The 65863-nt window shown below is 41.4% G+C and overlaps 2 protein-coding genes across 2 annotated transcripts; both read left to right on the top strand.

Annotated features, from left to right (window-relative positions):
* The first annotated feature begins 6308 nt into the window (after window positions 1-6308).
* On the top strand, window positions 6309-24248 carry RIMOC1 (RAB7A interacting MON1-CCZ1 complex subunit 1). Its single transcript, XM_016223769.2, has 6 exons — window positions 6309-6423; window positions 9258-9364; window positions 11722-11865; window positions 13225-13356; window positions 14232-14346; window positions 19098-24248. The coding sequence occupies exons 1-6, from the start codon at window positions 6324-6326 to the stop codon at window positions 19379-19381; spliced, it is 882 nt and encodes a 293-aa protein (XP_016079255.2). The 5' UTR covers window positions 6309-6323; the 3' UTR covers window positions 19382-24248.
* Window positions 24249-26923: 2675 nt separating this feature from the next.
* On the top strand, window positions 26924-38574 carry FBXO4 (F-box protein 4). The gene is made up of 7 exons (XM_087815045.1): window positions 26924-27115; window positions 28206-28441; window positions 30404-30624; window positions 33980-34055; window positions 34166-34341; window positions 37060-37235; window positions 38164-38574. The coding sequence occupies exons 1-7, from the start codon at window positions 26933-26935 to the stop codon at window positions 38251-38253; spliced, it is 1158 nt and encodes a 385-aa protein (XP_087671171.1). The 5' UTR covers window positions 26924-26932; the 3' UTR covers window positions 38254-38574.
* Window positions 38575-65863: the final 27289 nt, after the last annotated feature.

Genomic DNA, 65863 nt, shown 5'->3' with positions numbered 1-65863 from the left:
AGTTTCATCTCATCTGAATTCACTGATCAGCGTTTAGTTGAAAGAAACCCTTTTTAATGTCTGTTTGCCTCTCAAAACCTTATATCTGCTATAAGTTTGCCTTCCAAACTCAACTCTCTAATATGGTCACAATTTCATGAGAAAATGCTCTTTGTTCTCAATATAAGTCATCAACTTGGAGGTTAAGAATAGAGCGGACGGAGGTAATGGGACTCATTTATGGATGTTTTTGCTTGCCAACTTGGCATCCACTCCTCCACCTGTTAACAGAGCCCCAGTTTTGTACAGATTTCCATTTAGACCCTTCTTCAACACACTCTGCACAGGTTTGGAAATAGAACTTTAAGTTGTTATGGTTAGTTTCATGTGTCAACTTGGGTAGGCTATAGTATTCAGTCATCTAACCAAATAATCGTGTGTGTGTGTATGTGTATGTGTGTAAATCACCCCATTGGCTCCATTTCTCCGGAGACTCCTGCCTGGTACAGATCTGATCATTATAAGGGCAGTTTTGACCCTGTGTGAGTAATTGGTTTTAGACCAGGTGTTTTCCACCAGATTAAACCAACATTTTATCTGAAATCCTGCAAAAGTTCTCCTAATGATTCTATGAGAGCTTTGGGTAGTAACTGCCTCTCTGGTCCTCTGACAGTCATTTCCTCAGCCATGAGGCCTGGGAAGGCTGTGTCCTTTCACGGTCAGGCCGATGACAAAGCCAACATGGAAAGAACACAGAGCCAAGAGACTTCCAGAGAAATACGGCTGGGGTTGCTGGTCCACGTGAGCCCTGAAGCTTGTCCTACCTCTGGGATTTGTTTTCCAAAACATGTTCTTCCTCACTGTTTAAGTTGTGGTTTTCTGACTACAGCCAAAACTTAAGTTGCAGCCAAAATTATTCCACCTAATACAAAGACAGCGAGTGTGGCTGACCCATTGAAATTCATGTTTTGTGTGGATATGGTTTTAAATTGTTTGCTTATTAGGGATTTAAAAATGGTAAAAGAAATCAAAGTGTAGCTTTTAATGGATTCTTTGCAAGTTAAGTAGCAATTATTTGTAATGTTTTCAATGTGTTCTGTTAATTTGCATTAGAATTATTAAGATTTGTAAGATTCCAGCGAGTTTCTAATAATGTACTGTATCTTTAAATGTCATGTCCCCAAAAAGCACTGCACTTGGAAATGAGCTGATATTGCAGCAGTAGTGTGTGCTTATTAGAGCTGGTTTATTTGGCAGATCCGTCTTGCAGGTAATTTGGATATTATTTAAAATGCTGAAGGAAATAGTAAAACAGGGCTGCCCATGGAATAGGGAAAAGGATGAATTACCTTGGGGAGTGGAGCAGGAGAAATAGTTTATAAGATAAAATGAGACCAGGGAAACCTAAATAACACAACAGCCTTTCTGTTCTGTTCCTGAATGAATTTATTCTAGAGCTTAAATTATAAAGTTATTATTCAAGACCCTTCTAATTCTCATGCCTTTAATTTTCCAAGCCCTTTTCACACGGAGCAGCTCTTAATTACCATCCTGCCTGTAGGGGGATCAGTCTCTCTTTTCTCTCTCTCCCTCTCTCTCCAAATGTAAAATGCAAAACTTGAGTTGCCGATTGCTTTTTCAGATGAATGTAGAAAGTCACATTAGATAAAACGTTTGTGCAGCTTGGGTTTACATAAGGACCTCTAGGAATCAATAAGACTGAATTCTTGTCTCCCTCACCAATGTGTTCCTCCCCCAGATTACTCTGAGTCAGTAAATGTCACTGCCATTGGCCAAGTAGCTCTTGACGGAAACCTGGAAGTCACCCGTCAAGCTACCTTCTCTTTCGCCTCTCACAGCGAATCCCGTCGCCAACTGCTATTGGTTCCACCCATACGGTGTCCCAAATTGCTTCACTTCTCTCCATTCCCACTGGCCCCGTTCTAGTATGAATTACTTTATTTCTCATCTACAGAATTAGTCTCCCAACCGAACTACTCACTTCTCTTCACACCTTTTCCATTCCATTCTCCTCCTAGCAGCCAGTGTGATGTCGTTAAGATACTATCAGATCACATCACTCCCTTGCTTAAAATACATCAATAACTTCTTGTTCCACTTAAGATAAAGACCGTCACCTTGAAGGTGGCATCTGGATCTGCCCCTACTAACCAACCTCATGCTATGTTGTGTACCTTTGGTTGCAAGCAACAGACACTGACTCTAGTTAGTTTCAGGATAAAGATCCTGGAGGCTATGGAGTGTCAAGGAAAGACTGAGCAACCGAGACCCAGGCGCCTGAAGAAACCAGGTCCCCCTCCAGGAACCGAGCAGCAGCTGGTGGGCCTGCCCTCTGGAGCACTGACTTTTAATGTGATTAGTCTTGTCTCTGTGCTTCTCTCTTCAGTGTTTCAGATTACCAGGAGAAAGAATCTGATTGGCTTGGCTTCTGTCAGATTTTTACCCCTGGATCTATCTATTACCTACCCTAGGATCTATCTCCACAAAGGCGATCTGTCTTGTTGATTAGCTTATAACCTGTGCCTGGCACGGAGTAAGTGCTCATTAAATACTGAGCTAATGACCACTTAATTGAATAAGTGAATTGGCAATGGCCAGAAAACAGGGTCAATTAATACGGACATGGCCAAAGGGGGCTCACTCTAGGGTTTGGGGTTCTTGTGCATGGTTGTGAGAGAGGCACCCACCTCAGGAGATAACCTGTGCTCCTCAGCCTCACCTTGTTCTACTTCCCCCCAACACCAGCAGCAGCCTTAGGCCTTCTTTCATTCCTGCAAACAGCCAGGCTCTCCCCAAACTCAGAGTCTTCGCATATGCTGTTCACGGAGCCTCATACCTTCTTCTCCACTGTGCTGGTTATAGATTTATTGCCTCTCAGATCCCAATTTCTCTTTTTTGCTTGTTTTGTGAAAATATATCTATCCGGGCCCTTTAAATGTATTTTTCCTTTGTCAGCAGACACAGTGTTAAATTTTGTCAGCAGAGGGAACTAGAGGGACACTACAGGAGGCGAAAGGTCTTCCCGGTTCTGGTTTCCTTCCCTGGCAGGCTCCTGCGGCACCGGCAGCTTCTCTGGCGTCAGGCTCCTGCCACACATGCAGCTTCCCTGGAGCCCCCTGGGCAGCTTTGTAGCACAGTGCCTCCTCCCGGTGAGCAGCTTTTCCCAGCACTCTGAAAATACAGATTTGTAGCAAGTCCCAGAGGGTGGCGTTCCAGCAAATTCCACTGGTGTAAGCTACAGTGACTTCCCTGCCATCCAACCACTGATAGCCACGAGCCCTCCTCACACCAGGTCTGGATCTCCATCCCAGGGATATTCCTTACCTCTGCTCTTCCTCTGTTCCTACTTCTTTTCCTTTTATTTATTTTTATAAATACGTCTTTATTGATTTCAGAGAGAGGGAGAGGGAGAGAGAGAGAGAAACATCAACGATGAGAGAGCCACTGATCAGCTGCCTCCTGCAAGCCCCCTGCTAGGGATTGATCCCACAACTGGGCATGTGCCCTGACGGGAAATCGAAGCACCATCTCCTGGATCCTAGGTCGATGCTCAATTGCTGAGCATCGGGTTCTTTTTTTTTTTTTTAATGAGGATATTTTTTTCCATTGATTTTTAGAGAGAGTGGAAGAAAGGGAGAGAGGAAAGGAGGGAGAGATCGATTTGCTGCTCCCCACACACCCCAACTGGGGCTGGGGGGTCAAACCTGCATCCCAGGTACATGCCCTTGACCAGAAATGGAACCCACAACCTTTCAGTGAGCGGGCCAATGCTCTAACCACCGAGCAACACCAACCTGGGCTGTTCTTACTTCTTACTAGCCAATCCGTTGTGACTGTAATCCCCCTTTATAGTTAATAATTCTTTATATTAGATTTTCCTGTTCCAGTTACCTTGTGGTTTCTTTCTCCAGATTGGACCCCCAGACTGATACACACCCCCACTCTTCACCTGGCTAATTTTATTCATCCTTTAGGTGTTAATATCATTTCCTCATAGAAGCCTCCTCTGATATCTCAAGTCAAACCATATCCCTTTCTTTTTTATTCATAGCATCTTCCACAACTTTAAAATTATGCATTCATTTGTGTGATATTATGCCTTTGTCTCCCCACTAGATAATAAGCCCTAGCAGCATAGTGATCATGTTTATTTACTACCATAGTGCCTGACCCAACAATGGGTCATTAAATGAAAAGGGGAGTAAATCTTTAATGAGGCCCTATTATGTGCAAGTCGCTGGTGGCACTTAAAAAAATAGAACTCAATACCTATTCACAGGATGTTGGCAAATTTATGAGAAAATAAGATGCCCACAAAAATATAAAGTAGTAAAGGGAAGTTTCCAAAAGAATGAAATAGTTGTAAGTACTACTAATTCAGAGGTAATAATTTTATTTTAAAAACGATTTTGTTTTTTATAAAGATTCTTAGAAATTAATTTCTTCTTAGATAATTGGATTTTATCCATTATATATAAGTGGGGAGGAAAGTGTAACAAAGGAGATCAGTTACTTATTTTAGAAGATTTTTTTGGTAGGTTCAGTTATTAATTTCTCTCAGACTTTTTTTTTAATATATACAATTTTATTTCAATAAGAGCTGATTCAAAATGCAAACAGGTACGGTAGTCTTCAGAAATGAAACTTGAGGGAGAACATGGTTAGTGGAGCAGAAAGCCTCAGCAATGTTTTGTGAACAAATAAAGGAAACTCAGAAGGAGCGCCTAAGGGTTCTCTCAGAAGTTCTAAAAATATAGCAAACTATTTTATTTTTTCCTATTCATGTAGGTTTCCTAAAGTAAAAATAAGTAACTGTAAAATTGGAGAAAATGACTCATATTTCCCCTTTTCTAGGACAGGGTTCTCTGGCTTTAAGCACTTTCTTTAGCATGCACTGGTGAGGGCTGGCTGTCATCAGTCTATATCCATGCTGAGACACTGCTCTAAAAGGTGGGTGGTAATTTGTCATGATCTTGGACAAATCACAGAATCAGGTATTTTGGGATTTGGAGCGGTTAATAGTTGCATTCTGTCCAGTTTCCTCATCTGGAAATGAGGGGCTCTGCTACATGCTCTCAGATCCCGCCCAACGCTCCCTGCGGATGTGCTCACACTTGAGCCATCAGCTGAGCAATGGTTCCTAGTCTCAAGTATGTTTCCTGCTGAAAGTCCATGGTTGTGTAATGAATCAGTGGAATTGTAAGTTTTATTTAAAGTACACAGTGAGGCCTAGCCGCTTTGCTCAGTGGTTAGAGTGTCCACCTGAGGACTGAGGGGTCTCGGGTTCAATTCCGGCCTCTGATGCATGTGGGAGGCAACCAATTGCAGTGTCTCTCTCACATCCATGTTTCTCTCTCTTCCTTCCACTCTCTCGGAAAAGCAATGGAAAAAATATCCTCCGGTGAGGATTTAAAAAATAAAAATAAAAAATACACACACACACACACACACACACACACACACATATGGTGAGGTTTGGCATTTGCTTGTTAGTTTTGGCTCTTTAGCCCACATTGATTACAGAATGCAACTTCCCTGGCCTTCAGCTTTCTGATTAGAGTGATATATTGTACTTTACACACAGTGGGCGCTTTAAGGGAGGGTCTCTAGATGCACAATACAAATTTTTGCAAATGCAAAATCCTGGTACTACTGGACGCAAGAGGGTTAAAGTCCGTCACATGTGAGCTAGCCAATGCAGATCAGAAATCAAACAAACTCAGCTGCTAAAATTTCTGGGAACTTCCACTGCTGCCTGGAGCTCCCCACCCAGGTACCTCTCGGAGACCTGGACGGGCTCCAAGGGGCCGTCGGGCTCTTCATTTCCGACCAGGAGGTTATAATCACGCACCCTCCTCGCTGCAAGGCCCAAGCCGGCAGCCCCGCTTCCAGGCTCCCCGGTGGGCTCTGAGCGCAGCTGCGGCGCGGGGGAGACGGGCGTCAGCGGGGCGCAGCGCATCGCCCGCCCACCTGCCAGCTGCCGCCACCCCGTCCCAGTCCCCACCCCCCGGAGGAGGGCTGGCTTCCCATTGGTCAGTGTGGGGCATGGACGGCTCCGATTGGCTTAAAGGAGGGGCGGGAGAGGGAGGCGTGTCCAGAGGGCACACCCGCCCCTAAGGTCTTGCTGCTCAGGATTATGGGAGAATTCCGAGGAAAAGGAAATCTTCCGGAACGAACTTTACCCTTCCGCATCCGCACTCCACCGGAGCCCGGACCCCCAGGCACCAACCCGCGGAGCTCCGCCCACGCCGCGCCCGCGCCGAGGGATCAGGTGACCCTGGGGCCGCGCGGTCACGTGTTGGGCGCGCCCACCGGTAGTGGCCATGGCGGCCGCAGGCTCCAGTGTGGTGAGGCGAGTGGAGGAGCTCGGGGACCTCGCTCAGGCCCACATACAGCAGCTCAGCGAGGCGGCCGGCGAGGACGGTGAGGGAGCGGCGGAGAGGGGGGCGGGCGGCGGCGCGCGGAGCGGGCCCTGCAGCCGTGGGAGCTGGGGGCTGCGGCCTGCGCTGCGTGCGCGCCCCGCAGAACTCAGGTTACCTTAAGCCAAGGCGTTTGCTTAACCGTGGAAACCGCGATTTTCATCGCCGGTGACACCCGCTCGCATCTCTGTCAAGTCCGCGCTGCCCGCCTCGCCCGGCCCGCTGGCGACCGGGGACGGGCCGCTTCCGGTCGCAGAGCCCCCGAAAGTTGACCGGCGGGGTTCGCGCGGGGCGGCCGCGCGCGGGCAGCGGCGCCTGGCCCGCGGGGAAGAGCTGGGCGCAGGGGCGGGTGCGCGCCATTGCGCCTGGTGCTTCTCTGTCCCGTTTGGGATTCCACACGCGCCTCTCAGCAGCAGTCGGCGGCAGAGCTTTCCGCCCGCCCGTGTCGTTTGCACGAGTCTCTCGCATCCTTCACCGCGGTTCCTACGGGGGCCCTGTCGGGATGAGGACACTTCTTTTGGAAACGCCTAAGTTTAGGTCTCCTTAAGCAAAACAAAAAAGAAGGCGATTGCCTGGACTTCTGATTTCAAGTCCAGTTCTCGCTCACTACTTCTCAGCCGCCGTGTTGAGCCTGTACCCCAGCACAGATCGGTTTTTAAAGCCTCGTGGACTCCCTGTCGTCGCGCTCACGGGAAGATAGTGGTGGGACGTTTACCCAAGTGATTGAATAAATAGTTGGTGAATGTGAATGTCCTGAGTAGGGTCTGTGACGTGATAGCTCTAGTTCTAGTGAAGATGATTTGCCGAATTATTTTTCCTTAGGAGTATGTTCTTCAAAATCCGCGGAATTCCCCGAAGCGCACTTCTTTTTCGGTGTGTGCTGAGTGAATCCCAGGATTCACATGAATAGTTCGTTCGTGGCCCGTAGTGGCTATTACAGCCCCTGCAAGTGTATCTGAGTTCTAAATAAGCTACTCGAGTGGCAGTATCACACCGCTGAGGCTGACCCAGGGCGCGATTATTGCTAACAGAAAAGTAAATAAATAAGCTATTCGGTAGTCTCCGCCCCACTCCAGCCCCGTTTGACCCAGTCTAAAGGAGTCAGTCCCCGGGCAGGGCACGTATAAGAATCAAGCAGTGAATGCACGAGTGAGTGGAACAACAGGTCAGTGTTTCTCTCCCTTCCTCTCTCTCTCAAATCAGTAACTAAATAAAAAATTTAAAAATAAAATGTGAGCTAGTATTTCATCGCCCTCAGTGGTTGTCATGAATTCATGTGAGAAACATCTTTGGCGAGGGTTTAATAAATTCAGTGCCCGTCTTGCTTTTAAAATAATCCTGCAGATTAAGAGGAAAATGTTAGCGCAGCGTCTAAAGAAGCCCCTGAGTGCCATGTTGCACACCATTTCAGTTCACAGTAGAATTTTTTCCTGGGTGGTATAGATGATACAGCTGTTGTGGGCTGAGGAGAGATGAGGGCCCTGGGAAAGAAGTGCCAAGTCGGGTAAATGGTGTACCTCACAGCAATCAGAATCTGGTCCAGATGCGGGCTAGGCCTCACCTGCGGAAACAGGGTCATCGTATGGTTGCCAACAGACATGACTCAACCTGGTGGTGTTTCACTCCAGCACAGAACAGCTTGCCTATCTTATGCAAGTGCCGGGGCTGGATCACATGGGCCTGGGTCAGGTGGGCTGGCACCAAGTGCTACATTTTCTGTCCATTGGCCAGGGAGGAAGAAAGGGTATATATTTCAGGGAGGAAACGCCGAGGGGCAAACTCAGGGACTTGAATGTCTCTGTGGTGGGCATATCTGACTTTGAGGTAATACAGAAAGCTGGAGAGCACCTGGGTGTGGACACTTTGTAGTTAGGGAGGAAAAATTCCTGAGAAAAGGGGAAACCATAGAAACCAGTGGAATGTGATGAAGAAAGGGAAGAAATTAGGAGACAGTGCAGGGGGAAGGAAGGCATATTAGAAACCTTGAGTTCTAGCTCCTCTAGGTTTTGAAAGGATGAAGTAATTTGTTCTGTATCTAGGTTTTTTTAAAGGAATAAAATATTCAGATGCATTATATAATTTTAATTCAAATTGCTATTTACATTCATAAATATGTAAACACAACTGTGATAAAGTTGTAATTGCTCCGAGCGCTGACATTTTATGAGGCACTTGATTTAATCAATCATGTTCTTTTGGAAAATACATTTATGAAATTTTAAGTTTTCAATGGAAGCCCTTTTTTTTTTTTTTTTTTTAAACATATCTTTATTGCTTTCAGAGAGAAGAAAGGAAGGGGGAGAGAGAGAGATAGAAACATCAATGATGAGAGAGTCATTGATTGGCTGCCTGGCCCGCAACTGGGGCACATGCCCTGACCAGGAATCGAACCCAAATCTCCTGGATCCTAAGATCGATGCTCAACTTCTGAGCCACGCCCAGCCGGGCCAGTGGACGCCCTTTCTGTAGATTGATATATATTTGTACTATTCCAGTAAAAGCTTTAACTTATTATTTAAACATTGTGAGCGCTTCAGTATCATGAAAGACAATATGAAAATAGAGACTGCATTTAAGAAATGACAACTGAGCCTAGAAAGTTATTCAGAGCCTAGAAAGTGTTCGTTCAGTTTAGCTTTCCAGAATAAATTTCCATGATAAATTAGCTTTATTAGGATTAGGCATTATGTTGTACTTGTTTTACATAACATTATTACTATCATGCTGCTTCTCCAATGCCGTATCAATTTTATTTAATCATTTCAGATACATAACTTTTTTTATTTAAATAAAGTCTGAAATTATATGAAGTAATCACCATGTTTTTATTTCTTACAGATCACTTTTTAATTCGGGCCTCTGCAGCTCTAGAAAAATTGAAACTCTTGTGTGGAGAAGACAAAAAATGTTCCAGTCCATCAAATCTACTAGAACTTTACACACAGGTACTGAGACAGATGTATTTTCTGACATGTTGTGGGGGCAGATTGCTTAAATAAGTTGTTGATTCCAATGTTTAGGTATAACGAAAACAGTTAATTCTCTATTTAAAATGTTTAGTTTTGTTCAAAACGGTATGTATAAAGCATGTAGAATTGAAACTTTGAGGCAATATGCAGAGAAGTAAGATTTGGTAGATGTGTGTTGATAAGAAAAGTAAGGAATAAAATCTTGCAGATAACAGAATTGCTTCCCTTTGTAGGTAAGTAAGCAAAACAGGACTACATCCAGTTTCCAAGGTCTTAAAAGTTATTCAGAAGAAATGGAGGATTCTAAAGAGCCCCAGTTATTTTTTTTCCTGAAATTCTCCTTTCCTTAGGATCCTCTGCGTGACTCCCCGTGCTATTGTCATGCAAGTCTAAAATTGTTCTGTTCCCCCTTTCTCCTTCTTTCTTTCACTTTGCTTTCAATTTCAGGCCTTGGTATGGACAAGATCTGTTCTCTTGATTTTCTCAAACACTGTTGAGACAAGTTTACATTAAACATTATTTCATTATAGTAACTGACATTCATATAGCATCTTATAGCTAGTAGAGAGCTTCATATACCCTTACTTGATTGCTCGGGGATAATACAACTGAAGTAGTTATGGAAAGTAGAGTAATTGCTAGCTATAAAGTAGTCACGGGCAAGTAAGTAAAGCATAGGAAATCCAGTCATTAATACTGTGATAACTATGTATGGTGCCAGTTTGGTACTGGAAATATTGAGGGGAACACTATGTAAAGTTTATGATTGTCTAACCGCTAAGCTGTATACCTGAAACCAATACCTAATAAAAAAAAAAAAAGTAGAATAAACTTAGTTAAGCTTCCACAGTGCATGTTTACAGCATTTAAATTCCTGGCACTGTGCTATTAGGAGGAACATATGATGGTTTCTGCCTTCAAACTTCATGGTCAAATGAGCCTGTAACAACTACTCACTAACCCCAAAGAGCTGTTGTAATTTGTCACAACTTGGCCTGGCTTTCTTTTATTTCAGAAGCCTTCCTGCTTGTCTCATTTCTTTCACATGAGAGAGTTCTAAACATTTTAATTTATTTCTAAGAATAAGGCAAAAGACCCTAGAGATGTAGATTTATATTCCCCAGATGCCCTTCGACCCTGGTTCTGAATCAACAGGTCATTTTCCGTAGGATGGTGACCAAATCCTTCCTGGCTTAAGCCTTCCACACGGAAACATTTATCACTAAGTAGTTCCGTGCGCTAGGTAATGTTCTAAGTGCTTTACATATGGTAATTCATTTTACACTCAGAGCAAAGAACTTTGGAAGTCATTTAGTCCAGTTCATTTACCAATGAAGAATCTGAGGCTTAAAAACATAAAATTGACTTGTCCTTTGGTTAGTCAAGTAATTAGTGGTAGAACTGATACTAGAACACAGTTTTGTTCATCTTAATCCGATAGGTCAAAAAAAGGGGATTCGGTAATTTTAACGTACTTGAACAGAGCGTCTTGTATTTAAGAATGCTGGGGTCTTAGTGTTTGAATTGCATAATGTTGGTCATATGCTTCCTTTGTTGGGCGACAGGATGCATGTCCCCCAAATGTTGAATCTGCATTTGGGAAAACAAATAAATCCTTTGAAGATTCAGTTTACAAAAGTAGAGGCAGTGATCTTAACTTGATACACCAGCCATTTTGAAAATGTTCACAGTATACAGCATGTCCCAAAAAATGAATACACACTTTGAATAATTATTAATTCCAATGGGTTAAATCTGAAAAGGAAGAAACATCAATTGAACTATCAAAAAATGTATGTGTATACTTTTTTGGGGGGACACCCTATATATGTATAAGTGGCAAAAAATATAATTTTACTTTTCATAATTAATATTGTATATGATTTCTCACCTTAATTAAAACATAAAACTCCATTTTACGTTTTGAAGGAAGGTTAATATTAATTTAGTATTTTAGTAAAATAATAAAATTCATCTCAGATTATGTTTACAGTTAGACATTTTGCCTACTTTTCAAATTTAATTATTTATTGATTGATTGATTTCAGAGAGAGAGAAGAGAGAGAGAGATTGGTCTGTTGTTCCACTTACTGACGCGTTCATTGGTAGATTCTCGTATGTACCCTGATCGGGGATTGAACCTGTAACCTTGGTGTATCGGGACAATGCTTTAACCAACTGAGCTAGCTGGACAGGGCCTCAAATTTAAATACTGTGCTAGAAAACTTAAATGTCTAATAAAACATCTACATATATGTAAAGTTAAACTGTAAGAGTTATTCATTCAGGTTGAAATCATTTATAGATATCTGGTTTCTCTTGTACATCATCAGGCTATTTTGGACATGACCTATTTTGAGGAGAACAAGCTAGTAGATGAAGATTTTCCTGAAGACTCTTCACAGAAAGTAAAAGAGCTGATCACTTTTCTTTCAGAACCAGAAATTTTAGTTAAGGAGAATAATATACATCCCAAAGTAAGTTTTACACTCATGAAGGGTGGTGAAGCTGCTAATTCTTGCTGTATGGACTACTCTTTAGAGTCTGTATTTTTTTCTTCTTGAATATGTCTTCGTTTCTGTTTTAAATGAAGATTGAAGGAAGGATTATGAGGGTTTAACACTTCAGACTATTGTCACACCTAAAGTATTATATTTTACTGAATATGTTTCAGGACATTTGCATGGTGGAATTGTAATTACAGTGCCTGATCATTTTCTAAGCACAGATATTTGCTATTTCTGCTCCCTTCACTTTTGCAAATACTGCATTTTCTCGAGGGTCCCCAGTAATTTAATTACCACACCTCTTGCCTGTTTCACAGTCCTCATCCTCTTGGACATTTGCCACCTTTCTTCCCATGGATCAACCCATCCCTCCCAACCCTGCATGCTTCTCCTCGTCATCCCTGACAAGCCTTGCTCTTGCTCTTGCCCGGCATCTCCCCTTTCTCCCATTCTGGGAACAGGCACTCCCAAGGATATCTCCTTAATCCTCTGATAGTCTCTATTCTGTCTTTGCTTTACAACATCATGCTTACTTTAGATGATTCCAAGATTTTTATTTCCAGCCATGGCTACTCTTTAAAGCGAGTAATTTCTTCTTTTTTTTTTTTTTAATATATCTTTATTGATTTTGGAGAGAGGAAAGGAAAGGGAGAGAGAGAGATAGAAACATCAATGATGATAGAGTCATTGATCGGCCTCCTCCTGCACACCCCCAACTGGGGATGGAGCCCGCAACCCTGGCCTGTGCCCTGACCAGGAATCGAACCCGGATCTCCTGGATCCTAGGTCAATGCTCAACCGCTGAGCCACGCCCAGCCGGGCCAATTTCTTCTCTTAACTGCCTGCTGCTTATCTCCCCCTAGATATCTTTTGTGCTGTATGTGTTTATGGGGGGATGCTAACTGTGGAAACAAATATTCCTAAATTTTAAATGACACACACAGTAAAAGTTTGATTTAAATTTTTATTATTGTATTCTAGCAGTGGTAGAAATAGGTAAAATCTTGTTTCAAGTAACATGTATTTCTGAAAAGTTATCTTTAATCAAATTATGGAATATTTATATTTCAGATATATTAGAATTTGCTACTAAAGTATTTAAGCTGTTTTCTAAAAATTATAAATGGAGTAGTTATTTTAATTTTCATGTAGCAATAGATTTCTGTATTTCTAATTGATTCAGAGTAAGGCATTCCTATATAAATAGCCAAGTGAGGAGCCAATGTTGTGAAATGAGAGTGTTTTTAATTTCTCATTATTTTGAAATTTAACTTTGGTTTTTACAGTCATCAAGCCTCTCTTCTTAGCTGTGTCTTTGCTGTGTTTCAGCACTGCGATTTGCTTGGGGACGAACTCTTGGAATGTCTCTCCTGGCGACGAGGAGCCCTACTTTATATGTATTGTCATTCTCTGACCAAAAGGAGAGAGTGGCTCACGAGAAAAGCTGGTTTGCTTAAAGAGGTAAAAAGGCATTCCTCGTTCATTTCTGATTGTTGTTGACATTTATAGGTTCCTAAAAGCTGCCTTTGGTGTGGTATTAAGACTATTGGAGCCAAAGAGTTGGTGTTCCAGGCTTTTGCTTACTAGCTGTGTGATCGTAAACAAATTGGACTTACTGTGAAGATTAAATACGATAATGTGAAAATCCTTTGTTTACTGGCAAATTTAAGTTCACAATTTTTGTTTTTTAAAATATAAGGGAGACAGTATATATTGATTTTAACCATATTTTTGGCCTGGAGAAAACAAACATGGTTGTGAGCCTCTCTGTCAGCAAATCACTCCTGAAGAACCCACATGACCCTGCTGCTAGAAAATGTGGCTCTGATTTGGTTGACTCTCTGACCAAATAATAAATCTCACAACGGTCTTAGTATTTCATCACTGGGGATTCTAACTCAGGTCAGTTGTGCACGGGGCTCTTGTGGGCCTGGAAACGAGAGGTCTCACCTTTAGGTGAAAGTTTGAGCATATCATTTCTACACTATAGTAAGTGCGTGATACTTCTGATGTGCAGCTGTTGAGCATGTCCTTATCATTTCTCCTTCTGAGAACATTTTGATAAGAGTGTTGCTGAGTCATGTGCTCCTGCTCCTGCGTAATGATCTCTTTCTTCCACACTCATAACTGGGCACTTGAAGGATGATACTTCGTAATATATATTATAAAAGTTTTGAGGTAGTGGATTCTTAGACTATTGAAATGTAATAGCCATACCACACATCTATATGTTAGCCCATTTTTCTTGAGTAGAGAATGGGGGAAAAATTAACATTTGAAGTTTTTATAGCTCTGCATATAATATTTTCAATTCTTTGGCTTTGCTTTTCATTTAGTACCTTGTTGATGGAATCAGTTACTTGCTACAGATGCTAAATTATCGGTGTCCTACCCAATTAGATGAAGGAGTTTCTTTCCAAGACCTAGACACAGCTAAGTTACTGAGTGAAGGTAATGTGATCTCTTTTTGAAGTTTTTGTCTTTAAAGCTTTAAGTTTATATTTCACTCTAAGTAAATTTCACGTTACATCATAGACAAAAATAATAAAATAGCTTTTAAAAATTCAAAGATCTTCTCATGTAATAATAGAAAAGTACTGCTAACCTGTTTTATAATCTTGGGAGCGTTATATATCATGGTTACATTTACTTACTTTACATCCCGCCATACCCCAGATCAGGTACTGGGTTTCTCTACTTGTAACAGATGGAAGTAACTTTGAAACAAGATAGAACTTCACTGCTCTTGCACATAAAAAAGATCGGGTTATGTTGGCTCCATGGTGTCATCGGGTTCCTCTCTTTTTCCTTCATCATCTTTAGACCCAGAGCCCTTCAGCTTCCAGAGGGAGGCTCTGTATCTAGCATGTGAGCAGTACTTCCAATGCTGTGTGGCATGCATCCCTGTGAGGATATGCTTCCATTCTCAGTATTCCAGCATGCTCCTGGAGCACCTTCCATCTCACCTTGTTTCAGTCTGCAGGGATGGCAAAGGATGTGTCTTTCACCGAAGTCTGCTCCTTTGGAGCAACCTTCTCAGAAGCTTATAACACATACAACACTTTTACCTACATTTCACTGACCAGAGTTGAGTCATATGGATTCGTATAACTACAAGGGAACCAAGAAAGTACAGTCCTTTAGCTTATGCATTCCATCCCAAATAAAATTAAGCCTCTTTACTAAGAAAGAAAGGAAGAATGAATGAATATTGATTGGAGGGGAGAACCACTTGTTTTTATCATCTCTCCTTACAAATAGAGGAGCTGAGGTCCTGATAAACCAGGTACACCTGTTCATGGTCACGTCACTGGCAAGTGAAGTACATGGTCATGTGTGTAAACTTTCTTTTACACTTCATCAGAAATTTTGATGGAGAAAAATCAAATATAGGGAAAAGAAGAAAACTTCTTAGGGAATAGTCTATTTTTTTACTTTATAGGTATGTTTTAATTCTCCTTTGTTAGCTCTGTAGGCCTTTTTTTCTATTAAAAAACATTGCATAGGAAAAACAGCATGATATAAGTATCATTAATATATGACTGGCTAGTGGTGTCTAAAATTGTTTAATTTCAGTTAATTCAGGCAAATAGCTTGTCCTAAGAAAGCTTTATTGTGAATGCAAAGTGCTCCTTCAGTGGGCATGGTATTTTGACCACCAGGGTGTTTTGATTTATTTATGGGAAGTATCTACTCCAGATAACTAGTGAGCTGATTAGCTGCATTAAAAATGGCTTTTCTTAAATCTCCTTATGCACTCACCTGGATTAATTTAAAAGAAAAAGCAGGGGTGGGCACTAAAGCCTATTTAGAACCAAAGAAAGTGGCACAAGCCACCTATTTCCCTCCTTCCATTTCTAGTTATAAGGTAAGATACCCTCATGCCCTGAAACTTTTTCTTCAAAATGCATGTGATACTGGTATCTTCTCATATTTTTTAATTGAATTTATCAGCATGACAGTGGTTAAAAAAATTATACAGGTTTCAGGTGCACAAAAATTCTATAACACGTCACCTGTATACTGTATTGTGTGTTCGCTGCCCCAAGTCAAGCACTGGTGTCTGCTCTTAGATCATGATTTTCACTAGCCCTTAGCTTCTATTGCTTCTACAACAGGAGAATCAAAAGGGACCGAGAGGGTCGCTTTTTTCCAGAAACAGAGAAAACTATATTATGTCTATAGTGGTTTTGACCCAGTGTGCAGTGTTCTCTTGCTCTTGGCTTCTTGCTCTCATCTAAAGCTATTTGCTCTGTAATTCATGTCTCAAGTTAGCTAGAAACCAGCAAGACTACTTTTCATAGGCTAGATTACTTCTAAGACCCCATCAGAGACATTTAATTATTTTTCCATTTTTTTGTTAGCCAATATAAAACATAATTCTGAAAACCCTCAATACACCACGGTAGGGGGAAAAGTTCTATGAGTCATCAAAATACTTTTTTGGACAGATCTTAATGATAATTTACTGGAATTTAGATAAAACTCAAAACAGTTTTGAGATTTTTTTTCTTTTTCCAAGGTAAGATGATCTTATGTCCTTTGAACATTACCTGTATGTCATTAAATTTTCAGAGTATTACCAGGTATTCAGTAAACCTCTTTAGCTCATCTCTGAGCCTCATTCCTCTGTGTGTCCTTATAGAAATAGCTTTGTCAGAATAACCCTGGAGTTAAATAGGTTAAATCAAATATTGTTGAGCTTTGCATACCCTTGGTTTATGCCCTTTTTATACCACTGAGGATCACTCCCTCCTGGCTGCCCTTTGGCCCATTGCTTAACCCAGCAACTGGACTTCAGATTCCCTAAAGGAGTAGCTCTGAACTGGCATCGCTGATTGCCTGGGTAGCTTGTTAAAAATACAGGTTTCTGTGTGCCAGATGCAGGTTCTAATTCAACATATGGAGTCCAGGAATCTTTAATAAACTCATATAATTATGCTGCAGTCAGATTGAGACCTCACTGCTCTTAGGGATGCCAGTCTGCTCACCTTTTTAATGTGAAAGTCTCCTTTCTGCCCTCACACTTACTCTCCCTCTCTATTCCCCACTGTCACAGGTGCTCACTTAGGACATGCGCAGTACAAAATGAAGTAGTTTATCAAAAACCATGCTGAGCATTAACAGAAAAAAGAAAAAAGTAAGGAAAATCTGTAGCAGCAAAAAGACTATAGCGACAGAGTAGTAGATTCCTTGGGTGAGTAGAGTGGTAGAAAGTGCCTAATTTTACATTGTTCATCCTTTTAATGCAGGATATTTTAACGCAGTGGTTTGGCATAGCCTGTGGACCAGCAGCAGCAGCATCACCCTAGGTCCTAGGACTTTGTTAAAAATGCATATTCATAGACCCAAACCCATACCTGAGTCTGATACTCTGGATGTGGGGGCCCAGCAGTCAGCATTTGAGCACACCTGGTAATTCTAAAGCAGGCTAAAGTTTGAGGCCCTCTCTTTACCATAGGCATTCATCTTGTCCATGGTAAAACCTTCCTGTAGGATGTCTGTGCACTTGCTCGGCAGTCACTCCTTGTTAATAAAAAGAATGAGGCTCATTTGGAGTTGGGCATAGATGGGATCCCAGGTCTCCCTTAGGCCGATGTTCCCACCCTTCCCAAGTGGATTCACTCTGTGGGACATACTTCAGCTCCTCCTCCCAAAACTCAGCCTGCATATAAGTTCCACCTTCCCTCCATTTCTGCTTCTGTCTCCTTACTTCCCTCCACCAGCGTTTTTAGGAACAATTAGGCAGCATGTAGGATCACAGAAACAAAAAGGCTATGCATTCAGTGAAATGCTGAATCGAATACAAAATATAATTCTGAATAGCACCTAATGCTGCGTTCAGCTTTTTCTCTGAGGTTTATAATAATATAAGTATGAAGGAAATAAAGTAAAAAATGATTATGTATAATATATATTGTATTTATTAAGTGAATACTGTTTTCTAAATAGAAAGCATAATTAATGTAGTATTGTCTATCATTTTCATGAATGCAAGCGTCAAGTTCTGCTCTTAAATGACCATTTCTTTTATTGTTATAACAGTTTAGTGCGTCTACTCTCTTCTACTGAACCCTTTCCTTCTCTTGCTATTTGTAAGCAGAATTTGAGGTGAAATGAAGGGGAGAGCTCTAGGGACAAATTCAGAGACTATGAAAAGCTTACAATAGAGTGAAGATGATAGAAACTGTGACAGTGTTGAAAGTTGAAATTTTTTTCTATTTTTGGGTCTCTAGTACCATCATCATCATTTCTGATGAGCCATATTAGGTGAGCAACTAAGATTATGATGCTCATTATTTGAGGTAAACTTTTCCAGTCACACAAGTACCTGTACATTAGAATAAATAATTTTTATTTTAGTGGCTTTAAGAAGTACTATAGTATAATACTATATTAATTATGATTTCTATTTAGAAAACAGTATTCACTTAATAAATACAACATACTAGTCATATAGTTTATATCATAGTCAATAATGTATACCCAGATCTTTTTGATTCTAGGTCTTTTTGTCTTTCTACCAAAGTAATACACTTTGTGTGCCACAAATGTTTACTCCATAATAAGATGGCTTTCACTTTTGATGAGAATTCTGCATGTGTTCCCTTTTCCTGGGAACATAATGCATCCTAGATAAAATTTAACATCTTCGATAATGTAGAATTATATGGCCTCTCCAGGTCATGTTTATGTGGGATAATTTCTGTAGACTCTTGTAGAGATGTAGCAGGTGTAGGATACTTGCCTGGAACTGGAACACTGATTCTACAGTGCATCCTAAATTAAAAGCTGTGTTCATGATGGCCTTCAGGGAGACTCTGAGTACTCTGAAGTTGTGTACAAAACTTGGGGTGTATGTCCTAGGAGAGGGTCCATTGATTAGATTAGATCCTCAAAGAGGCCGCCTTAAAGAGAATTCCAAAAAGGTTAAGAACACACTGACCTAAGTGATTTGTTAAAAAAGTTCTCTGACAGTGCTGTTTTTTTTGGGGGGGTGGGTGAATACAGCTCTTTATAGATAAAATAGAGGTGCCAATTAAATGAGGATTGTATTAGTGATTGTTGGCTTTTCTAAGTGTAATTATTAAATGAGAAGGAAAGATGATCGATGACATAAAAGGAACTTATTAGAGTTTTATTAATCAGAGTTCTTTTTAAAGTTTTAAATTCTAACCTCTCAACCTAAATGGCTTTCCTAGGAATATTTAGTGACATTCACTTGCTGGCAATGATGTACAGTGGAGAGATGTGTTACTGGGGATTGAAGCACTGTGCAGATCAACAACCAGAAAGCCAGGATGTGAACACCGGGGCTCCTGGGGCAAGCTACACTACATGCAAAGAACCCTTGGATTTCCGAGAAGTAGGGGAAAAAATTTTGAAAAAGTATGTATCTGTGTGCGAAGGACCCCTGAAAGAACAAGAATGGAACACAACAAATGCTAAGCAAATTTTAAACTTCCTTCAGCATCGCTCTAATTAGTAGTAAGTTTATCTAGTGCTTTTCAAACAGGAAAACGAAAAGACCCATGAAATGGAAACATTCCAGGGAAGAAGACATATCGTCACCCAATTTAAGAATGTCACACTACATAAAGATGTCCAGCGCGGTCACCCTTTTTACAATGCCATCACCGTATTTCGTTATATATTCTTAAACCGATGGTGTAACAGTTCTTTCATTTGTAAAATGGCATGTATGTTATTCTAACTCAGCCTGAACTACAGATCTCCTGTAACTATACTAAGGAAAAATCCAGTTTACCTTTACAAAGATTTTTTCTGTTACTTCAGATTATTATTATTTTTTATTTTAGAGGGAGGGAGGTAGGGAGACATTGATGTTACCTCCCACACCCACCCTGACTGGAAATTGAACCTGCAACCTGGGTATGTGCCCTGACAGAATGGAACCCAATCTGCCACCTTTTGGTGTACAAGATGTCACTCCAACCAACTGAGCTTCAAATTATGTTTTCATTATGGTAAAATATAACATAAAATTGACCATTTTAATTATCTTTAGATTATTTTTCTGTCTCTTTAAATTTGCTATGCTTCAAAGGTCAAAATCAAGTCATTTCATTGCTTTGGTATATTCTACAGATATAAATATTGACAAAATTATGATGAATATTGAGATTCCATTGCCAGAATGAGATAAATAATGAAAGACTTCACAAAAGAATTGTCTAATTATTTTAACATGTACTACTAATGACATTTGAATTTTTTATCCCTCCTATTAGACAGTTTATAAAAATTTAAATTGATTTTCCTAATTTGTTTAAAAGAATATGCATGTTTATCAAATAAGTAGTAAGGGTAAAAACCAAGTTAGGTTGATCCACCCATAGTCCACTGTTAACTCATATGTCTTTAAGGCACATCTTTTCATATGTATTGAAATGTTTATATGTTTTTGTCTTTAATAGTAGGGATGAATGATAAAGCCCCGAGATCCTAACTGCTGTCTTGCTTTCAGCCTGTCTACCTCTACACCAGGACTTCACCATATTCCCGGACTTACTCCCATGGCCACGCCTTGAATCTCACCATCCTGAGTTTCTCTTCCTGAAATCCTCAATTTTAGTAACTGACAGTAATTCTCATCTGCCTAGCTTTTTCACCTCTTCATTTTTATTGATTTCTTTCTCCTTTACTCTCACTTCTTTACAGCCTTCTCCTCTTGCCTGCCCCCTTTTCTCCTAAACTATCAGCCCTTTTCAGGTGTTGTCCCTCCCTCATGCAGCCTTGGCCCTAGGGGAACCGCATGCGGTGCTCTCCACAGGCCCAGGCCGTCTGGTCAGGCTCACATCCTGCCAGCCCTCCACGTTGAGTTAATCCCACCCTTCACCTTGCCTGGATGCTGACTTCTATGCGAAGCGCTTGCAGCCCAACGTGGAATCACCCAGAGGGTCTCACCTTCAACCTCAGTGGAGCCCTGGGCCTGAGCCTTTTGTTTGTTACTAGTGTGGCCCCTCTCTGTCCCCTAGGGTTGATGTAAACCGTTAGGTTTCCCCATGACTTCCTCAGGTGCTTTGTTCCCTGCCCTAGCACTTGGCTCTATCTGTCTGACAGAAACCCGAGACTGTGAGGTCAGTTTCTATTTACTAGCTTTGCCCTACTAACCTCCCGCTATTTAGAGGAAAAGAGGAGCCTGCTTCCTCCCCATGACTAACCACCGCCTTTCCTGCCTCTGTCTTTCTTGCTTCCCTCTCTGCCGCCCTTGGGCCTCCCTCTCGCCCACCCTGGAGGAGCTGATCTTCCCCAGGGTGCGGTCCTTTTTCTCTTTACCCTCCCCTCCCTCCTTTTTACGGATTCTAAATACTCCTTATGTGATGTCATTCATAGCCAGGCTGCTTCTGCCACCTGTCTCGTTAGGCTGACGCCCAAACCTGTACTCGAATCCCAGCCGCTTTCCTGCTCTCTAAGCCTTACTTCTGCCTATTAAATATCTTCACTTAGCCACCCCATGGTGATTTTAAATTCAATATTTCCAAACCTCTAATCCTCCCCTTTCATCTAAAATCTTTTTCTGTTCATTTTTTTCTCTTTTTTGATCTTCGCAGAGCAGAGCAGAATACTGTAACCTAGTTTCTGCCTGCCTCCCCTTCCCCCAGCTCTGCCGTTCATCCTTTGTAGTCATGCTCTCCCAGTGTTTCTCAAACACTTAGACCCAGGCTCCTTTCCAATAAGCATAAACCTTCTGATGGAGCCTCTTGGGACAAGCACAGTCTCCTTGTTTCTGCCCCTTCTCATCCTTATACATCTAAGAAGATTTTTACTTAACTTAGCATTTTAACAAGTTTTACTATGAAAATACCTTATGCTTTCTAAGTGTAAAGATTTAAATAATTTTTAATATGGATTTTAGAACCACACACTGCCCTCCCTCCCTGTTTTGGAGCATCCCAATCAAATACTTCCCATTTTCCCCGATGTGCTGTGTGTTTCCTGAATATCCTTGCAGACTGCATCACTTCTTCCTGGAACACCTTGTCCTTCTGTGTGGCTCAGTGATAGCTGCTTATCTTTACGACTCCGCTCCAGTGGTGGTGTATCCATAAGGCTTTTTTCAGCCCTTCCCAGTCGGAACTAGACGCTTCTTTGCTTCTGCTCCTGTAATGTTTCCCTCTCGTGTTATCACAGGGATCACATTCTTTATTGTTTCTCTTGATGACTTGTCGAGCTCCACATTTTAAAATTTTATCTTTATACATAATGCTTAATAAGTGGTAGGCCATTAGTAAAGTTTTTTGAATTAATAAGAGGCGTGGTTCTAAGTGCCAAGCTCTGTACAAAAGGGTGGCTGCTACTGGATTCCCCACTGCCACACCCTCTGCACCAGTGGTTGACAAGGCAAACAGGCACATCGCTCCTCAAGAGTCGAGTGTTATGAGAGTTAGCACCCAAGGAAACAAGAGAACTTTCTCTTCAAAAGCCAGGAGCTTCCATTTTGCCTTCATGACCCTTGTGAACCACTTGGGTCTCATTGCTGGTACAGTTACGAGGGTGCTATAGGGTGCTTTTTGTACAATTTTTCCATCCCCCACACAATTGGAGGATAATTTGTAGGCCATAAGTTATAATGCTGTTTAGTGTATTACAGAACAGTGAACACATTTTTGTGGGTTAAAGCCTGCTGAGTAAATCCTGTTTCTTTTAGAATGAAGTGACTTCAAGGTACCATATAGTCCACATAAGGGAAAGTGCTATAGTCCACTCATCAACACCTTCTGTGTGCCTACAACATGCCAGGCTTTGTCCTAGGCACTGAGGACACAGAGTTTCGTAAAACACCCTCTTTCAGAGTTTGTATCCTGGAGGAAGTTAACTCTCTTTAAGAAATAAATGGGTAGCATGTTAAACACCTTGCTGACCGGTCATGAGATAACACGTGTCTGCACTTACATTAATTTAAGTAATTTTAAACACCTTGCTGACCAAAGTAGCCTGCTGCATGGGCGAGTTCTGGCTTGAAACAGCCAGCCAGCAAGGTGTAAAATGACCAGTGCTGTGAAGAATAAAGCAGGTAAGGGGCTAGTGTGACTAGAAAGGAGTGGTGTTTGTAGGGTGGTTGAGAAGGCACCTTTAAGCACCTGTCTACTTTAGCATTTGTGTCTTCAAATTTCACCCCTTTGTTAAATGCCTTGAATATTCAGTACATTTATAAAGTCTCTCGTTCTGATGGAAGTTCGGTCGCTGCAATGAGAAGTGAGTCACTATGTAAGACCTTGTCATTTTTATTACATTTAAAGGATTGCTCTCCAGTGTGGGCTTTACTAAGGGCTAAGCGATAACCTAAAGGCCTTGGTGCACTTATTACACTTGGGGTTTCTCCTTTTGGGTTCTCTGATATTTACTAGAACTTAAATTATGTTAACGGAATTTTCATAATCCTTAAATATGTATGGTTCTTTCCCTGTATAAGTTTTCATATGTCAGCTAGGCTTTGAGAACAAGGGCCTGTCCACTTTGCTACATTTATAGGGTTTCTGGCTGCTGTGAATTGTTTCATGCTGATTAAGGTGCATAACTAAAGCCTCCCTTACTCCTTTGCATACCGTAGAGTGAGGTGGGAGTCATAGCTAAAATCCCCCAATAAAATGACATTCCTTCCTTTCCAATCCCACTGTGGGTTCTCTGGTGTTCAGTAAAGTGTGAGATGTCTCTGAAGCATTCTCAGATTAACTTTAATGGCATATTTAAAACCCACAGCTGGTTGACATGTTAGTTTTAGGTTGCTTATCATGTCTCAACCTTTCAGGGTTCTGTTTTCTGGCTTGTATAATGATACCCCATCTGCCATAGAATCCAGGATTCTATAGTTCTCTAGTATCACTTTCTTGTATTATTTTTTGAAGATCTCATTGGCCTTATTAATGGATTCATGAACCAGGGAGTGTCCCATCTAGCAACTAGAAGGATGCTCCCTTGTATTATTTTTTAAATATATTTTTATTGATTTTGGAGAGGGGGAGAGAGAGAGAAACATCAATGATGAGAGAGAATCATTGATTGGCTGCCTCCTGCACCCCCCTCCTGGGGATTGAGCCTACAACCCAGGCATGTGCCCTCACCCAGATCCAACTGTGACCTCCTTGTTCATGGATCACTCAACTGCTGAGCCACACGGGCTGGGCTCTTGTATTATTTTTAACACAATGAGATATATTATGAAAGTATTAGAATACATTTAATGTATCAACAATTAAAGTATGTGTTATGTATTCATGCTGGTGTTCTTTGCTGTTTTTTTGTTTTCCTACTTCCAGTGAAAATTTCCAAATAAAATGTTTTGGAGCATATAAATTTTTTAAAAACGATAAAACCATGTTCCCACATTGGTATCTTGTTCTTTGTTTTCTTTTATATCTGGGTGTTGTTCAAGAATGAAGACTTTTATCATCAGTTTATTATTGAGGTCTTAATATTATTTCTTCTGTTCCTAGTAACTTTCAGACAGGAATATGGGCTCTGAAGCCAGAGGCCTGAGGTGAAATCCCAGCCTTCTGATTTCCTAGCTGTGTGACCACATAAACTGCTCAACCTTTCTGTGCCCTAATATCTTTTTTTAATCCTCACCCGAGGATGTGTTTATTGGTTTTGACTTTTTTAGAGAGAAATATCGACCGGGAAATATCCATCGGTTGCTTTCTGTATGTGCCCCAACCTGGGGCTGAATTCGCAACCTAGGTATTTGCCCTGATAGGACTACTATAACCAACTGAGCCACACTGGCCATGGCCCTTTGCTTTAGTATCTTATTTAATAGGAAGAATAATAGAACCTACCTCACAGGTTACTGAAGATTAAATGATCGGCATCTAGCACATGGCAAGAGCTCAAAAGAGTGATTACTATGGTGGTTTTCCTTCATGTCTAGTTCTGTGTATCTGCATACCCTTCATGCTGAAAACTGTAATACTCATCGGCCAGAGTAACTGAGCAACAATCTCCTGGCCAGGGAGCAGTCACTGTTGCCCTAGCCTTGGTTTGAGTGGTGCTGGTCATTCTAAATGGGAAGCCTGCTTCAGAGAAGTAATCATGGGCTAGGTAGGCATCCCGAAAGTTTGTCATAGGTATGGCCAGTGGAAAACTTGCAATTTTCAAAAAATTTTCAGCACCAGCCTCCAAATGTATGTATATATACCCACTGTATACCAACTTACACATTCACCAATCAGCCTGAGTGAGTTTGCTTCTGGTACCTTTTGGTCTCTTAACTCACAAGTCAGAGGTACTCAATGAAATGTTAGTCATCTAAGTACTATATATACCCTATTAAAAATAGATTAAACCATGGCAAATCCACATGATTGAGTAGTACGTAGCTGTGAAAAGTATAGGAAAATTTCTGTATAATACCAGGAGGTGGTCTTATTAAGTGAAAACGTGGAGGTGGTGTATAGTGCTGTTTAAGAAAGGGACTATAAATGTGAGTATATAACCTTGTTTATATTTTTTAAAAAACGAAAGAAATCTAACTCATTGTTAATAGCTATGCTAACGTAATTAGAAGTGAGAATTTTACAGTGTAAGGGAAAAGAGACTAATATGAAAGAGTAGATATTCTGTAATTCTAAATTTTAATGGGAAATAACAATATGAACTCATTTTCTCTTTCTATACAGACCACTAAATGTTCAAATACCATTTCCCATTAAAATGAACCAGGGCTCGCAGGAGGTAAGGCTGATTCTAGACCTCGGCAAGGCAAACAGTTGGTGAGGGACCATTCTTCTTTAATTCATCAAAGTTATGCGAAGAGTAACATTTTGCAACTTGTAAACAAGTAATCATTGATAACACCTAAATCTTTGAGGTGAAAAGCTTATGGGGAACTTGATAATGGATCAGGTTTTTGAAACCATTGATCAGTTTGAACGTAAGAATGGCTCTTGGCTACCAATCTAAGTACAAAATACAACTTGTGAACTATTTACAAAACTAACCTAAATTTGACCGCCCTGGGACAGAGGAATGTTAAAGGCACCACTGAAATGCCGTCAAGAAAGTCTGGGCTCTGGTCCTGAAAGTCGGGAGAGACCAGCGCGGTTTCCGGAGCGGCGCGGGGCCCGGAGCAGCGGACGGAGCGTTAGGGATGGTTCCTCCACGGCAGAGCCTGCGCTCTGTTTTGGCCTAAGGGGTTTTATGCCTGGGCTCCTCTCTAGTCTCGATTTTTGTTAACCCCCGAGAAAACAATAACGTGGGGACTGAAAACCAGCCCATCCCCTCCAGCTGCCGAGAAGGGAGCAGTGGGTGGGAAACGCCCGGGGCGCGGACGGGGCCTCCACGGAACGAGGGTCGCCTCGCCCGGCGAGTGGAAGCGGGGCGACCTCCCGGGTCCAGCGGCGAGTCACAAAGGCGCAGGAGACCTCAGAGCCGCGGGGGAGGCCAGCGAGCCGAGGAGTGGAGGGGCGGTGACTGGGGGCTTCCAGCGCGGCTCGGAACCGCGGCCCGGCGGCCACCCCTCGCTTCCCTCCCGGCCTCCCGAGGTGGGCGCGGCTCCGCCAGGGGCGGTGGAGGCGGGGCGGCGGAGGCGGGGCGTCTGGGGGCGAGGGGAGCGTCAGCGGAGGCGGGGCGTCTGGGGGCGGAGGGAGCGTCGCGGGGGCTGAGCTTCTGGGGGCGGAGGGAGCGTCGGGGGGCGGGGCTTCTGGGGGCCGAGGGAGCGTCAGGGGAGGCGGGGCGTCTGGGGGCGGAGGGAGCGTCGCGGGGGCTGAGCTTCTGGGGGCCGAGGGAGCGTCAGGGGAGGCGGGGCGTCCGGGGGCGGAGGGAGCGTCAGGGGAGGCGGGGCTTCTGGGGGCCGAGGGAGCGTCAGGGGAGGTGGGGCACCCGGAGGCGGTGGGAGCGTCAGGGGAGGCGGGGCGTCCGGAGGCGGTGGGAGCGTCAGGGGAGGCGGGGCGTCCGGGGGCGGAGGGAGCGTCAGGGGAGGCGGGGCGTCCGGGGGCCGGGCGTCGGAGAGGTGGGGCGCCTGGGAGGCGGGGCGTCGCGTGATCCCCGGGCTACGTCACGAGCGGCGCTGGCGGCCATGGCAGGAAGCGAGCCCCGCAGCGGCTCCCCGCCGCCGCACCACAGCGACTGGAGCCGCTTGGAGGCGGCCATCCTCAGCGGCTGGCGGAGCTTCTGGCAGTCGGTGGGCAAGGAGCGCGCGGCGCCCAGCGCCTCCCGAGAGGAGCTGGATGAGGAGCCCAGCACCTTGACGCGGCTGCCGGTGAGACCCCGGGGCTCGGGCGGGGCGCCCCGCCCCCGGCACTGGGGAACCCGGGGACCATCCGCGGCCCGCGGTGTCTGCCCGGCTCCCGTGCTGTGGTGGCTGCGTCCTCACCCGGGAGCCACAGTTGGTAGCAACGCCCCGGCGGTGATCTCTGCCCCGCAGCGGGGCCGAAGGTCGCAGGGAGACACCTCGGGGAGCGCCCGGGTCGCCGGCCCGGCCCCCCGCAGGGTGTCACCCCAGACAGGCTGGGCCGGGGACGCCCTGACCGTCAGGCTAAGGAGATCAGGAGACCGTCCCAGACTCTGGTCAGCTGGGAAAAGCTTCCAGCGTCTGTGTCCTCAGCATCAGCCCAGGCGCACTGTCCCCACGCGCCGGGGTCAGCCGCCCGCTCCCGGAGGGTGTCGCGGCCGTGGTCCCAGCGCGCACCGCCCGCGACAACGCCGACACGCAGCTGGAGACACGGGGCCGAGCTGTCAGCGCCTCGGGTCCCACGCCGCAGGCACACGGCACTTACTGGTAAACCTGTCGGGCCGACGGAGACGTTCCCAGAAGTTACTTACACTCCTCATCTCACCCGGGCTGTTGACACCTCGCCCCGGCCCGCCCCGCGCAGAGGCGCAGCGAAACAGTTCCGTGGGTTTTACAGAGGAGCTCAGATGACACATTTACTCTTCGATGTGATGTAATGATAAACTCAGAAGCTGGCTTGGGAATATCCATGAAAAGAAATGAAAGGAACTGGTTACTTTGCTTGAGAAGTACTAGAGCAGTGGAGGGTTTTTCAGGAATGTTTCAATGCATCCGACATTCAGCGCTGTTAGGATGCTCTCCCGGTGGCAGGAGAGTGGCTTCAGAGTGATGGACTTAACTGGAAACAGTGACTGTTCCGTGGGCCTTTGGTTATCTAGTATAACAGCTCTTTGTTGATATTGTAGTTTATCCTCATAGATTTAATTAAGACACTGTTCAGTTGACCTTTGGTTTCCTAGTATGATGATAATAATTTTTAATTCTTATTGCCAGAAAACAGTTTTCCAAGATAAATTATTCACCCCTTTTACCCACGTGCTGCTTTCCTGTGTTTCAGATCGACGTGCAACTCTATATTTTGTCATTTCTTTCGCCTCACGATCTGTGTCAGTTGGGAAGTACAAGTCACTATTGGAATGAAACTGTACGAGATCCGATTCTGTGGAGGTATTTTCTGCTGCGGGATCTTCCTTCTTGGTCTTCTGTGGACTGGAAATCTCTTCCAGATCTAGACATCTTAAAAAAGCCTGTATCTCAAGTCACTGACGGTGCATTTTTTGACTACATGGCAGTGTAAGTATCTACTTTTATGAATTAAAGAGAAGATACTAAATTTGACTGCATTACAAGTCAGTAGTCCTACTGATTTGTTCCATAGATTTTGGGGTCTAAGTGTCCTTTTATGAAAATTGGGGGTTAAGTTAAATGACTTCCTTCATGTAGTTATTTCCCTGTGAGGAATCAATATACGTAGTTCATATGACAAGATTCAATAGTAAATACTTTCCGTATCCCGAAAAGCAGTGGCCAGAGAGCAGAGAGCAGTTCTTTGGCAGGGAGAAAACCATTCTCAAGGTTTTGGGAAATAAGATTTTCTTACTACCCCAAAACATTGGCATTTTCAAATATATTGTATGTGAAAGAATTAATGTTATTGAGCACCTGGGTCTTTGAGGGTTGCTTTATGTATATTTACTTATTTAGTCCTCACTGAATTGTATTTTTGTTGTGGAGGTGGGACTGAGGTTCATCGTGGTTATGGATTTGCCTAAGGCCATACCGTTCATAAGGGACTGTTCAGATTGGAGCCCCATCGTGCTACCTTAAAAATAGATGTCCCAAATTTAAGGCATTGGAAATAAAATTAAAAGAATATTTGTACTTTAGTTAAGAATTGTTTTTTGTGTGCTAGATTTACTAGCTACATGCAGGATTTTTTCCATGTTTTATTTAAATTATTCAGAATCTTTTCTTATTCCAATCCAGATGCCATTACATCATTTTGTGAGACTGCTTGATTAAAATGCATATGATATGTTGTTACATATAATTTCATCAAGTGCTACTGTACTCTCACTTGCTGGGCTTTCCTCTACATTGTCCCACAACCTACCCAAGTGTATCTGATGCTGTGGAACCAAATTTCCCCAGGGAGAGTAATAATCATAGTAACTATCTTTTGTGATCAAATAAAATGATTTCTGATCTTTACTACCCTGAGTGGATTGTTGTTGCTCAAATAATGAAGTTGGAAAAACAGGTTCAGACTGTAAGTGGCTATATAACTAATTAAAGTGGTGAGGCTTGGCCTGATCTACCTAGCTTCAAGTTTGACTTTTTTCCTTCTTGAATTACAGTTTCCTAAATAAAGATGATTATCTTTAGGTTAGTAATTGTCTTAACCAGCTTGATTTAGTTGAAATGCTTTAGGTTTTTATTTGAATTTGAGTAACCTTTGTTTTAATTTTTGATAACATGTAGAATTGCTAGTTTAGACGTTTATAGCTAATGTAAGAAACTAAGTTGTTTCTTTTCTATGATTCTTAGTTTGCTAGGTCATCTGTAAGGAATATTTGAGCCTCCCTATATGTTTAACACTTATTGAACTATTACATTTGAGACTTAATAAGAGTACTTAAGAAACTTGGTTCTATATTTTTTTAACCTATAGGAACATTTATCCTAACTCTCTGTGTAGTGTATCTTTAGTGCAGTGTTTCTCAATCCTGGCACTATTGACATTTTGGACCAATGTTTTGGGAACTGCCGGTGTTTTGAGGCATCCCTGGCCTCCACCCGCTAGATGCCAGTAGCATCACCCCACTTCCCCCTGTTGTGATGACAAACGTTGCCAGACGTTGCCAGATGCTCCCTGGAGCTCCGGGGTTGAGGAGCAGAATCTCACCCTGGTTGAGAATCACTGCTCTATGTAGTGAATTTTAACCGACACAAGTGTTAGGCCCAGTGTTCCATGAGAGACGCTAAGTGAAAGATTAGAAGATAAGTAACCCCTTCCTGGGGACACTCTCAGTTTCTAGACTGCTGGAACTCCCATAGTGCCTCCTGCTTTTTCCCATCTTGGCACTTGGCATACAGATTATAATGCTGTCTGTCCCCTTCTGCCCTCCATGAGAATTGGAACTATATAGTCATTATATCCCTTGTATCTAACAAGTTCTCAATAAATTATACATTGAATGACTAACTGGCTAAGTTTTTTTGTGTTAATTTTCTAATTGTGACAATTTTATACAGCTATAAAATGTGCTGTCCACATACAAGAAGATCCTCGAAATCTAGCCGTCCTATGTATGGAGCAGTGACCTCATTTTTACACTCATTGATTATTCAGAATGAACCACGGTTTGCTATGTTTGGACCAGGTTTAGAAGAACTGAATACATCGCTGGTGTTGAGCTTGATGTCTTCTGAGGAACTTTGCCCAACAGCTGGTTTGCCTCACAGGCAAATTGACGGTAATTTTCATGCTGCTCTATAGTACATAATAATTTAACACTTAGAGTTTGACACTAATATTAAATAGAAAGAAAATTTTTAATTATTTGATGTAATGAAATACAGCAATGATTTTCAACTGGTGTGCCGCAAGAAGTTTTAAAACATGCAATACCTGACTATTTAGTCTGGGGCACTGACCTCTTTTCCCTTAGGTTGTCAAATAAAAAAATGACAACAGCCAACACAACAATAGCTCTCCGGTATGAATGAATGAAAGTTATACCTATTTCTTTATCATATTGGCAAAAAATATATTTTTTGGTACGCTGCAGAATTTTAGTAATTAGTTTATGTGTTCCATGAAATGAAAAAGGTTGAAAAATCACTAAAATATAGTAATTTGGTTAATGGGAGCCCCCCAGGTGCCAATGGACTGAAAGAATTAATGTACTTTTTATAATAGGTAAGCTTCCTCTTATTTTCTCAAGTTTGTGTAATCCAGAATATAAGATTATGTGAAAGTAAATTATGTTACCAAGATGTTGTATTTGTACAGTATTTACTGTATTTTAAAAGAATGTTAACAGAAAAAACTATTGGCATCTGCTATATGCAAAGAAAGTACTTTCACGTACTATATATTGAAATTTCAAAAACACTTAATTATCACCTTCCCCTTCTTCCTATGAAAACAAACAAACCAATAACCACCATGTAGTTAGTTGGTAAGCAGGATATATCATAAATATAAATAACAATATAATACAGCTTATTCATTTATTGAGAGCACCTATTAGGTGCTAGAGATGCAGAGATTTAAAACAGCATCAAAACTCTTTGTCCTGAAGATGCGTGGTCTAGGTGAGGGGAGACATGTGTTCAGGTGATTTGAATATGGTGCAGTTATTTCCTGGGTAGAAAGTTAAGGGCCAAGGAAGGCTCCACACTGAGCAGGATGCCTCTCAGGTCATTAAGATGAGGCGGCAGCAATAAAAAAGACAGGATGAAAGTATTCTAAGCTGTGAGAACGACATTTCTGAAAGCACAAAGCTCTAGGTGCTGGCACCTTTGAAGCAGCTCTGTGTGTGTACAGTGGGGCTAGGTGAGAAGACACTTGTATGCCATGCTTAAGCATTTGGAAGCTCTTGAAGGGTTTTAAGCAAAGGAGTGAGATGGTTAAGGTTGCATTTAGAAATATCATTTTGGCTCATAAGTGGAAAATTAATTACAAGGGTCTATAAAGACATGGAGACCCATTAAGAAACCACTATAATATTGTGATAAAAACAAGAAGAATATAGAATTGACTGAATGTGTAGAGATTGATGCTTACCATAAGCAATCCACTTGAATAGAAGTTCCATTAGGGCAGAAATCTTGTCAGCTTTATTCCTAGCTGGATCTGAGGTATCAGGCACATAGTAGGCACTCAATATATATTTGATGCATGAATGAACAAATGACTTTGTGGATTACTTTATGCATCCAGATCTCAGGAGCAAATTCTGGGCTAAAAATCAAGATTTGGCAATCATGGAGTCCGTGTGGACTTCAAAGTTTCTGAGGATGGAGAGGAAGATTGTGAACCAGGTGCTGAAATCCTCAGTGAGTGTTTGGAGGAAGGGATTATTAAAAGGAAATTTATAAATGACAAGGTCAAGGAAGGAGAGATGGCACTTCAGCTGAATGCTGTGTGTGTCTCAGAGAGATGGAGTTTTTCAAGAGGGTTGATGAGTAATGGTTAAGATGACATCGGGAGTGAAAGAGCGTTGATCCCATCTCCTTAGCCTGAGACGTGAGAGAATAAACAACCGTGTTACCTGAGAGTCCCCTGCAAGAGAAGCAGCACCTGGGGTCAGGCTGGTTTCAGGTAAAGCCATGACGTAGCAGGAACGCTTCAAGAAGAGGTGGGGGATATGGGGAAATTTGCCGATTATGAAATGGCAATTTCATTCTCAAGACAGCGGCTGGAGTGATTGTTTGAAAATGCCTATGTAATTATGCCTCAAGCCCTCCAAGATCAGGGAAGAAGAGAAGGGATGGGCCATTGGTGGGGTGGTGCAGAGCAGCATGGAGATCATGTTGGGCTAGTGTTAGATGTGTTGAAAGGGTAATCTCGAAGCTAAGTTGATGGAAAAAAGATCATAGTGGAGTTTATTTCTATGATCTGTGAGGGTGGGGGTTGTGCACCAGCCCTGGTGGCCAGAGGACTCAGGTCACTTGGCCTGGGATGCTTACAGTTCCAGCCATCAAGATCTCTGTATGTGGTGCCTGGAATGGTGACGTAAGATGGTGCAGCATGACTTATTTGGACAACTACATTGGTTATAAGGCAGGGGTTAAAGACATGAAAGATGGAGTTGTCCTAATGAGGTAACTAGAGACCAGATTATATTAATGTTTTGTTTGAAGAGCGGTGTTTTTGAAGGGAAAAGATTTAATTCGGTATTTTTAAGGAATCTCTTCAGCGGCTGTCAGAAGAATGATAGTAGGGGGCAAAAGTGGATGTAGGACTTTAGAAGAAGTGAGTGCAGATGTCCAGGTGAGAGATGGTGGCAGTTTAGAGTAAAAGGTGGGAGTGCGGAGTAAACAGATCTAAGACTCATGTAGCGAAAAGAAGTAGAGCCGTGGGAGAGGAGAATGCCCTTCCCAAGCAGCAGGGGGAATCGGCCAGAGTGTTAACAGGCAAAAGAAGGAACAGATTTAGAAGGACAGACGACAATGTTGAATGGCTCAGGTATAAAGTAGCTTAGCACCTGCTGTTGACCTGTCACTCTAATGCTTTTGCATATGTAATCTCTCATGCTTACAATAATCCTAAAATGTATTATTTCTACACTTCTGTGACAAACCTGAGGCTCACAAAAATACGGTTATATATAGCAAAGTCAAGATTCTAAATCAACTCTAATTCCAAATTTCAGTATCTGCCATATTTTTTTCAATTTTCTAAGTTGCCATTGGTGAATCCCCATTATTTTAAAAAGCTTTTTGGAGGTAGGGGGAAGCCATTTCATTGAATGTATACATAGAGTGTAAGACAAATGAGAAACATAAAAATATGAAAATGAGTCTTAGTCTTGAGGATAAATAGTAGTGGCTGTTATGATGCAGCTGCTGCTGCTACGATGATAAAGTTAATGAGTGTGATGATATGAAAAGGAATGTTACAAGCCTACCAGTTCTTTGCCCTTTATCTATATTTTTATTACTAAGTGAATGAACATTGCAAGCAGCATCTTTTTTCCAACAAGAACATTTCATTTTAATTCAAAGCTATATATAACTTGTCATAGAATTTTTAAAATTCCAGTCTGATTTTTTGCTGTCTTTATTAATGACTTTTTTGATAACTGTGATTTTCTCCTTTAGGTATTGGATCAGGAGTCAGTTTTCAGTTGAGCAACCAGCATAAGTTCAACATCCTGATACTATATTCAACTACCAGGTAAGGCTTCCTACTTGGTGACTTACCTGAGACTTAGGACAGGAACACTTTAAGGGGATACAGCCTGTTTAGTGTCTGTTTATGTCTTATGTTTACATTTTTTCTTATAGAAAAGAAAGAGATAGAGCAAGAGAAGAGCATACAAGTGCAGTTAACAAGATGTTCAGTCTCCAGAATGAAGGGGATGATCACCAGGGAAGCCGATACAGTGTAATTCCACAGATTCAGAAGGTGTGTGAAGTTGTTGATGGGTTCATCTATGTTGCAAATGCTGAAGCTCAGAAAAGTAAGCATTATCGTATTTTCTTTTTTAAAGCACTTGCTTTGCAAAACAAATAAAGCAATATGTTTTTAGGCTTTACTGTTGCTTCTTAAGAATATGATGGTTTTTTTAATCAATGTGATTCTATGACCATTAGTTAATAGTGGGTTCTCAAACCTTGATGTGTATTAGGATCACTTGGGAGCTTGTTAAAAACAACTGCCTGATTCCTTCCCTAGTGGATTATGATTCATAGATTTGGATTATGTCTTGGGTATCTGTTTTTGTTTTGTTTTTTTTAGGAAGCTACCAAAATTTGAAACTATATTATTATTTGAAACTATGATATTATTTTGTTGTTTGCTTCTGCATTTTTTGGAATTGGTGTTTTTTTTGCTTCTGGCCCTATTAAAATAATTTATGCAGATAACTGAAAATTTTTACCTTTGTTTCAATTACCCAGAGACAGAGATGTGTGGTGTGGAATGTTTACTTTAATTAAGTAGATTAGTTGAGAACACTGTCCATATATTCTGAATAATTGCCATTCATAGGCAGAAATCAGAATATTTTCGGGCCAAAGTCAGTGTTGTAATTTCTTCCTCAAATCCCTGTGAACAAGGTAGGGCATAAATATATAATATATTATTCTCACTCAGAACAAGGTAGCAGCAGCCCATTGCTGAAATAATTTAAAGTTTATGGTGCACTAAAATTAACTATAACAATAAAGGCCAAATCCAGTTTAACTACTGGCTAGTTGGACTTGACATATTGCATTAATGGCCTAACATAAGAAGCGTACCCATTTCCAGGAGTAAATCCTCTTTATCCCAGTCTCTGCTGTTCTACATAAAACATCTAGCATTAAATTAAAATTTTATAAGACACGCACACAAAATCAAAATGTCCCCCATCTCAGGAGCACTCCCAGCGCATTTCCGGTTTCCCTCCCCGCCCCCCCATGGGTTACCTTTGCCTTTCCCTCTCCTAAGTTCCAAAGGCCCTTCTTTTGCTTCTGTAACTTGTTTCCTGAGCCTATGCAACCCATCTGGTTCATTTCTACTACCTTTGTAACTTTCTAAATAAACTTTCTCTGATAATTTGTGGGGGAAAAAGAAATGACTTACTGTCAAGAGATAAAGCCATCAATGGAACCAGACACAGAGATTGCCTGGATGTTGGCGCTCTCAGAAAGGGACATTGAAAGAACTACAATTAATATGTTAAAGGATTTAGTGGAAAAGGTGGACAGTGTATTTGTGAGCAGATAGGGATTTTCAGCAGAGAATGGGAAGCTATGAAAGAATACAATGGGAATGCTAAATATGGAAAACATGGTACAAGGCGAATAGTTCCTTCAGTGGACTTACCAGCAAAGGAAACCTTCCGCAAACCTAAAAACTCAGTTGAAATTATTCCAAATTAAAACACAAGAGGAAAAAGAGTAGGAGTAGGGGACAGAGCATCCAAGAGCTGGGGGAACCTGTCAGTGATCTAACTCAGGGGAGAGCTAACTTTTTCTTAAAAAGCCAGATACTTTAGGCCAAATATTTTAGGCATATGAGCCATATGATCTCTCACAGTTACTCAACTCTACTGTTACAGTGCAAAAGTAGCCATAGACAATTTGTAAATTAATGAGCATGGCTGTTTTCCAAAATAATTTTATTTATAAAGACAGATCCACAGAATGTAATATGCCAACCCCTCTTCTAACATATGTGTATAATGGGAGTACCAAAACATGAAGGGAGGAAGAACAGGGAAAAAGAAAAATTTGAAAAGCCCTCAATTATTTCAAAATTACTGAAAGACAACAATCCACAGATCCAAGATGCTCAGAGAACCCCAAACATGATAAATAAAAAATACATTTAGATATATCGTAGCCAAATTGATGAAAGCTAAAGGTAAACAGTATCTTGAAGACAGTGAGAGCAAAAGGAAGGATAGATACAGGGGGCCAATGATGAGGACAGAGACTCCTTGACAGAATTGCTGCAAGGTAGACAGCAGTGAAGGGAAAGCTGTATAGTATTGCAGAGGGGAGGATACCTTATATCCAGCAAAGAAATGCTTTAAAAATGAAAGCAAAATCAAGACTTTCCCAGATAGACAAAACCTGTGAAAATTCATTATCAGCAGATTTGCACTAGAAAAAATATTAAAGGAATCTCTTTAGGCAGAAGACTATACCAGATGGAAAATTGCATCCACAAAAAAAATTTGTGAGAGGAAACTATATCAAAGTATTTTTCTTCTAAACTATAGATACATCTGAGTGGCACTGACTTTTCCCTTCTGATTTCACCTAAATACCTGCCCTTGAAGGCTGCTTCATGTAACTTTATGATATATTAATAAATGAACAGAGTGATAGAGGCAGTTTGTTATGTTTGGACCCTGGTAATTTTTTGGTTTCTTTGTTTTGCTAGTTTTTAATTTAATTTAATTATTATTATTTTTAAATATATCTATTGATTTCAGAGAGAGGAAAGGAGAGGGATAGAGACATAGAAACATCAGTGATGAGAGAGTCATTGATCGGCTGCCTCCTGCACACCCCCGACTGGGGATCGAGCCCGCAACCAGGGCATGTGCCCTGACCGGGAATTGAACCCCGATCGCCTGGATCCTAGGTCTACGTTCAACTGCTGAGCCACGCCTGGCTGGGCTATTTTATTATTTTTGAAATCATTGCAAGTAATGCAAGTAAAGAGTTTGGACTTTATTCCTTAGGACATGAATGGCAGGATGAATTTTCTCGTATCATGGCAATGACAGATCCAGCTTTTGGATCTTCAGGAAGACCGATGCTGGTTTTATCTTGTATTTCTCAAGCAAACGTGAAAAGAATGCCCTGTTTTTATTTGGCACATGAGCTGCGTCTGAATCATCTAAACCACCCGTGGATGGTAAGGTTCTATCTTCTCTGGTGAGAAACATCTTATTTCTCACTGTTTTTTATTTGATTTTATTCTTTCCTACTCATTCTCATTAATGAAATAGAACAATATTCCAAAGTCAGTTTTAATAGCTTAATTGATGGGAGATATTTTGGTTGGTGTCCGTGAGTCTCAGCTGATCCTTTGCTCCCTACTCGCCTCTCTCGTGGATACAGTGAAGTAGTAATTGAGGATTGCTTTTTCTTAGATGCCGCTGACATGGCCTTTTCAGCAGCAGTGTATTGTGCTTTAAGGGCCATCAAAAGGATAGATTCCATCTTACAGTTTCTTGCTCTGCAACCTTTATTTTAATCATGGAATCTTTTCATCAAATGAAACCTTACCTGAAAGCCCCTGAGTGAAATAAAGGAAAATTAATATTGGAAGTGTTTTTGCTGAAGAAGTTGGAGGGTTTTTTCTTCCCTTCCCCCTCTTCCTTACAAGGAGCCCTGGGAACTGGAACACAATTTGAAAGCTACTGCTAAAGGCACACCCTCCTGAGCGGTGGGAAGGGGTGGGAATTTTGTGCCATCTTAAGGACACATTTTTGCAACAAGACATTACACTTACCATTTGACTAGCTGGGTTTGTTCAAGAATGTTTTATTTTTCAAAGTGGATCTTTTGGAGGAATTTTTTTTCTAATACATGCAAACAAGTCATGGAAATGGTAGATCTCCCATCCCTAAGGATAAGTAATAAGCCTCATATTGGTAATATGATAAGATATAAGAGATCATATTTTTATCTGAGCTCTCTAGAAGACAAAACTTGAGTGACTCATCCAAAGTTTATTGGGATTTTTTAGTCCCTTTTGTGTATGTGTGTGTATCTAGAAAAATGTCCCAAATGTTGGACTTGGTTTCCTACTGATGATGGTCTCTCTCATCTGATCCTAGGTCCAAGATACTGAGGCTGAGACGCTGACGGGCTTTATGAACGGCATTCAGTGGATTCTTGAAGAAGTGGAATCCAAGCATGCAAGATGACCCCTCTTCCAGACCCTGGGAACTGAGACCATATGAAACTTGCAACTGAGGTCACAATGTGAATGTTTGCTCAGTCCGCTCACTTTGTCCTGCCCTTTTGCAGGTGGCCTTTATACTGGACAGCTGTAGCTGCTGTGTGTTTAATATTACTTTTGCTTTTTACCTTAAATCAATTACAAGAAAAAGTTTCAGTGCAAGCACTTAACCCCAAAATGAACCTTTGAAGATTTTTTTGGTAATTTTTGTATTTTCTGTCTTTTTAAAAATATTAAATTCTGGGAAAAACAAGTCTGTGCCTTTCTCATTCTTTGTGGTTTATGCTCTTTTCAGTTCAAAGGTTGCCCTAGTGGGGAATAGCAAATTTGCTGAGCTTTCTACAAGGTTTCTATAGGTTCTTTTCAAGGGTCCGTAATGGGTTATCAGAAAAGAAGTTTTTGAAATAGAAATTTGGCAAAGGAACATTTAATGTTTCTATTTGTCATGAACAGCACTATCTATTTTATACCAGAGTATGTGGAAGGTCCTCTTTTCTTTCTCTCTCTCTCTCTCTCTCTCTCGCTCTCTCTCTCTCTCTCGCTCTCTCTCTCTCTCTCTCTCTCTCTCTCCCCCCCCCCCCCCTTCCTTCTTTCCTTCCTTCCTTCCTTCTTCTGCTTTTCTGCATCTTATTTAAGGAAAATGCAACAGTTATAGGTAAAACAATTTGTCTCTCATTTAACGCACTTATTAAGATCAGCCCCATAATTTTACTTTCTGACATATTTTTAATAGAAAAAATACCACATCAACACATCTGTTAATGGTTATTTAGTTCCTATTTGGTTCTAGGAACTATATATCAATGATGGCATGAGGACAGGATTTTTTGTGTTTGGTCTTGTTTTAATATAAGGGAATGTAAGTGTATAAAGTCTTAGCTCATTTGTCAGACTATCAGAAGACTATTCTTAAATTCTGAAAAATATGACAGTGTTATCCCTAGATTTCCACAAGGTGGTATATGTTACATACAGAAAGATGATTTGTGACCAACAACAAAAAAAATAGCTATTTTAAGTTAACTTTTACAATTTTGATCAGATGGGATTTTTAGTAGCATTTTCCAAAATGTTTTCAAAAGTATAGCAATTTTCTTCATAACCGATTCAACGTAACAGTAGCTCTTAGAGGGCTGAATAAAGTTAAGCAGAACTTCTGAGAAACTTTAAAAAGCTGCTATAACGTGAATCAAAGATCGTTTGCTGTGGGCATTTCTCATATTCATTTTTCTTATTTAACATCTTCTGTCTCCATGTTTATGGTTCCTATCTTTTTGTTAAGTTCTCATTGAGTTCATCAAGCTCCTTATAACCAGTGTTTTGAACTTTGCATGTAGTAGATTGCTTGTTTAGTGTACTTCACTGCTTTTTCTGGGGATTCTTCCTGTTCTTTTGTTTGGGACGTTTCTTTGCCTCCTCATTTTGGCTGCCTCGTTGTGTTTGTTTCTGTGTATTAGGTAGAGCTGCCACGTCTCCAGGTATTGGTACAGTGGCCTTCCATAGTAAATGTCCAGTAGGGCCCAGTGGCACAGCCTCCTGATCCCCTGAGCTGGGCGCTCCAGGTGCACCTTCCTTTGTAGTTGAGCCTTGATTACTGTTAATGGAAAGGGACTTACCCCCAGGCCGATCAGCTGTGAGGAATGACAGTGATCCCAGCAGAGAATCTGCTGTGAAAGGGCCAACCCACGGAGCAGGACTCACTTCAGTGGTGCTCTGGTGCCCGCTGAGTCCACCCCTTGAGGGACTCGATTGTGGAGGTGGTTGGGTGGTGCTTCTGTGCAGTCTGAAGCTGACCACCAGGTGCGCTGGCTCTGGGGCCTCCTGGGAGGTGCAGGCCAAGATCAGTTAGCACCTGTCCCCTGCAAGGGGTCACGCAGTATGAGCTACAGAACAATCTGCAGGTGGCTGCTACTTGTGCTGGGCTGGAGGGGCCCAGGTGGGCCCAAGCTGCGAATCAAGGCTGGCTGCTGCTATGCCAGGCCTGGGGCCACTTAGCAAGAGGTACGGGGCATGCTGAGGCCAGATGCTGCTTGTTTTCGGTTTGTGAACCTGTGAGAGACTTAAGGAAAGCCGAGCATGAGTCAAGACCGGCGCTTTGTATGGAAAAGCCACTGGTAATGGCTTGGGTAGGCTCCCAAGTTGGGTGGGGCCAGGTCTCGGAGTAGCCAGGGCCCGGTAAACACTGTGAGCCAGGGTGATGGGGCTCGGCTATGGCTCACACCTGTGCCTGCAGGGGGAGGGCCCAGCGAAGGAACAGCGGCCCCCGCCAGCACTTCTGTCTGGGAGAAAGCCGCCCCTTTAGCTCTGACGCCAGACAGTTCAGTTCCCGTGTGTCCCTGGTGCCTTTTGGGCCGCTACCTCAGCTGGAGCTCAGGGTGAGTCTGTCTGTGTGTGGGCCCTTGAAGAGGAACTGCCGGGGACCCCAGCAGCCCCTGTCTCACTCAGCCACGGTCTCAGCTGGTTTTCACAGCCAGGAGTTATGGGGACTCCTCTTCCTGGCACTGGAATCCTGGGCTGCGACCTCTGGCTCCTCAGCGGGGACTCCACAGCGAAGAGACCCCTCCCGATTTTTAACCACCACATATATGTGTGGGGCCAGCTGGTTCTGAGTGTCCGCTCTTCCTACCAGTTCTGATGGGGTGTCTTTAATTCCCGATTTGTAGGACTTCGGTTCAGCTAGATTTCAGGTGGTTCTGAGTGATGGTTGCTCTGTAACTTAGTTGTAATTTTGATGCGGCCGTGGGAGGAAGCCCCTTGTGTTCTGTTTTATTTAGGTTTATTTTATTGTACTTTTTCTAATTTTCTTTGTTAGAATTTATTTGTTCTCATTCTTTCACTTTATTCATATAAGTATTTAAGGCTATGAATTTTCTTCTGGTCACTGCTTTTATTGTATTCCATGGATTCTTTAATGTAGTGTGTTTATCGCCATGTTTCTTTAGAAACTCTGAAATTTTAATTTCTTCTTTTCCAAAGAATTGTTTAATAGAAGGCTTTAATTTTTTATTTAAGGGTCTTTTTTGTTCTCTATTTTTAATTAATTTTTACTTTACTTATTCTTTTTATAATCAGAGAATGTGGTATTAATTTTACTTTATGAAGCTGACTGTGGTTTTGTGGTGACCTCATTGTCAGATTTATTGAGTGTTTGATGTTTACTTGAGAGGAAGGTATGTTCTTTTTGACATGTGCCAATACCTACCTTATTGATTACATTATTTAGGTTGTATATATCTCTATTTAATTTTTTGGTTTTTTAAATCTGTTTTGAGTGAACGTGAAGTATTAAAGTTCTCTGTTATTACTGTATTTTTGTTTCTCCTTGTGTTTTTTATAATTTGTGCTTTATAAAGTTGCTGCATTATTTAATGTGTTCATAGCCATTACTTCTTTACTGTGAATTGGGTCCTTTAGTGTTATGAAGTAAATTCTTTGTCTTATTTAATGTTATTTTTTAAAGATTTTATTGATTTTTTAGAGAGAGGAAGGGAGGGAGAGAGAGAGAAACATCGATCAGCTGCCTCCTGCACGCCTCCTACTGGGGATCAAGCCCACAACTCAGGCATGTGCCCTGACTGGGAGTTGAACCGGCAACATTTCCATCCTGGGTGGGATGACACCCAGCCGACCGAGCCACCAGCCAGGGCCAGCTTATTTAATGTTTTTAAGTCTAAAGTCTCCCTTATGGAATATCGGGAGTCTTTGTTTACTTGCATTTACCTGATCTAGCTTTTCTGAATTAGTTTAAGTAGGTCTGTTTATTTAACAGTTGGATTTGCTTAGCAGTTGAGTTTGCTGCATGAGCCAATCTGAAAATGTTTTTTATTTAATGGGTTTTAGTTAAGTTCACTTTTATTTATTGATATGATTGTTACATATATTAAGTAAGATTTACTGTGTATTATATATTTATATCATTTCTTTTTATGTTGTCTTTATATTTTTTATGTTCTCTATCTTAATATTACATATTAAATATTTAATATATAAAATGTATGTTAATATTTTTGTTCACATTCTTATCTTTGTACTAATCTTTATTAATGCCCATTTTTAAGTAAAAATATTTCTTTCCCTTCATTTTCTTGCTGATCCTTTTTTACCTCTCTATTTCATTTTCATTATTTTGTCTGTTTTAACTTTTGCATATGTCCCATATTATAGTCTCAGGCTGAGCTGTTATTCTTTAGGTGTCATCCAATTTAGTTTATTTCACAGATGATTTTTTTCTTTATCTTCAATTTTGTTCCTGAGTTCAGTCAACTCTCATTTCACATCTTCCTGTTTTATGTTCATTTTTATTTTGAACTTTTAAATATATTCTTTGAGGGTTTTTTCCACACCTGCAAATGCTTAAGGACATTTAATTTAGACCGGTGTATTTTGTTACAACTTTTCTCTGCTTTGTGGTTGTTTTTGAGGAATAATTTTCACCACCTGAAATGTTTTTCACTTGATGAAACATTCAGTATGAACTTGTATTTTACTTTCTGCTAATTGCTGAGTATCATATTTTCCTAGGCCAGCAGCAACAGGTGAATGTAGAAAAAGATGCTTGATGGCCTATTAGGTGTCCCGGCTCCGAACGCCCTCTTCTGTTGGGACGGGAAAGTTCAGGCTCTTCACTGTCCGCCTTCTTTGGGGACTCGGAAGAGAAGACAATGTCTTAGGATGTTTCGATTTTCTTTTTTTCTGTAGAACCTTTAATTTCTATCACTCCCTTTTCTCTCTCACCCCCAAAATCCATGGGAATCCGCCTGCCAAGCCTTTTCCACTGTTCCGAGAAGGGTGCGGCGGTGTCCAGGCCTCAGCCCCCCAGGTCCCAGGCCCTGAGCTGCAGGCACAGGTGGCCCGCAGCCTCCCTGCCCTGGGTGGGCCCGGCCTCCTGGACCATGATCACAGTTGTTTCTCAGCTGACTCTGCTGCTCCGGAGGGGGTCCGGGGGTGGCGCTGCTGTTTTCTGAGCCTCTATCTTCCCAGTTACATGCAAATTGAAGTGTTGCTCGGTGTTAGTCATGCTGTAGGCATGGGTTTGGGTGGTTTTACTCACTTTCTCCGGTCTGTGTGGAATTCAGGGGACATGGGGAGAGGCTAATTTAGGCGACCCCATTATTCTGGGGGAGTGCAAAATCAGATCATTTTGTTTTTGAAAAAAATATAATTGTTAAGCAGATCTTCCTTATAATGTCTACATATCAATCCTCGTTGTGTCTTCCGAGACAGCACAGTGTAGATAAAGTTCTCTCTTCTGTTCTAACAAAAGCTGTTTCCCAGCACATACAATATCCTTTCTCGGGACCAGTGGTTTATCTGTCCTTCAACCATTACCCAGGGGTGGAGCTCCAAGCCCCGCCCCCAGTCCCATCACTCTTCATCCAAGGTGCCAACCCAGCAGGTTCACAGGTTGCTATAGGGTGTTGACCAATATGACTGCACCTTATTACCACTGGAAGAAGCTAACAAAGCAATTCCTAAGTTCACTCTCACAACAATTACTTTCCTTTGTCCAAATACAATGACTTACATAAATAAATAAAAGAAAACTGAAAATGGGGACAAAGCACGTTTTTGTATTTTGCTTTCAACAAAGGACAATCATCATTTGGCTTTTCCACAAACATAGCAAGTATTTGTTCTGACTGGAAGAACAGTTAATGTGTCTAAATGTTTCCAACCAAATGTAGCAAATAAAATGTAGAATAGCCCAAATAAATATAATTACTTATGAATTTCTTAATTAAGAGTCTAGAGCTGCAAAGTGGCCACTAGTGAATTAAAAGGGTACTGCTTTGGTTGTGCCCATTTATGTGGCGCCGATAGGGTTATGCCTTTTTATATAATGACTCAAGCAAACCCTAGGGTTGCTAGAAAATTTCAGCATGGAGCACCGTGTGCTTAGAGGATTCAAATAGGGTGGTGGTAGAAGAAGGTGGGGGGTTTTTTGGAAATATAAAAATAAGACTGATTTTTGCCCGGCTGGGCGTGGCTCAGTGGCTGAGCATCGACCTAGGATCCAGGGGATGGAGGTTCAATTCCGGGTCGGGGCACATGCCCGGGTTGTGGGCTCGATCCCCAGTAGGGGGCGTGCAGGAGGCAGCTGATCAATGACTCTCTCATCACTGATGTTTCTCTCTCTCTCTCCCTCTCCCTTCCTCTCTCTGAAATCAATAAAAAAATATTTTAAAAAATAGATTGTTTTTTTTTTTTTAGCATACTTGGAAATACATCATAGTCATTTCCAACCTTGTTTACAACTGACAGTAATTTCAAATGATGTGCTTTAGGAGGAAGACATACCTTTTGTTCACCAAAATGAAAGTGGACATTATGGCAAAAGTCGAGCACCACAGAAAAGTGGTATTTGTGCAGTCGGATGTGGAGCTGGTCTGCCAGGAGAGGGCAGCACTCCAAGGGAAATCAGATGTCACTAGAACGCTTCTGAAGGTGGGCCTGGTCAAAGTGTTGAGAAACATTTATTTTAATTGAACTTTAAATCGTTATGAAATGATGGAATACTTTCTTTTAAGGCTGAGTGTTTTGACAAAGTCTTTGATTTTTTTCAACACCTCCCAAAATTTAAGGATATATAATAATAATGACGTAGACTGCGAATGTTCTGCCTTCTGTGTAAGATACACTTTAATTGTCGAAAAGGACTTCTTTGGAGTGTTTTCAAAGCAGTCTCATGTTTTGAAAATTGCAGGGTTTATGGCACTGACCCATGTTTCAGTATTCTTACATTTTGTGATTTTATAAATGCCTATCGTGTCCCCCTAAGGCGCTGAGTTTTTAACTTTCTAGGCTGTTTTTCATCTTTTTATTCATCCGTCAAGTTGTGCTTGTTTGTTATTTCACACGTTTTCTATGTGCAAGCTCCTTTGCAGATGCTTTTGTGAAAGTGATAATCATACCTTTCTTTTAAAAATGCTTTCATAACCTGCACGTGCATCCTTAACAAGGGCCTGGTTTGCCCGCTTCGAACTTAATATGCGTGGAACGATGTGGTTGGAGTGGTTTTTCTCTGTCTTTTGTTCGATACTGTGTTTGCAGTGTCATGTGTGCTATGTGTAGCGTCTGGCTGTATTATATGGGTCGTGATACACTGTTCACCGTATAAATATCTCACAGCCCAGCCATGCTCCTGTAAGCGGCCGTTCGGGCTGTTCGAGTGTTTGGTTGCCATGAAAAAGGCTGCTGCAGATCTTCTTACCCGTGGGAGCCGGTGTGCATGTCCACATGTTTGAGGGCAGGCACCCGCATCCTTTAGCATCTCCTTGGTGAAACGCCTCTGCAATTTTGATATCTAAACTTTAGAATGTAGGTGTCTTTGCAATTCACTTATCAGCTGATGTTTTATATGAAAAACGTGTACTTATGTCCCCGACCTCAATACTAGCTTTTAAACGAATCCGTGGAGCGGGCCGAGGGGAAGTCTTTAATCATATTCCAGATAGACTTGTTAGAAGTTAATGTTTGGGAAGGTGCAGCCGGAATGAACAAAGGGCATGTGAGATGGTTAACTGTGTGTCAGCTTGGCTGAGGGGTGTCCAGACGTTTGGTTAAATGTTATTCTGGGTGTGCGTGTGAGGGCGGTTCTGGGTGAGACGCACATGTGACTGGGTGACTGAGCTAAACGCTCGCCCTGTCCCAGGCTGAGCAAAGGCTGAGGAGGGACTGGCTCTGTCCTGCCTATTTTCTAGCTCGAGCCTCGGTGTCCTCCACCTTCAGACTTGGCCTTGGCCTTGGCCCGGAACTATACTGTGGGCTTTCCTACGTCTGCAGCAGATTCCTGGGCCTTGACTGCAGACCTTCGGACCTCTCCGTCTCCATAACCACGTGAGCCAAAGCATGTGTTATAAGACATAACAATTGCATATTGTATATATATCTACTTGATTCTGCTTCTCTGGAGAAACCAGACTAATACAGCATGTTTCTGCAGCTATTTGAAATAACCATCTTAATAATTTAATGAACATGGTAGTCATTTTACATCTTAACATGACAGCTTGTTAAGGGACTTGTATATATAGGCGTTTTACTGTGAATTAGTTAGGTTTTGAGTTCATATATAAACAGTTATAATTTTCCTTATTTAAAATATTGAGACATATACTCTAAATTAGCATTTATTTTAAAAAAGTAATTTCAAAAATAGATTTCAGTTTTTAAGCGGAGAACACCTAAAGGGGAAAATGTTACAGCTAAAATGGAAATGCCGGGAAGTAGAGTGTATGCATCTTAAGCTTGGCTAGATAATGTCAGATTACTTTCTGAAGGTGGGGTACAAATATTCCCACCAGGTGCCTGTGGGAATTCTGTTGCTAACATCCTCAGTGGCAGGGTAACCAAATATCCCAATTTTTGAGGAAAAGTGTTCTTTCATAGAAAAATGCTAGTTATAAAACATAAAAGGATTATAAGAGGGATTGTAGGATTAGAAAGAAGTAATTTCACAGACCCAAATGACATTAATAGGTTCAGGGAAGGATTATTAATTGGTGTCAAAATCATTAGGTAAATGGTTGATGGGAAACTGCCCATTGGTTAATTGCTAAAAGGAAACCTCACAAATATTTTTTAATCGCAAGGAGAAAAAATTTACCTGTATATGTGAGGGGAAAAGAAAATAATATAAGAATGAATCAACTGTAGCATCACTAATGGCTGTTAATCATATACTATGTGCCTTTTGACATTTAATGTCACACGAAATGTACATCATCGCCTATGAATTATTCTAGGCACAAATATTTAAATTCGTTTTATTAAGGCTATACTATAAAGTGCAATTTATAAGAAACGCAGGATGTAGACCAAGAAGTTCGATGATAGCAAAGAAACCAGACAAGTCCAAACCTATTCGCAGGAGATCATTGGACTGGGTTTTTAAAAAAAGTCCTTATCATAGAAGAGATTGTGATTGATTATAAGAAATTTAAGGGACATAAAATCCAGATGGAAGTTTGATCCTATATTTGCTATTTGAATGGACAAACCACCTGTATGTGGTACTTTTTGGATTAAGAGGGGAATTTTGAATACAGTCTTAGTATTAAGACCTGGAAATACAGGTATCAGGGAAGTAAGTCATCGTGGCCCTGGTGGTGATTGCTTTAATTACGTTTTTCTAATCTCCTAAAATGCACACGGGCTGCTTTTGTAGTAATTTTTAAATATCACACGCTAGATAAAAAGTTAATCTAATGGATCTGTTTTTATAATTGATTAATTTTTAATAGAGTATATTTCCTGGTAAAAATTAAGATATAAAAGACACCTATTTTCTGCCAAATAATAATCCTATGCATGACTATATCTTATATGCTAGATAATCTTCCTGCAAATAATTATTACCCTGATAATTACTAAAAAGACCACTTCATCCATAGCATCACAGTACATTTAGAGGCTTCTTTCCTCTTGATTACTTGCATTTAACATGGATCTTAAAATAGGTAGAATGTCGCCCGGCTGGCATGGCTCAGCGGTTGAGCATTGATCTAGGATCCAGGAAATTGTGGTTCGATTCCTGGTCAGGGCACAGGGGTTGCAGGCTCCATCCCCAGGAGGGGGTGAATGACTCTCATCATTGATGTTTCTCTCTCTCTCCCCCTCTCCCTTCCTCTCTCTGAAATCAATAAAGATATATTAAAAGAAAAAGCAGGTAGAATGTCTTTTTCTCTATTCTTCTAGCATTTTATAATTTTGGCCCCGTAGTTCTTACTTCTGTTATATTCAGTTATTAAGGCAGAAATAAATTGATTAAAATTAATTATGAAGAGCTCATGTGTAGATGGTAATCTATAATTATGATAGTTTTATGCTCCATTTACTTCATTTTATATAAAGGTGTTTTAAAAAACATACGCCTCTTCTCTCTCATATTGCATCTTGAAAGCCTGGATTATAAATAATCGGTTTTATTGCATGTTTACACTAGAAACTCTCTTGTTGGTTGATTGAATCATAAATGAGGACCAGATCGTTTTGGTAATGAGTCAAGTGAACAGTGGGCAGCAATACCATTGGCAGTTTTGACCTGGCAACCCTTTGTCGTGCAGGGCTGGCCTGGGATTGGAGGGGTTGAGCAGTATCCTTGGTCTCTATCCACTAGGTACCATTAGCACACACAACCGCAGTCATGGCGATCAAAGAAGTCTCCAGACACTGCCAGCTGTCCTCTGGGGGCAAAATACTCCCCACTGGAGGCCACTGAATTAGTGCTGTTAACCATACTGACTGTTACCAGTCTGTTGATCTGCTTATTAGTCCACCTTAGACCGTTCAGTAGTGCTGCTGTTGAAAAAGCTTACACTAGTCATTGAGTGCTTTGGGTTCATCTGGGGGGGGTGTGACCCAGGAAAGGCGAGCAGGGGAGGGGGGTCATGGAATGCTCGCATGAACCAGGGGGCGGAGTCTGAAGGACAAGTGGAGTTAACCCAGCAGACAACACCGGAGGTGTTGCAAGAGGCATGTGCAGAGTGCTGTGGGAACACGGAGGAAGGAAAACCTAATTTGGGAGGATACTGAGGAGTGGGCAGGCGTAGACCATCGCCAAGGGGGCTTCTCAGGGATGTTGAGCTGCGTCCAAGAGGAAGACCAGGAGGCGGTCATGCGAAAAAGGTATGTGTGGGATGGTGTTGGAAAAGTTCTTGAATTTTATTTTCAAATTGAGTTCAGTAACTCTGCCGCGAGTGATTTTAGAGGTGGAATAATTAGTCCTATAAAATAATAACAACAACCAAAAAAACTGCGGACGCCAATAGTAATTTGTTTGCACTGTAGGGGGTCATCATATTTTTATAAAATCACACATTTAAGAAAATTATAGAACTCAGTTGAAATGATGACTATATGAGGATATTTATTGCAGTAATAATTTCAAAAATTTGAGAGTTTTCCAGGTATATTTCTCTTACTGATTTCTAATTTAATTTTACTATGGTCTAAAGCCATTCTTTATTTGATTTCTATTGTTTGAAATTTGACAAAGTTTGTTTTATGGCCCAGATTACAGTCTGTCCTGTTGAATGTTCCATTTGCACTGGAGAGGAATGCTTATCCAGATGTTGGATGGAGTGTCCCATAAATGCCAATAATATGACAGATTGGTTGATAGCGTGGCTTATGGTTCCTGTATCTTTACCGATTTCCTGTCCACTTACTCTCGCAGTTACTGAGAGAGCATCAGACTATAACTGTGGATTAACTCTTTCCCCTTCCAGGAGTATTAGTTTTTCCTTTGTGTGTGTTGAGGCCGTGTTGTTCGGGGCGCACACGTTTGGAGTTGCTCGGCCTTCCTGGAGAAGTGGCCCACTGATGACTGTCTGATTCCCCTCGACGTTGCTGGTGCTCGCGCTCTGAGGTAGCTTCCTGTGACGCCACCGTAGCCGCTCCGACGTGCCTTCGTCGGTGTTTGCAGGGCACATCTTTTCTTGCCATTTCACTTTTAACCTGCCTGTACTTTTACAGTCAGAGGGTTTATTTTAAATAGCGTAGACTTTTAACAATTCAGCCTGACAGTCTCTGCTTTAATTGGTGTGTTTGGACCCTTCCCATTTTGTCGTTATTGACATGGTTGGGTTCAAGTCTAGTCTTTGTCGTTTTCTGTCTTCTCTTTGGTCACTTGAGCATTTTTCTTATGCTTGCATTTTAGCTTCACTATTGACTTATTATTTAGATTTAAAAATTCTTTTAGTATTGCCCTGGGGTTTACAATGTTTATCTTCCGGTCAGGGTATGCCTTCAAATAATATTCTGTTTCACGTGTAGAGTTTGCACTTGCGTTATACAGCACTGACTTTAAAAGCGTGTGTAATCATACCCACCACTAATTATGTTATTAAAAACTCTGAACGCCACACACCTTAGACTGTGCCTGGCGAATGCTTAACAGCGTCATCAGAAAAAAAGAGCCCTGATGTGTAACGTTCGATGATTTCAGTGGTCTAACCGCTCCAGCCATGGCCGGTTTTAGGCTCCCACTGCGCCATCGCCCACTGTGGACTTAGGAAGAAGGGGGCACAGTCATTTCATTGCGCCGGTGCTGGCAGGTTCCAGCGCACACCGCTTAGCCCAGAATGTCCCCTGCTGTCACTAAGACGCGTCTTTGGTTCTTGGTTACTATTTATACTTCTAGGACCTACAACTTGACATTCTCAGGCTTTCCAATAGCCAAAGAGTCTGCAACTACAACATGTGTCACCCTTTTCAAGTGTATCTTCTCTTACTGGTGAAGACTTCAAGGTCATTAAAAATGATCATATCTCCCTCATAGCATTTCTTTGTACCTTCAAAAGTACCACCAGAGCCTGCCGTATACCAACCTGTATTAACTGGATCAATCCAAAGACAAAACAAAACAAAAAGTTGCATCAGGCCGTCCTGCAGTTCAAAGTTGCTGGTGACAGCTCGCCAGGCATCGGCTGTTCTACCCTTGGGGCTCAGAGCAGATTTAGTTGGGGGAAGGAATCTGGGGGGGATTAGAGAACAGCTTTTGCGTGTTTTCTTACCAAGAGAATGTGAATCATTGGACTGACACAGGTTAGCCAGAGGTCTGTGTCTTAAGGGTCTAAAAATAGCTGCCTGGGTGCCCACTTCTAACCAGTTACCCACTTCCCAGGGTGAGTCAGGTGGTGCCTGTGGCCTAATCAGATGAGATCATAAGTTGTTATTTACAACAGGATTGGGAAACGGAACAAACACTGAACATTTAGTGCCTTCTGGAAGAGCCTGCTTTGAGACAGTCTTAAGAGTATTTCAATTCCAAGGCCTCTCTGTAGAATGGAGAATCCAAATCACTCGTGGTAACTTCTCTGTAACGTCAAAAGAAGTTTTTTGTGGGGTGTGTGTTGAATAGAAAACTTATAGGAGCAGATGCTCCATACTGTTGACTGGGGACTCAAGCTAAGAGCTAGGAAGGGTCATAAAGAGGCCACTGTGTATATTTAAGATAAGAGTTTGAATAATGGTGAACCTTACCAAGCAGACACGTAGGTGAGTACTTTCTTGTGTTAGCTTTTCTCCACATTCCAGGATGAAAATAGTAAAAAGCTGATTGAAAGACTCTTAAAGCTAATTTCTCATTCCTCACTCCCTTTCCTACAATCTCTACATAGCACATCATCCCCAGTTTATCAGTGTTCTTCTAGAGGGGAAATTGGAACATGAAACACACCTTTATGATAAACAAAAGCATAGAGGCATGGGCTGTAAATCATTTCAATATCCTTAGGGGCAGCGATTCCAAAACATTCCTTAATGAACTACTGTTGCTATTAATCACCTTTACAGCTCAGAAATTCAGACCTTTCCTCCTCCAAAATATATGCTTTTCTTTTTCTAGGAGTTAACGAATACTTAGGTCTATCCTAATAACAACCCCTTAAATACAAGAGAACCATTTTAAGTTACACTATAGTTACTTCCCATTTTTTTGTTTCTTTTAAACCATGCATTTTTCAGAGATAAAAGAAGTGAAATACTCATTAAAAAATTAGAGAAATGTAGTTAAGACATAAATGAAACAGAAAAATTAATCATAACCCCAATACTCAGAGAAAAATACTGTTAACATTCCTAGTATTTTATCTGCATCATTTTATGCTCATAAATATTTTTAAAAATTGAAATTGTACTGCGTATGCAGTTTCAAATACTAACATTCCCATCATGTATGAGTCTTTTTCCTGTCCTATAAAACATTTTGACTCTAATTATTATTTGCTGAGTTATATCCTATCGTATGGATGCTTCAAGTACTTCATCAATCCAGTTCCCATTTCCATAACTTCAAAATCCCTTATCTATAGTCCTTTATCTACTATAATTTCAAAACCCAGACAGCAGTGAGAAGAAAAGTGTTTTTGTAACTCAGTTGAGGACACCTGAGCTGGCCTGATCTAATTTGGTGGCAAGACTCACCTAAACAGATCTGAGGCTATTCACTGTCTGTGTTCATCCCACTTAAAGTGATATATTTCACAGCATAAATATTAATGGATTATAGGGGTTCCCCCAAATCCTTTGGTTTAGGCTGTGTGTTCTAAAGCCCCCAGAATGATGAATTCAAAAAATTCCTTCCCAAGGGTTTCAGATCATAAATTATGGATATGTTTTAGGTTTGTTTTCATTAATAATATTGCAGTGAGCATTCATGTGTTTACATCTTTTGTGTACTCTGTATCATTTTCACGGGGTACCCTTTACTAAATAAAAAAGAAATGTGTGAGCAGTATTACGTCTCAAATTTTTCAGTTATTTCCCTGAAATCTTTACCACCAGTGATGTTTCAGACTGTTCAGCCTGTGGTACCCTCACTTGGCTTAGTAATTAAAAGGTGTATTTATTCAGTCGTTTTAAAGATAAATTTTATTACTTTTGTGTGTAATCAGTCCTTTGCTCACTTTCTATTAGGTTGCTAGTGTTTTTCTTAATAATTTATTTGTTTTATAAAAATTCATTTCCTTTTTAATATGATTCATGCCAAACATTCTAATTTTCCTCTTAATTTTGTTTGTGATATTTCATATAGTCAACTTTATTGATTTTGTAATTGTGTAGTTTATTTTTAAAAGTGATACTTCCAGTATACAACATACTTTGTATTGTCTGTATAACATGCATGAACCTAAATGAATATATAATTAGTATCCTCTATAGCTTGATTTTTGTCTATTAATTTGCCAAAATCCAAAGGAGGGAGTATTAGAGACTTCTAATACTATTATTTTTTTCAATTTCTTTAGTGTATTCTAATTTTCACATGTGATATTATAAGAGAACATTATCCAGTACAGAAATCTTTTTAATGATGCCCACATTTTATTATGAATTGAAATATTTATCAATATAAAATGATCCTTATATAATTTAATTATTTACCTTGACTTTTCCTTTATCCAATTCTATTAATGCCACTTTTATTTCTTTGTATCTGTCCTTTTCTATATACCTTGGCCTATAATTTTTCTTTTTAACTTATTTCTGCTATATTGTTTAATTTTCTTTATCTAATCTGATTTTATGGTGCAGAATTTAAGCCATTTATGTTTATTATTGTAATTGGTATATATGTGCTATCGTATTTCTATGACTCTTTTGTTGATTCTTTGATATTTCTCTTTTTTATGTCCTTTTAAATGTCATAAGTTTCTCCAATATTTAGGACAGTAAATGCCTTATTTTAAAATTTCACTAGTGTTATATTTTTTTAGTTTGTATCTAATTATCAGACTCAATAAACAGTTATTTGAGTTTCCGTGATTTACATTCCATAACTTAACTCTCTTTACTTTTTCTCTATCATGCTTATCTTTATTTTGTTAATATAATTTTATATATTATTTTCATACTGTAGCATAGCAGAAAAGAGATAGTAAACAAACAAACAAAATTAGATAATGTGAGATTGCTACACATTGTGATTCTCAAATTTTATCAATGTGATTTGTAATTGATTTTAATAATAAGTTGTCCATCAGTTTTAGTTTTTGGTATTGTGATTTTATATTTTTGTGTTTTTATAAGTATTTTACTTGGAGTATGGAAGAAACATTTAAAAATTAAAAATGATTGAGTCAATCTGATAATGTTATCCAGACACAAAGTGGAACCTTTTTAATGAACTTTTATGCAGTCTAAATTAATCATTTCAACTGCTTTAAATTAACTCTCTGAAGCTTAAGGAATAATGTTATCTTTGGCAAGATTTGGGGGTGCAGCTCGGCTAGGGTTGTGGTCATTTGTGGTAGTTCGACAGGTATTCGACCTTGCATTATGAGGACATAAGGGCTTGCTCTCTTAAGGCTAACTTACTTTTGGCCTTTGGATCATTTTTCTGAGGGGATGTCATGAGAACTTCCTGTAGGGAGAGCCAGTTAACACCATGTTTTTCTTCCCACTCTTCCTCTGCTATAGAGCAGAAGTTCCCAGGCCTCCTTTAGCCAGCAGGAATATGAAGACAAGTGAGACCTGTGCTGCAAGGCTGAAGTGCAGGTGCAGGAAATGCTCTTATTTTCATTTTGCTCTTCTCTAATCTGCTAAATCTCTGTTCATGGTAGGAAAAACGAGCTCTGGGTGACTGACTGCACTCATCTTTCCTGTCCAGCTTTCTTCCCCAGAATGAAAACCCCATGTTCCTGACTGTTTTGAGACCCTGAGCTGGTTGAAAGGACTTCCATTCTTGAGATGTATTTTGCATCTTTTCTCTTCATTATCAATATGTGGCTTCAGTCTGATTCTCTCCACGCTGGGTTCTCTTAAATAGATTTTCTATTTACCCTACTTTTCAATTCCTTTTACCATGATATAGGTCCACCCTTTCATTTCTTGCCTAAATTGGAGAGCTGAATCCTCTTAACTGATGTCCCTGCATCCAGTCTCAGTCTTTTTCAAATTCTTCCCCAAACTTCCACCCTTGTGATATTTTTTCATCAAATCAGACTACACTTTTACCCTACTAAATGTTCTAAATGATTCCCATTGCCTTCAAAGAGATCATTTCACGAGACATGTAATTCCTTTCACAATCTAGTATTAACCCATCTCTTTATATATCTATTAATTTATTCAACAGAGCCTAGAACATTATATTTGCTAAATGAACATTTTCAGACAGTGGGAGTAAATCTTTGTGGATGTTGCCAATGATGACAATTGGTGCACCGTTGAATAGTACTAGGAAGCAGAGGCAAGCAAAGCTAATACTAGAAAAGAAGCAATGTCATAAACTATTCTTCAGTTTATTTCCTGGAATTTTTCAAAATACTAAGGAATGGTACACATTTAAAATAAAGTTGAAAGAATTACAAGAGAAAAATTCCAGGTTTGATAGATAGTGCAGAGGAAGGCCATAGGGTTAATGCTATGGGCTGTGCAGGAGACAGATTAAGAGTGCTCTGGAGGCACTCTGCCTGAGTTATAATTCTGACTCTTCTGCTCATTAACTTGGGAGAGTTACCTGACTTCTCTGAGACTTGGTTTCTTTGGCCAAATGAATAACACTGGCATATTCCTTATAAGCTCATTGAGAGGACTCATTAATTGACTCAAGTAAAGAGCTTGGCAGAGTAAGCATTCAATAACCTAGCTGTTATTGTTATTACTATTAACCTTATTTGTCCAGGAGAGAAAACAGCCTCTTGCTAGATTGATATCAGAGAGTTAGATGATATAGGCCATCAGCGGCTCCCTAGTTTACAGGAAAAGTCCAACTTTTAAGATACGAACAAGAAAAATTATGTTTGCACCTGATTCCTGCTTAAAAGGTGGACTGCTGGTCCCTACATCCACACTCCACTGTTTCAAACATTGTTTAAAATCTTTGACTCTTGTCTTCCATCCTTTGCAGGTACCAAGCTACCCATTTGACCCAGAACACACGTTCCAAACTCGGCCTTCGAGTGTAATAGTAATGATCCTTGACACGGTGACGTTTCTGTTGTAAATTTAGAAAGCATTGCATAAGGTGGGACGAGGGCAGCCCCCAGTCCTTGAGATGTTTTAGAGAGGATTTTAGAGCGTGTTCAGGCTGAGCTGCGATAGAAAAGCCCTCGGGAACCTGCAGTGGTTTTCCTGTCCTCTCTGTTTCTCTTACCTCTGGGCTTCATTGTTTGGCATAACCACCCAAAGCAACATTTACTATGTTTTTGACTAAGAGCAAAAGAAAAAAATGCCACTGACTGTAAGATTGCTTTCATTTGAGGGGACTTGTGTGGTACAGGGGCGGGGGGAAGGAAGATATAAAAACAAGGAAGGACTGAGTCATTTTCAGGGAATTTACTTGAGTTGTTTAAGGACAAATATTGCCCACTGTTCATTTCCTTCCATCCTGGAACAGAATTGAACTTGGATGAGCTTAGGTCCAGGGGACAAACCGTCATGCTACCGTTTGTATTCATGCACTAAACTGGTAGGTGCCACACGGAATGGCCCCTTCTCAGCACTGTGGGGCGTGGGGATGGTTGTGTCAACTTTTGAACTTTACTCTTTTATTCAAGTATTAACCTTAGTCAAGACAGCCCACAGACCTCAAATTATAATGTTATTATTAGCTCTCAGAAGGCATAGACTACAGAAATGCAAACGCGGTCTAAGTACAAGGCAGAGGTTTGTGAATGTTGCTGATTTCCTTATGTAAGAAAATAGCACAGCCTTTGGGGAGATAAAATAATAAAATTCTAATATTTGTGGAAATTGTTGTGCTTTATTTTTTGTTTTTACTGCTCTCTGCCTTAATATGGAGATGCTGTCTGTAGAGAACAGAATGTCCTCCAGTGTGACTCGGCTTAGCTTTCTTGCTTGGGTTCGGCTCCATGCAAGGAAATCTACAGTCTCCCTACCTAGAAAAGAAATGAAACAAGTAACTTATGGGAGCTCGTGTATGAATACCCTGTGATCTCAGACTGAACAGCGTTTTACAGGGAAACAGGACCTTTATATGCAATCTACACGGGAGGCAATTAGCCTTGTTTTTATTAGATATTTAGTACATCATGTTAGTTTAGAAAGCTTTTTTTTAAAGGAAAAAAGTAAATCATAAATATTAACTCCATTTTTAAATAAAGAACCATCACTGCTCTCAACCTCACTTCCCTGTGTGTAAGCACATAGCAAATTCTTTGTTGACCTGGCCTCTCCTGAGCTGGGGAGTTGAATCATGTTTTCAAAGAATTTTATAAACTATATCTGTCTACCCAAGCCTACACACAGGGTCGCAAATGGAGGTTTACAGTTGCGAGCATGCAAGAGGCAGAGTTTATCCTGTATTATTACTTATTCATGATTGTATTTTCCATAAAAACAGCTGCAAACCCACTTTTGCCTACCCCCATATATTCAGTTTTTGTTGTTGGAGGGGCCTCAAGTTTCTGAGTTTAGTTTAGACACTGTAGTACTGTAGAAATGAAAAGTGACACAGAGCGCGAATAAGTCCCTTCTGGAGGTTAGTATTGTAGGGGAGTGACTTTGAGCCTTTCTGACACAAGCCTGGGCGACATTTCATGATAACGCATGTGTGGCTTGAAGGCTGGCCTGTGCGAAGGATGCGCAGCGCTCACCTACATCAGTGGGATATTTGCTATGCGCGGTCTCACCATCTCCAGATAATAAACCGTGACGTTTCCGTCGGGATTTTCACGAGTCTTTGTGTAACCCCCTCAGCTCCCCTGGTCTGATAGACGACCACCCTTTCCGGGGCTGCATCGTGGGCACACACAGCAAGGACGGGCGGAGGGAAGCGAGGGAGCCCTGTGTGGTAGCTTCTCGAACAACACAGCTCAATGCTGTCTCTGCGTGTTCTTTTGACATCAGATCCTCCAGGTGTGAGGAGGTGGGGGGGGGGACCAGGGGAAGAAACAGGTCACAGATGTGCCGGAGGGTGGAAGTCACGTGCAGTAACTGCTTTTCCTCTCTCCTCCATCTCATTTAATTAGCGCCGATCCTTCCCATTTCTCAGGCCGAAAATCTTGGACACAACCTTGAATACTCCCTTGTTACACTTTCCTGCTGATTTCTTAGAAATCAGTTGGCTCTAGTTTTAAAATAATTTATCCAACAGACAAAAAAAAAAAAGATAGAAGATCTGAACAACACAATCAACATGACTTACCCAAGCCATGTGGAGCCACCAGCAACAGGATTTATCTTTCTTCTAAGGCACATGTGCATTTAATGCAATGGGCTGTAGGATGGGTCATAAAGTAAGCTGAACAAATTTCAAAGAATTGAAATCTTTCAGAGTGTATTCTCTGACCACAGTGGAATTAATTTAATGATTTAAGAAAGAAAAAAAATGAAGTCACCCATGATGCCAACACTGAGCGTGATACCAGTAAGCCTGATGAATTCCATTCATGCTCAGGAATTTCCTTTTGCATTAGCAGGGCCCCTTGCAACCTAACTAGATGTGATTCTGACTATCCTTAATCAGAGATGCTCACGAAAAAGTAGATTCAAATGTCAGCAGTCAAGAAACAGGCTTACTGATTTCTGTGTAAATAAACACATTAGATATGATTAATGTAATTAAATTTGGAGTGGCATTTTAAAGCCAAAATAACTGTTAATTCAGAACTTAGCTGTCAAAATTCCCTTAAGACCCGAGCAAATTGTCGCAGAGACAAGTGGAAAGACATTAGGTTGCTAAGTGACCACCATAATTTAGACAATTTCTTTAAAGCTCCCTTTGCATACACTACAATATATTTACCTTGGGGTCTTATTGCAACCTGACCCAGTTAAACAATCTGAAGATCAGAGTGTGCACCCAGTTAAAACAGAGCGGTTATCAGGTGCTCTGCGTGCCATGTGTTATTTCTTTATTATATTTGTTGACTTGCTGGAGTCAGAGATGCCTACTCAGGGTGACTTAATCCAAGAAGCATCTCTCCAAAGTACCTCCCCACTGCCCCCGTGTCAGCACCTGTCCCCATTCACTCTCGCTTCAAGGTTCCGCCTTCCATTCAGACCGAAGAGTACTATTCAAATGCTCATACCCAGGGACATGCCTGTTAGCTGTGTGCCTCCTTGGTCCCGGCGATCTAGGCTTTAGCACTGATTTCTCCAAGACTGGGGTTGGGTGTTGGTGGGATGTGGCGGGGACAGGATGTGTCTGCCTGGCGGGTACACGCCGGCTCCAGAGGGACCCGGCAGGTTAGTAGTTCCGTCTAATGGGGATTTAGATCTGGGTTAGCATCTGGATTCCTTCCTTCACTTGGCGCAATAATGCCATCATCATAAAAATGCATTTATAATTCTATGACATTACTAAATAGTTTTAAATACTGGATAGTTAGTGGCTGGTTTCACTGAGCCTCCCTTGATCTTCCCACTCCTCGTATGGTTGTGATTTTAGACTCTGCACGTCCAGTCTGAACGTGAAAACTGGAATTGTGGTGCCCGCCGCTCTTAATACTCCCGTTTGCATTTCCCTCAAAAACAAGGCCGCTCTCCTACATGACCATCTAAATCAGGAAATCAGCAATGACAACTCTATCATCAAGACCCCACGCAAATTTTGCCAACTGTCCCGACATCATCTCGCCTCTTTTCTGGCCCAGGGTCCAATGCAGGCGGACAGGATGCGTTTAGTGGTCGTGCCTCTTCAGTCTGCTTTCATCTGGACCAGGCCTCGCCTTTGACGGATGGTACAGGCCTTTCGTTTCATAGCATGTTCTTCATTTTGGATCCCTCCAGTCTTTCCTCATGTTCAGACTCAGGCCACTGACAGCATTATTTTTAATGGTCACATTAATGCCTTTCCTTCTTCATGAATGCATTAAAAAATATGTATTAAAAACCCTGTGTGTCAGTGATAGAGACAAGGCAGTGAACAGAATGGGCAAAACTCAGCTTCATGAAGCTTACACGGTATTTCCTTATACAGTTGTATTATAACTGTCTGAACCAGTCATCTCACTTTCTGCTCTATTAGATTCCTCCTGTATTTTGTTATTATAAATTATAAATCATGTTTAACTGAACATTCTTTTGTGTGTGTCATGATTGTTTCATGAAGCTATGCTCTTTAGACATGAAATCATTCGATCTAAATAGGAGATGTTTTTAAGATAATTTTACATTGATTACCTATTTCTCTCTGGAAGAGCCAGGTCTTCCCAAACTCTTACCACTGGTTGTTAGCACTTCAAATTATTGTTATTATTTCTTTGTTAATTGAAGCAAGCACCCTTTCTTTCTGGGCTCCTATAAGATGAAGGACTGTTTGTTTGTATCCTATATTTTTAGTTTCCTAGCTTACCTATCACAATGTGACACTGGTGAACCCAACCATAATCTTAGCTGAAAGAGAAAACTGCTGAAAAAGTCATTTGTGCCAATGTATCAAAATGGATATCATTTGTGTCTGTGTCATCAGAAACTGGTACAAGGCCTGGTACATTGCAGCCATGCAGTAAACGCTGAATTCAGTTTTTTCACATCTTCTTAAACCGGGTTCTGTTTCAAATGGAAGAAACTCTCAGTGTTTATCTAGTTTCGTTCCTCTGTTTGATTTACTTAGGAATGATTTATGAATAGAGTTTGATACTGCAGTTCATTACCATGGTAACAGTCATAAATAAATACCAGACTTTTTAAATAACGCTTAATAAGTGGCAAAGTGTTGAAAAAGTTTTTCACTTGTATAGTGACATCTTGATGGTTAGCAGTGATAGAAAAAGAAATAACATAGGTATTTGAATAAAAACATGTCATTTTGACTACTTTTTGGGCCATGGGAGTGTTTGTGAAATCACTGGGTTTCAGGGATGGATATATTTGGCTTATCAACAATCCATAAGACTTTGTACAATAAAAATGGTACAGGAGCAGGGATGGATTTTGAGAGTATTATGCCAAGTGAAATAAGTCAGATGGAAAAGGAAAAAACCATATGGTTTCAGCCATGTGTGGAATATAAAACAGAAAGTAACAGAAGAACTAACAAAAACAAAAACAAATTCATAGATACAGACGGCAGAATGGTGGTCACTCGAGGGGACGGGTGGGGGAGGGCAAAGTGGGGGACATGGGTCAAGCACGTGGTAACGGAAGGAAACTAGACTTCGGGTGGGGAGCTCGCAGCAGAGCACACAGGTGTTGGGTCACAATGTCACGTACCTGAAAATGACAGACTGTATTAACCAATGTTACCCCAATGAGTTTAATTAAAAATAAAGGATTTATAGGATTTAGAGTCAAGAGACCTGGATTTTATGTTCCTCTCTGCAATGAAATGAATGCCGTCATTTAATATTTCTGAGTTTTGGTTTACTTATTTACAAAATATAAACAATATTCCCCTGATTACAGTACAGATTTGCATTGGGTCATACAGGCAAATGCATTTTTTAAAGTATGGTGCCAATTACAAATATAAAATGCTACTGTCCTTCTTATGGAGGTTCAGTTTCTGTGATTTTCTATGACCTGAACATGATGGCGACTGGACACTTGGTTTGCAATATGTCACTCTACTTCAGAATGGGGTTCCTTTTTGGGGCATGAAAATATCCTAAAATCAGTTGTGGGGATCATCGTGCAACTCTGTGAGCCTAATGAAAACCACCGAATTGCCACTTTAAACAGACGAACTGAATGATGTATAAATGAAATCTCAATAAGGCCGCTTTGTAAAAAGCCCATCCGTCGTACCTGCCACGAAAGGATTTCAACTGGACGTCTTTTCACGGGGAGCTCAGCCATCCGGCCATGTTAAGGGGTTTCTATTCTTCCCCTCCCCCTCTGGGCCTTGGTAAAGCAGGAGGCTTCCCGTCCTCTAGCTCCGAGGGAGCCTCGCTGTGCCCGCAGGAGCGAGGCCTGGAGGGGAGCTTGGCCCCTCACGCTGCGCAGCGATGACGCTCTGGCTGTGTGAGGACAGGAGCAGCTCCTCCGTAGGCTCATGCTGGGCCTTAAATGAGCTACCATGGCCCAGGGCTTAGAGCTGCTGAGAGCAGCCTTGCTATGCGATCCCAGCCTAAACTGTGGCCTGCTTGTCGCGTCTCCAAACCCCTTAAAGGCTCTGGGCCGCAGAGAGCTCTCCCTCGAGGACTCTGTCATCGAGCAGTAGGAGGAAAGCACAGATAGCAACTTGGAAGTAAAAGCATTTCCTTTCATGACTGCCTGACTCGGATTTTTATTCAAGGATTTCTTTCCCTGATACAATTAATTTCCTAGGGAAGGCAGAGACAGCCTTTAGCTATTGTTTGCTTTTGTGCACGTGGGATGGGAGCATGTATGAATTAAATAACATTTTTCCTTCTTGACACATAATTTATATAAATATAAATATATATATACAATATATACACATATTTTTATACACACCATAGATATATATGTATAAAATCTTCAACGTAGCCTTTGTGTGCCCCAGTGAATGCGCCTGGCACCTAGTGATGTTCAAAGAAGCCTTGAAAAACTAAATGAATGAATGAGCTCAGATAATACGACTTTATCTTCAGTTTCAGCGAACTCAAGCCCTAATACTTAGCAGTCAACTAGATGTGATGTTATCACCATCCCCCGGTGTTTATATATTGCATTTTGCTTTCCAAAGCATGTTTACGTTATTTGTACAATAGCATCATATATGTAAGACATGTATTTTGTGTTCCAATTATACATATCATAGCTGCATGTGCATTTTGTAGTGCATCTTGCTTCGAAACATTTTCATAAGCTGTGTATGAACTTATTTCATCCTCAGAACCATTTTATGAGATAAGTCAGGTACAGCGGAGAAAATAATGAAACTTAAAGGAACTTAAACAACAATAGAATTAGACTAGTTGTGTAGCTGAGACAAGAATAGAGACTTAAAGCTTCACTTTGTCTTGGGGTGCAGGCCCGTCCTGGCACCCACCTTTGTGGCCTGAAGGAGGCAGTGTTGTACCTGGGTGGACCTGGCACATAGGCCCCCGAGCAGCTGTAGGACTATGTGGACTGAGAGTGAAGGAGAGAGTTCTTCCAGGGAAAGTATGGCACTGTTTCCAGAAAGGGATTAGGGGCTGGGTTGGCAAAGCAATACCTGAACATTGTGCCAAGAGCCCAGCTTTCACCCCGCTTGCTTGTGATTTGGTTTCTGTTGTTCTCTAAACAGCTGCGGGTGAGATGGTCAGTCCCGAGCTGTTACCATCCATTCCTTTCCTTCAATGCCCCTCACAGGCCACCCACACCCTATAAAACATCCTTATAGATTTGGAGCAGCCATGCTTGCTGAAGCCTTTCATTTAACTTAAACATTTTATCTTAATATCTTTGGCAAATTTAAATTTCTCAACCAGTAAATTTGTCGTTTTTCAATGAAGAAATAAAATCATGTGTGTAAGAGCAAAGAGGTCATTTCTTTAAGGGGGAAAGAGTGGAAGTACAAGGGCAGGGATCTTTGAGAGGCAGGGAGAATCCAAGTCCGTTTAAGAGAGATAAAAATTCCAAAATAATATGTATAATATTGGATTGAATAACTGACAAAAATAGCAGAAATACTGGACTCCATGGGACTGTACATATCACACATATGTATTTAAAAATCATTAGGACTGAAAAAAAATTATTTGGATTTGGAATATTGGCCACTGGTATAGATTCAAAGCTCCATCTCCCGCTCCGAAATGGAGGCCGCCTTTTCTACCTCAAACGAGAAGACTCTAGAAGGGGGCGTAAATGGAGGGGACAATGAGACAGCCTGCGGCCTGGGCTCCAGTCCCATTTCTGCCTCCTGGGAGAACTGTGGCAGGCCTGGGCTTTGGGCGGCCGGACGGGTGCAGTCGGCTCCCCTTGGCCTCTGCAGTTTGGACGGTGTTTCTGAAGTTACAGTGGGAAGCGCCTCACTCTCTTTTTCTTACAGATGTGGAAACTGAGGCTCGGAGGCGTTCACCGATTTACCTAAGTGAGCATACGGCTGGTTACTTTCTAAACTGGTCAGCCAGTTGCTACAAACAGTTGACGGAAACTGGCTGCAAAGGGGAGAACGCAGTGCTGCTTTCTCGCCCCTTCCACCCCAGATGTCCAGCGTGTGTCCCTTAGTGGCTCTGGAGGGGACAAGTGTGGAGGAGGAGGCGGGCATGGAGGGGCAGTGACAGAGCAGGGCAGCGGGGGGGCGCTGGACGGGGCGCCCCCTGAGCCCTAAGACGGAGCTCTCCCCGAGGAATCGGAGCAGCCCCGCCTCGCTCGCCTCGCTCAAGGTCCACATGACAACTCTGTGGCCCTCCGTGTCCTTTCTGATGGCTCCAGGTACATGGCCCTTGGAGTGGAGACATTCTGAGCGGCACTCCCAGGCGGAGCTTCCAATTTGGCGTCTCTTGAAAGCCTATTGGAGTGAAAGGAGGCTGTGAATACATTTCCAAACCAGTTTCAGACCTTTCGAGGTGCTGAAAAAGATTTAAACTTCGCCTTTCTCCGGTCACTGAGCCGCTGAGCTGTCCCGCACGCCCTGGGGAAGAAACCCTCCACCCGAGCCCTCGCTGCACGCTGGCTGCTCTTCAGAGAGCACTCCGGCTGTGGGGCCGGGCGCCCTAGGAGGTTTTCCTTGTCATCTCTTCCAAGGAGGTGGGTTTCCTTCCAGGCTGTTCCAGCAGCAGAGCAAAGGACCACACGTGCTCGCCGCGCTGCCATCTCCCCCTCACCAGTAGGGGGCGCCCGAAGATTTTCATCAAGCTTTTCATCCCACTTCTAGGCCCAAGAAGCCACCTTGGCCAAGTGGCACCTAGCTCTAGTCTTCCTCTTCTCCTACCCAAGCAAGCTTCTGGATTCCCCGTTAAAAATATATCAATAAATAACAATGATGGGTAACAGAAGGTCGTATTTATCTATCATAGCCCAGCACCCAAGGCCCCCTGTGATCTAACACTTCCCGGTGGAGCCCCGCTTCTCTACCTTCTCTGCATATCAAATGCTATCACGTAGCTAGCAGTGTGCCACATGTTGGACACTTGTATTTCTGTGTTTCAGCATCTCTTATCTTAGCCTGAAGCACGGCCCTAGCTTTCATAAAATCAAGTTCACGAAATCACAGTTCAATCGCTACCCTTCTATCATCTCTCCACTGAGAAATACTGGCCTCCGTCATTAATGTCAGTAAACAATTTCTAAAATTCAGAAGCTCTGTGTTAAAATGCTAATCGGGAATTCGTTTCCTGTTAAAGGAGAAAAGTCATAACATGTTTTATATCACGCCAAAGCCCCCAACCAAGTTTCTAAAATGTTGCTGTAATATATAAATGCCTCTGTGTAAGCAAGAAACGATATTAGGATGTGAAGCATTTAAACCAAAGAGTTAGTTTATAAGAAAAAACATGTGTGACACACTCTGATCTAAACACCTTTACAATGTGGAGTGGCAGAGAGCACACAGCAATAAATGAATTTCTTATAAAAATATAGCCAAAAATTACACAAAAACCAGTCAGCTTCTTGCGTGAATTAATGCTCACCAATGACGTATAAATATAGAGTATGAAGAAAATAGAGAAGGAAAGGAGAAAGAGGGTTGTACCAGCTATAGTTTGGCGCTGGTCGTGAGGGTCAGTACTGACAAGCTGGGTAATGATGGAAAATATTCAGACACTGTCAGTCTCCGAGACGTTAACTGACTCCCTCTTACCTTTGTTTTGCTGAAAATACACAAAGGAATGCTTTGGTAAATCTTCATAGGGATTCGTCAAGACTTGATGGTCAAACATTTACAAAATGAGCTTTGCGTACACTCCTGTGGTTCATTTTTTTGGTATGTTGTTTATTATGGGTTGAATTATTTATCCCTCCCAATGCCTATGTTGAAATCTAACCCCTCAGCACCTCCTCTCAGAACGTGGCCTTATTTGGAGATAGAGACTTTACACAGGGACTAGGGTTAAAGTGAGGCCGTTAGGATGGGTCCTAATTCAACGTGACCGATGTCCTTATAAAAAAGGAAATTTGCATCCATAACAAAACATGCATAAAGGCAAGATGGTGTGAAGACACAAGGGGAAGACAGCCATCTGAAGCCAAGGAGAGAGGGCTGTGGCAGATCCCCCCTCGTGGCCTCGGGGAAGAAACGCTGTCATAACTTGACTTTGGACTTCCAGCCT

Source organism: Miniopterus natalensis, chromosome 3 (genome assembly GCF_054644295.1).
Source record: "Miniopterus natalensis isolate mMinNat1 chromosome 3, mMinNat1.hap1, whole genome shotgun sequence".
In the NCBI taxonomy this organism is placed as follows: domain Eukaryota; kingdom Metazoa; phylum Chordata; class Mammalia; order Chiroptera; family Miniopteridae; genus Miniopterus; species Miniopterus natalensis.
Note: the sequence above shows the minus strand (reverse complement) of the source record. Positions and strands in the feature narration are given on the sequence as shown.

What these genes read in the sequence shown, in the direction of transcription:
- RIMOC1 (XM_016223769.2), top strand. Translation starts at nt 6,324, where the DNA reads ATGGCGGCCGCAGGCTCCAGTGTGGTGAGGCGAGTGGAGGAGCTCGGG. An exon ending in CGAGGCGGCCGGCGAGGACG is followed by an intron (nt 6,424 to 9,257) that starts GTGAGGGAGCGG and finishes TATTTCTTACAG; the next exon opens with ATCACTTTTTAATTCGGGCC. An exon ending in AGAATAATATACATCCCAAA is followed by an intron (nt 11,866 to 13,224) that starts GTAAGTTTTACA and finishes GCTGTGTTTCAG; the next exon opens with CACTGCGATTTGCTTGGGGA.
- FBXO4 (XM_087815045.1), top strand. Translation starts at nt 26,933, where the DNA reads ATGGCAGGAAGCGAGCCCCGCAGCGGCTCCCCGCCGCCGCACCACAGC. An exon ending in GCACCTTGACGCGGCTGCCG is followed by an intron (nt 27,116 to 28,205) that starts GTGAGACCCCGG and finishes CCTGTGTTTCAG; the next exon opens with ATCGACGTGCAACTCTATAT. An exon ending in ATCTAAACCACCCGTGGATG is followed by an intron (nt 37,236 to 38,163) that starts GTAAGGTTCTAT and finishes ATCTGATCCTAG; the next exon opens with GTCCAAGATACTGAGGCTGA.